Source organism: Elaeis guineensis, unplaced genomic scaffold, assembly GCF_000442705.2.
Source record: "Elaeis guineensis isolate ETL-2024a unplaced genomic scaffold, EG11 Super_Scaffold_1000024, whole genome shotgun sequence".
NCBI lineage: Eukaryota > Viridiplantae > Streptophyta > Magnoliopsida > Arecales > Arecaceae > Elaeis > Elaeis guineensis.
Window position 1 is genome coordinate 20,993,961 of NW_027332423.1, and position 72,089 is coordinate 21,066,049.

General features: G+C 37.2%; 3 protein-coding genes and 1 non-coding gene across 4 annotated transcripts; 3 read left to right on the forward strand and 1 right to left on the reverse strand.

Annotated features, from left to right (window-relative positions):
• Nucleotides 1-9,784: 9,784 nt before the first annotated feature.
• On the forward strand, nt 9,785-18,478 carry LOC140854510 (uncharacterized). The gene is made up of 2 exons (XM_073250459.1): nt 9,785-10,477; nt 18,091-18,478. The coding sequence occupies exon 1, from the start codon at nt 9,883-9,885 to the stop codon at nt 10,444-10,446; it is 564 nt and encodes a 187-aa protein (XP_073106560.1). The 5' UTR covers nt 9,785-9,882; the 3' UTR covers nt 10,447-10,477; nt 18,091-18,478.
• A 1,176-nt stretch (nt 18,479-19,654) lies between these two features.
• On the reverse strand, nt 19,655-19,725 carry TRNAG-CCC (transfer RNA glycine (anticodon CCC)). The gene has a single exon. It is a non-coding gene; the product is annotated as a tRNA-Gly (tRNA).
• A 31,182-nt stretch (nt 19,726-50,907) lies between these two features.
• LOC105057497 (flowering-promoting factor 1-like protein 1) lies at nt 50,908-51,513 on the forward strand. Its single transcript, XM_010940127.4, has one exon. The coding sequence runs from the start codon at nt 50,999-51,001 to the stop codon at nt 51,317-51,319; it is 321 nt and encodes a 106-aa protein (XP_010938429.1). The 5' UTR covers nt 50,908-50,998; the 3' UTR covers nt 51,320-51,513.
• A 10,057-nt stretch (nt 51,514-61,570) lies between these two features.
• Nucleotides 61,571-62,214, forward strand: LOC140854507 (flowering-promoting factor 1-like protein 1). The gene has a single exon (XM_073250456.1). It carries the CDS (start codon nt 61,659-61,661, stop codon nt 61,986-61,988), a length of 330 nt encoding a protein of 109 aa, XP_073106557.1. The 5' UTR covers nt 61,571-61,658; the 3' UTR covers nt 61,989-62,214.
• Nucleotides 62,215-72,089: the final 9,875 nt, after the last annotated feature.

A 72,089-nucleotide genomic window follows, 5' to 3' on the forward strand; every position in this document is an offset into this window, starting at 1 on the left:
GGCTCCATCGACCTGATTGATCATTTGAAGAGCTACAAGGCTCTGATGATGATCTAGGGGGCAATCGATGCCCTTTTATGTATTAGCTTCCCAGCTACCATTTAGAAGGAAAGATGTCGCGAACATCCGACAATCTCTTCTCCATCAAGCAACATGAAGGAGAGACACTGAGAGACTTCGTGGCGTATTTCTATGCTGCCACACTTGAGGTGTGGGATCTCAACGAAGATATGGCCATCTCGGCCATGAAGAGAGGTTTGACGAGATCCAGATTCACTTACTCAGATAAGACTCTCCTTTAGACTTATATAAAACTTCTAGAGCGTGTGTACAAGTACATTCACATAGATGAAGGTACTACTGACGGGCGTCAAACAAAAAGAAAAGATCAGAAATAAAATAATAGAAAAGTAGAGCTCTAGCCGAGTCGAGTCTGCCAACAACTAACAAGAGAGCTTCACCTCATCGATGGAGTCCAAAGCCAAATAATTACGAAAGCGGATATGACTCGTACACTTTTCTTTCTACTCCCTGTGCATAGATACTAATGGAGATTGAGGGAGAGGATTATCTCCATCACCCCCCACCGATGAAGGCACCATCGAGGAGCTGCGACAAGAAAAGGTACTATCGCTTCCATCGTGATCATGGTTACGATACTGAACAGTGCATTCAACTCAGAGACGAGATTGAAGTTCTGATTCGATGAGACTACCTCAAAAAATTTCGACGAGACTGTTTGACTCAATCTCTTACCGATCGATAACCTCAGCCACAATTTGAGGAAGCGATTGATAATCGACCAATGGTGGGAGTTATCAACATGATTTCTGGACGACCAAGAAACTGGAGGGCAACTTTCGAAGAAGAGTCTGCAAGAAAGTAATAACTTGATGATAATATAATCTCTTTTTTGGATGATGATGTTTGAGGAATACAAACTCTCTATGATGACGCTATCGTTATCGAGACGACGATAGCAAATTTTGATATAAAAAGAATCCTAGTAGATAATGAAAGTTCAATATATATTTTATTTTATTCGATTTTTTTTCAAATGCGACTACCGACTGACCGACTCAAAAGAGTTTCTACGCCTTTAGTTGATTTTACTGGAAATGCAGTCAATGTAGAAGGAGAAATTACTCTCTCACTAACTGCAGGAATAGATCTATGATAAAGCACCATCCTCTTGACATTTATAATTGTCTGAGTTCCTTCAACTTACAATGCCATACTCGGACGATCGAAATTTAATGCGTTGAGAGCGGTGGTGTCGACATATCATCTACTAGTCTGATTTTTGATAAAAAATAGAGTTCGATGCTGTTTAATGATTTTTATCAAAAATAATAAGCCTAAAGACCCTCTGTCAGTTGACAAACTGGATCAGAGAAAAAATAAAGAAAAAGGTTAGCCAGCTGAGCAACTGATTTCGATCTCACTAAAAGAAGATGATCTTATAAAGACAATTCAAATTGGATCGCAATTACATAATCCAGAGTGAAAATAACTGGTGGACTTACTGAGAGCAAATGTCGACATTTTTGCTTGGTCGGCGATCGATATATCAGGGATTCTTTTAGAACTAATAACTCATCGGTTAAACATCGATCCCAAAGTTAAACCAGTGAGACAGAAGAAAAGACTTTTTACCCTTGAATGGCAGAAGATCATCGACGAAGAAGTTGATAAGTTTCTCACAGCTGACTTCATAAGAGAGGCTAACTATCCCGATTGGCTCGTCAATATGGTAATGGTAAGAAAGACAAAAAAAAATGATAAATCTGCATCGACTACACCAACTTAAATGAAGCTTGTCCGAAAAAAATTTTTTTCTTATCAAAAATTGACTAACTAGTCGATGCAACATTGGGACATCAACTTGTGAGTTTTATGGATACCTTCGTGAGCTACAATCAGATTCGGATAACACCTGAAGATGAGGAGCATACTGCTTTCATAACCAACAAAGGCATCTATTGTTCCAAAATGATGTCGTTCGATTTAAAGAATATCGGAGTGACTTATCGACGGCTGGTCAATAAGATGTTCAAGATACAAATCAAACGTAACATGAAAATCTATGTCGATGATATACTGGTAAAAAGTATTGAAACTTGTGATCATGTTCAAAAGTTAGAAGAAGCCTTCAACACACTTCGACGATATCGGATGAAGCTAAATCCGACCAAGTGTGCATTCGGAGTGACTGTCAGAAAATTTTTTAAATTTCTTGTATTGCAATGAGAAATTAAGGCTAATCCAGAGAAGATAAAAGCCATCATCGATATGAAGAATCTGAGCTCCAAGAAAGAGATACAACAACTCAATGAAAAGATCGTCACACTTAGTCGATTCATCTCAAAGTTGGTAGAAAGATGTCTATCCTTCTTCAAAATCTTACAGTTGCGAAGGACTTCTCATGGTCAGATGAATGCCGACAGTCCTTCAAAGATCTGAAAAAATATCTGACATCTCTCCTATTCTTCACAAAACTTAAGATGGGAGAAATACTGTATCTCTACTTGGTGACTTTTGTAGAGGCGGTCAGTTCGGTGCTTGTCTGAGAGGATAAAAATTGGATTCAATGATCAATTTTGCTACACCAGCAAGGTACTCCACAATGTCGAAAGACGATATTCAAGAACGAAGAAAATGATCTATGCTTTGATCATATCAACGCAATGATTTCGACCATACTTTTAGGTACATTCGATAGTCATCTTGATAGACCAATTCTTGAAGGCAATTCTATATCGACTTGATACCTCTGATCAGATGGTGAAGTGGGCAATTAAACTCAGTGAGTTTGATATTCAATATTGCCCATGACCATCAATGAAGGCATAAGTTTTAATCGATTTTATCATCAAGTGCACTGTACCTGATGATAGATCTGATAATAAATTTGACGATAAGTCAAAACAAGTTAAAAATCTTGAGGCCGAATCTACATCAGTATGGATGCTATATGTTGATGGAGCATCCAACGCTCAAGAGAGCGGAGCCAGCCTCATCCTCACCAATTTCGAAGGGACCATGATCGAATATATCCTTCGATTTAATTTTAAAGCATCAAATAATCAGACCGAATATGAAGCCCTCTTAGCTGGCTTAAAAATCACCAAAGAATTTGACATAGACAACTTGAAAGTTTTCATCGATAAATAATTGATCACCAGGCAAGTCAAGGATGAGTTTGAAGTTCGAGATCCGACTATGATGAAGTACCTTCAAAAGGTGAAAGATTTCACACCAGCCTTCAAATATTTCAAGATCTCTCACATTTTGAAAATGAAGAATGCTCAGACTGATGTACTTTTTCGACTCACAACTACTTCATCCAACTTACTTGATCGAATGTTCATCAAATATCTCGAACAGCCGAGTATTGATAAGGTTGATGAAGTGCTACAAATAAATGATGAATCAAGTTGGATGGATCCGATCATCCAATACTTGACCAATGAAACTTTGCCCATAGACCCCTCAGAAGCCAAACGACTAAGATGGACAGCTTCGTAATATATCCTGATGAACGGACAACTATATAAGAGATCGTTCTCCCTTCTATTGCTGAAATGCTTGAGGCTTACAGATGCTGACTATGCTCTCTGAGAAGTCCATGAAGAGATTTGAGAAAATTGCTTGGGGGGCAAATCGTTGGTTTATAAAGTTCTGCAACAGAGATTACTAGCCCACTATGAAAAAAGATGCAGTTGAGTTTATTTGGAGGTGCGAAGCATGTCAAAAATATGCCAACATACAGCATCAACTGGCTAGCCAGTTGACATCGATCATTGCACCATGGCTATTTACACAATGGGGAATCAACATATTTGGCCCCTTCCCTCCGATGTCTGGTCAAAAAAAATTTTTAGTGATCGTCATAGATTACTTCACCAAATGGGTGAAAGCCGAACCCTTATCGCAGATCACTGAAAGTAAGATGGAAGACTTCATTCAGAAGTCAATCATATATAGATTCAGATTGTCACATCATCATCACTGACAATGGTCAATAATTTGACAATCAAAATTTTAAAAAATTTTATGCGAAGCTTCATATTATGCACAAATTTATTTCAGTCAGTCATCCACAGTCTAACGATGAGGTAGAAGTGACAAGCCGGATGATTCTATATGGTCTCAAGATCAGATTGAATAAAGTTAAAAATCTCTGGATGAAAAAATTATATCCGATCTTATGGACATATAGGACGACTCCTCGCATCCCAATAAAAGAATCACTGTTCAACTTAGCCTATGGAATGGAAACAGTGATCCCAGTAGAAATTGGATTACCATTGATAAGAGTCGAACTGTATGTAGAGCCAAGTAACTTCGAATATTAAAGAACTGACTTGGACTTACTCCTGGAGGTTCGACAGCAAGCTCAAATTTGGATGGTCGCATATCGATAAAGAGTAGTCTGGTATTACAACATAAAGGTCAAACTGAAGTTCTTCCATCTAGAAGATTTGATCTTGAGGAAGGTAGAAGTTTCAAAATCTTTAAACCATGAAAAATTATCTTCAAACTGAGAAGGACCCTATAGGGTGATCGAAACCCTTCGTCCGGACATATACTGACTAGTGAATCTCAATGGAACAATTATTCCTCAGACATGGAATGCTGACAATCTGAAAATGTATTATCAATAAAATTGTTCATATGTACAACACACTTGAAATGGAGTGATCGAATTTTGATTATTCTTCGATATTCGACTATCTACAAAAAAAATATCAGACCAATAAATGATCGGCTAATGCATACCGATCCAATCTTAGTCAGACGATTCTACATACCGACTCTAGTCGGACAATTACATATACTGACTCAGCTACGGCTAAGCAGAACAACATATCGACTCAACCATGGTTGAGCGAAAGAATAAGCCGATTTGACCCTGGCTAAATCAAAAATATACCGACTCGATTTCGGTCGATTGAAAGATATTCGACTTATTATCGTATATCGAATACAAAAAAAAATTTATGACTAAAAGCTAAGTCGGCTAGTATCCGACTAGCAGGCAAATTATTCTACTACGATAATCGATCAACATTCGGCACATCGATCGATAATCGATAATCCGATTAATATTCGACTGCATTGACAGTGATTATCTACAGTGAAAAGCAACATGCAAAGAGTTCAACACTTTAAAAATTTTCAACACTCAAAAAATTTTTCTTTTCATTCATGAGCAAAGGACTATAAAATTAGATCCAAAGTTTGATTACAAAAGGTAAGTCGGACTATTGTCTGATTATAAAAATGAAAGAAAAGATATCAATACCGATCATCAATCAGTGTCCTTAGCTGCTGCACCAGTCACTGCCACAGCTCCAGCCTCCTGACCTTCAATGGTAGCCAGCTTTACTCTGATCGACTCAGGCCCAGCTTCTTCAGCAATCGGAGCAGACTCTACCACAACCGATGCAGCTTCCTCAGTCGGAGTTGCCCCTTCGATGATTTCTTCTTCTTCAGGCTCAGAGATAGTGATATTGCTCAGATCCAAATCCGGATATAACTTTTCGACTGCATTTCTACTATCTGCATAGCCGACACAATAATATGTGTAGCCACCCTCGAGGATTTCATTTTTGAAGTTTTCAGACTCCTTGTAATCCTCGATGGCCTGCTTTCATGCCCGACTAAGAGCTTTCTTGGCCAATTGTACTTCCTCCTTAGTGGAGGTCGACTCTACATCAGTCAGTGTCAACCTCTCCTCGGTGGCCCGATACCTTCCCCATTCCTTCTCCAGCTCAATGTAGCCATCACGTTCCCTCTGGAGCCGATTGATCGAGAGCTTCTTGCTCTTAATTCAAGACTCCAAGGACTCAACATTTGCTTGGCCGACTCAGCTTCGGCTCTGTCTGACTTAACTTCGACCCGGCCGACTCTAATTCGGCCTTCATGCGAGAGTTCTCCTCTTGATACTTCTCCTCTCACTCAGTCGCCGTCTGAAGTCGTTTAATGGCCACAGCTTTCTCGGCATTGGCTGCCGCAACCTTATCCATCCATATTCGACGAAAATCGACATTTTTTGGTATCCACTCTTCAATACTCGCATGTCGTGCACCAATTGAAAAGAAAAGAAGACAAGCCACATAAAGCAGGCAGAAGAAAAATAATCAAAAATAATGTATCGACTTATACTGAGCATTATCAGATAAAAAGATGAGAACATCTTGGACACTGTCATATCCTTTCTGCTCTCCCTATTAGTCGGAAGAAGTGCAGCTTTAATGAGTCGCTTAGCTAATTTTGGATTTGTCAAGGCTGACTCACCCACAGGAATCTGGATGTCGAAGAGCACTATGAAGCCCGTCGACGACCCATTGTCAGCCGATAAAGCTGGTGCCTTTCCCCTCTCTCTAGTGAATGGCCGCTCGCTTAAGGCCGCCATCCATTTGGACGTTGAGGGTGCTTGAGATTGTGTCGGCCCCATTGAGGATGCTTGAGTTACCATCGGCATCGTGGTGGCCGGTCCTGATTCGGGCACAAAATTTTTTTGAGATTCCATCGACTCTACACTGGTCGGCATTATTTTGACTGGTGGTAGTCAACAACCATGATAGGTAGAGGTGCTTCGATTGGCGAAAGTACTGTCAGAGCCGACAGCACGATGATGGATTCAATTTTCGAGATGACTACTGATGAAATATCGATCTCCTTCACTGTCATCGATTGTATGTCGGCCCGACTTTTCTTCGGTGCTTCGGATGGCCCAGCACTAACCGCAGCTCTCTTCTTAACGACATGCTGTCAGATATCGGCTGAAGAGATCCACCTTGAAGGCCGTATAGGTGTAAACAAAAGACAAAACGACTTAGTTACAAAGTTCGAAGCTAGATGAAAAATAAAAGTGAAAGGTCAACTAAGCTATACCTAGGATAGTCACCGAACTAAGTTCGATGTCATAGAAAGATTCAATCGAAGGAAGTCTTTTTGATCGATAACTTCGATCCGACTATGTTTATTAGGACTTGTCTTTGAATTTCTCCGAGAAAAAGAAAAGTCCCAAGGCAAAGAAGAAGAAACAAACAAAAATTAATTTTTCCACCTGTGGTGGATGAAGGAAGGTCAGAAATAAAGGACAGACCTTTTCTCGAGTTGAAGAACCACCAATCTTGTACTTTTGGGTGAGGATGAAGAATGAAGAAAGCATGCAAAAAAAAAGGTCGAGGGTTGATTGGGATCATATGGCATAATAAAGCAAAATTGATGATTAACTGAATCGAGTTCGGGGCTAGCTGGATAGGACAAAAACTGTAATAATCAAAGAGATTTTGGACAAACTTCAGAATCAAAAAACGAAGACCAACCCGCAGGTTCTGCACATAAATTACCACCTAGTTTGGAGGAGGAAAACTCATCCGACTATCCAGACCAGGTGCAAAGAGTTGAAATTACTTCGAAAAATGATATTGTCCCTGGAGTCGATCAATATTAGATCCGGATAAGGAAGAAACTTTCATGTCTGAATTTGAAAGAGAATCGTCAACCGGATCATCTAATCGACTATCCTGAAGGGGCTCATCTACTCTAACCTTTTTCTTACCCTTCCTACTGCTATTGGCCATCAAAAATGATAGGAAAAGAGATTAAAGAGGACTAGAAGAGGAAAAGGAGAAAGAGAAATCTAACTTGAAGCTAATGGATGTCCTGGAGACCATGAAGACACAGAGAAGAAGACTCCTAGACCCCTGAAGCTTTTGACACCCAAAGAAAGGCCCTCGGTTGTAGGAAAATAACAAGCAAAGAAGCAGAAAGTCCAAATAAAAGTGACATAATATATATAGAACCCATCAACGGATGGGATATATTTGCTCAAATCAAAATTACCTCAGATTTTGACATATGGCTACATCAAAACCGACTATTGATCGGATGGCTCGACGCACCTATCGTTTGATCATGCCACGCCATCACTATCCGCATGAGTAGTTAAGAGCCAATAACAACTGGACGCATTGTGGCAATCGACTAGTCAGAATCCAATCGACTCGAATCGACATCTTAATGATGGTCGCACGACCATCGAAATGACAAAATGACTGGAAATCTTTTAATTTTTGAAAGAATCATTAATGCCTGCAGCTGAATTGGAGCTCGAGATAACATGTAACAACTCCCTCCGTTCAACGTATCAAGCCACGTGTCAATCCATGTGTCAGACCATCTTGGACTTAAGAGTGGAGGGCAATCATTGGAGAAATTGAACCTACTCCCCCCAATTCATAGTCGGCAAATCCGATTCATAGTCAACCAACCAACCATATATCGACGACTGACAATGGACCATAAAGCCACACCATGGAATGAGTTCCGAGTCGATTACAATATGTCATTCGACTCTCAATCGCTGTAATAATTGGAACATTTGACTATCAATCAGTTATACCAACACATAATCAAAAATTCTCGATCAACTTCCATCCGAAACCAAGTCAACTATGATGATTGCTGACCAGTCGGTATGCTAGAATAACCAACTGATGGTCAGTTGATATACCATATGTACCGATATATAATCGACATATTAGAAACTACCAGCGTGGAAGACGCATAACGACTACATACACGATTATCAGTGGGCACTAACTATCCATTCCATGATAACATAATTTCGGAATAAGCAGAATCCACGTGCCTAACTATTACAAACGGTTACCAACAGTTTGTTTATAAGAGGGAGATAAATGAACAGCATTAATAAAATATTTTTGGGCTGATACTCTACCATTTTAAATATTCTATTTGTTGTTCACCACTCCCTACTGACTTAAGTATCGGAGGGTCTCTGTCGAATATAATTTCAGTCAGTGGACTTCTTTTGCAGATGCTTTTCACCGACGTCAAGCGCTCCAGGGGATTGGTCGTAATAGTTTTTTTTGATAAGAAGATAAATCATATCTCAGTGCCATGAACGCAAATTTAAGTTGCCTATTCTAAATATGATAAATCAAATAAAATGGCATAGTAGATTTTGAAATGACTACTATCATCAAGATTTAGAAAAATTTATATCCTATATTATGTCAATGGCTATATGGTATTGAAGGATATAATTACTTCAAGATCTAGGGGTGTTAGAGAGAGAGAGAGAGAGAGCAAAAGCAGTAGATAGAAGATTGTGACCAAATGTTTAAACTAGCAGACAAATCATACAACACATACTTTAAGATTTGTGCAAACAGATGAATTAAATAGTTTAGTTTAGGGATGACAATAGATTGGATATAAATCGAGTCAGCAAATAGCTCTAAAATAAAAAATCTCATATCCATATCTGTTCGGACCTACTTAAATAGTTGTATTGGTCGAATAGGATAGATAAGACGGTTTGCATCAGGTCAGATCAAGTCGGATAAAAAATTTATCATATAAATATTATAAAATAATTAAAAATTTAAAAGGAGATATTTAGTAAGCTTGTATTGGATTAAATTTTTAATGGGTGGGATGTACCATTATCTATATCCAATTCAAATTGACTTTATATATTTTATCTAGAATTTATATTTATTTTGGTTTTTAATTGGATTAGGCAAAATCTATTCCATTTTGATTGGATTGAAACGGATATCCCTAACTTGGTATCCGATGGGTTCGGTTACAGTTGCCATCTCTAGTTTGGTTTGCTTTGATAGGTTCAACGCGGACCAATGGCATGCGAATTTGACGGGTTTTCACTTTAAGCCCAACGGCAAACCCAACCCGTCTATAGGCCCAATCTTCCCACTAGAACTTAGGTCCGAGACACACCCCACCACCCCCCGCCCCCCCGCTCTTCCTTCCTACTGCCCCAAAACCCCTAGCAAAGAAAAACCCTAAACCTTCTCCCTAGACTGCTGCGAGAGCGCGATGCGGCCGCTGGACGAGAAGGAGACGGCGGCGGTGTTCGAGAAGCTCTTCAAATTCACTGGTCCCAATCTCAAACACATCGTGGATCGCCCCGCCGTGGAAGGCCCCGACGACCCCCCGGGCCGCTACTGCTTCCGTCTCCACAAGAATCGCGTGTACTACGCCAGCGAATCCCTCGTCCGCCGCTCCACCAACGTCTCCCGCGGCCGCCTCGCCGGCGTAGGCACCTGCATCGGCAAGTTCACCCACCATGGCGCCTTCCGCCTCACCGTCCAAGCCCTCGATCTCCTCGCCGCCCACGCCCGTCACAAGGTCTGGCTCAAGCCCACTGCTGAGATGTCCTTCCTCTACGGCAATTCCGTCGTCAAGTCCGGACTCGGCCGCATCACCGATAGCGTAAAGTCCGGCGACGGCGTCGTCATCTTCTCCATGACCGACGTCCCGCTCGGGTTCGGCGTTGCCGCCCGGTCCACTCAGGACTGCCGCAAGGCACATGCAGATGCTATTGTTGTCAACCACCAGGCCGATGCCGGGGAATATCTCCGCAATGAGGCTGAACTATGATCGATTGATGGAGCTTGTTTCGTTCCCAAAGGTAGGACTTTTATGCCTGTCAATTACTTGGTTTGGATATAGATGTATAGAGTTTCGTTTTATATCGGAATTATTTTGATCTCCTCTTGCTGTCTGCTTTGTTACAAGATTTCATCTGTTGTCTTTCTTATGGCTGCCTTGTTGGAAAAATGTTATTTTTAGCAGAATTTTAAAATTACTGGCTCTTTTCAGAAAAATGCAAATTGGAATGGAATTTAGTCTAGGAGGAAGCATATGACTCTAGCTGTTGTGTTAAAATGTTCCATCGAGCGGATTAGTGAACATCTATGCTAAAAATAAAAATGGCAAACAAAAAAAGAAAAACCTTTTCTGAGGTTATGTTTTGCAAAATAATAATGTAGCGAAGGCATGCTTAGCTAAAAAAATGAAGATTTGGTTTTTGACAGTGTTGGATCAGTTGGTTGATAGATTACATTTTAGTCTTATCTTTGTTTTTGGTTGTGGTCGATGATTCCCCAATCCCTTTATTATTGCTTTGATCATACCCTAGTAGGGGTTCTAAGATTGGCAGGGTAGCTTCCTTTAGTATCTTGGTGCAATTGGCACATGGAATCTACTCTTTTGTAAAAATAATATTAATTTTTTGTTCAGTTTAGTTGAGGGTTATGGATGGGTTCTATTTCTAAACGAGTCTACATTTTGAATTATAGCCCATGCTATCATCTAAAGTATGCTTCCCCACTTCCATTATACATGAGACTGGGAAGCACATTAACATGAATAGATATGGTAGTGGTATTACCTAACTAATCAACAGCTCAGAAAAAAACCTGTGACACCTTCTTATCTAGACAATATGTTTCGTACTTTCATGAATTATTGTATTGTTTGTGAATCTCCTTATGAAAAAAATTTGTGATCTTGTACAGTTACTGTTGTAGTCCACCAACCCTCAGAAGTTGTATTAAGAATCTTGTGGCATTCTTTCAGCTTGAAATTTTGATTCGATATTTAATGTTGTCTGTCATTTTTGGCCAAAGTAGAATTCTGATTGTATGCAAAAGATTGATATGGTTTTGTGGGGGAATCAAAAGTGAAACTTAATATGAGCGACTTGGTTAGTATTTGTATGAACCAAATATTAACAGTAGTGATTTGTTAGGTTGTTGGATGGATATTTAGGTCTTCCCCTGATTATAGCTTGTAGTACATGACCATCATTTTATAGCTTGGACAAACATCAATTACCATGTATGTCAAGTCGACGTACTGGACATGCTAGCTTTTTAGGCTAAATGTTAGGCCCTCGGAGATACTTTAAGCAAAAGGAATCATAATTCTGCAATTTAAACATGGGAAATATGCATCATGATAATTTTTGAGAATGAGTAGCTCTTTAAATTTAATTACAATGTGTAGACATAATCGTAGATTTAGATATGGCCCAAGATATATTTGAACACCTCCCCCCCCCCCCCCACAAAAAAAAGAGCCTCATGGCACAAGACTATAGAAAATTAAACTTTTGTTTTCTTTCATCATATCTTAACAAAGTGGGTCATTAATTGTTTCTTGTCCTCATGCCTAGGTATTTTGGACCTTTGGTTGCCAAACACCATGGACTTCGAGCATCTTCTTGTGGATTATGATACAACTCGTGTTTTCTGTCCCATCATATATATATATATATATAAAATAATACTCTATGGAGGAGTATTATAGTGTTACCAACAAGGCTTCTCAAATAAGTTTGGCTATACCACATGGATAGAAGAGTATTGAACCATCGATTTAAGGAATCTCTATGAAACATCACGATTCCTTCTATCGCCGCCCTCACCCAACCTCTCGGGACCACACCATCTCTCTCCCTCCCCGATACAAAACCCCAGCCCCGCTCTCGCCATCACCCACTGCAGTCTTGGGACCGAACCGATGGGGTCAGAGAGGGAGCGTACAGGGAGAAGGAAGGTGTAGGGGCTGACTGGAAGAGAAGAAGGGGAATAGAGGAAAGGGTTGATGAGGGTGCTCTCGCCATCTCTGTCGTCGCCACCGCCCTCACGCAATCTCTCACCTACTGCAGTCTCTGGGACCGCATCGACAGGGTCAGAGAGGGAGCGTACATGGAAGAGGAAGGTGTAGGGGCCGACTGGAAGAGAGGGAAAACCAACACAAAAGCCCAGCCATCGTCTTGCCTTCCCTATTCAGCCGTGCTTTCCCCTCTCTTCCCATGGATCTCCGTACCCACCACGAACCGTTCACCTTTGGCCCCCTCTCTTGGCAAGGGAAGATCGAGAGGGCGTGGATGGACAGGCACTGGATGAAGATGAAGGGGTAGGTGTGGGAGGAGGTCTGGGCGGGGCAGAGCCACTAGAGGGCGGAGGATGCGGGGGTGGTGGAGAAGGTTAGGAGGAGGGAGGAATGGGAGGAGAGAGAGACAGGGAGGAATTGGCGTGAGGCCACCAGCGTCACGACATCAATCCCACCAGCATCGCGACATCAATCCCACCAGCGTCGCGACATCAATCCGCCTTTTGCCCACCCCTGCAATCTCCCACATCTCCCTTCCACTTGGCCATGGTGATGACCGCGTCCCACCCTTTGCCGATCGTCAGCCGCTCTTTCTCTTCGATCATTATCCCTTATATTGTTAGGGCTCTGAATTTTAGGGCTTGATAGAGCTTAATCTTTACAATATTTTTTGGATTGCTTTGGTTGTTGTACTTCTCTTCTTAATAATCTGAGTATCAACTCGATCCATTGAGGTTTCAAAACAAGTTCTTGATTCTGAATTGTTATGAGATGTGTTGTATGGCAGTCGTGGAAGAAAGGGTAGGTTATAAATGTAAAGCCAGGCCAAAATCAAAGTATTTGATTATCGTTTCTTGCGATGAATTTGATGAGCTCATTTTCTTGATGGGCTGTTTTGGTTGCTGTAGCTTCTCTTCTTAGCGAGCCAAGGATGATCATCCAAATGTTCTCAGGAAGCTCAGTGACTTATTTGTTTATCAGCCAATTGTTGGGTCCATTTCAAACCAAAGCATTTGCTTCTCTTTTGGTGTGGGATGTCAGATTTTTTATTTTTTCGTTACCAGCAGGTGTCTTTAGCAAATCGAAGCATCACTTCTCACTTGGTGTTGACTGTGAATGGAACTCTGTAAATGATCAATAGTCTTGCCAAGATTTGCACCATTAAACATTTGTTTCAGGCTCGCTCAATGCTTTTTCTTTTTAATTATATTATATATATTAGATTGGCCCTGAAAGAATGAAGCCTGGCATGGCTTCTTTTCTGGATTGCTTATCCTTGAATTTAAGTAGAGTTAGATTTTTGAACTCCCTTAGACATGTTTTTTTACCATTATGTCATATATATATATATATATAACAATACTCTGCGGAGTGTTGCTAACTCAGCTTTTCAAATGAGTTTTGTTGTGCCACCTGGAAAGAACATCACATCCGGCCCCGTGCAACGCGTGGGTCTTCGACTAGTTTTCTAAATATTTGGATTGTTCATATAACATTATGATATTCTTTAAATTGGCTATATTTTTAGATTCAAACAATCCAAGGCTTGAAAACTCAGTTTTGGCCTTGACCATCTTTTCAAGTTTTGACTGTGTGAGTATCTGCAGTTTTGTTCATTCATTTTGAGTCTTAGGGTTTCGGCAAAAAATTATATAAAAATGGAAAATATAAAATGATTAAATTAATAGAAATATATAAAATAAAAATATATAGAACTTGTGAGGAAAATATTAGATAATGCTTTAGAGAGCACTGGTCTTTGTTTCTGTAGTTTTAGTTGTCTTGTACTGGAAATATTATTAATTATGAAGTTAAGAATTAAAAGAAATGCATAATCCACTCCAATTTGGAGTGTATAAATATTTAGTAGTGTGATGATAGGTTAATACATGCAATTGTAATTGTTAAAGAGAACATGAGTGCAAGAGTTATGAACTATCTACTGGTGTCAAATTTTTAATGAGAAAAGCTAAATACAAAGACCATATTTTTCCATGAAAAATTGTAAATTTCAGTTGAATCTAAAAATTGCCACAATAGGTCCACAAGATTTCACATAAAGGAGGTTCATTAAAGCCTATAGAAGAGTGATCAAGAGATGTTTTTAGAAGTTCTTGTATTTTGGAAGTTGACACCTTATAGAGTAGATTCGAGATTGAATATTACAGATCTGAGCTTAAATCTCATAGATCCACTGTTTAGACAATCCACTTTACTACACAAAACCCTCTCCTATTCCCTCTTTAAAATATGTTTACAATCACCATGGCTGCACATGCAGAAAGAAAAGAGAAGATCTTCCTAACCTTGAGTGAATGCCCGAATGCATTCTATTTTCTGAGAAGTCATAAAATGAGTAGGTGACTTCAAATAACAGCAGTTGTCCCTAAATACATTGAATATGGCCTCAGGTTATTTCAGCTGAACCTCAGAAACACTTTTTGGTCTCATATTGCTTAAGGAGTTCTAATGAAACTGAAAAGTTTCAATTTCAGTTTTAGAATTCTGACTGACTCGTGTAATGATCATGCATAGGGAGTCGAACACATTTTGTAATAAGTGCTGCATTTGACTTCGGATTTGTAGCATAGCAACTTAAATATGGTTGTCAACCCTGTCATCAATGCAAAGTGTAAGAGTACATTTTTTGTTGTTAGGGAAAACAGGTGCTATGAAATTTACAAATATGGATTTGTGTCCCAAAGTATTGATGTACTAAACTTTTAAGGGTTTTACTTGCATAGGTATAAGAGCTAGTTCCCAAATTATGCCCTTCTAGCCTTGCCTCACTAATTTACTGACTCCATTCACATCCACTTGTAACACAACATCATTTTGGTAGCTAATGACACTATGCCTTTGTGTGCAATAGTATTTTTCTGGTTTGTTTAAGGTGTTTCATGTGAAGAAAACACTTGATAAGGGAACTGATAATTTAATGATAACCTGGTGAGGCAAAATGCCTTTTTTTTTTTTTGGCTGCAAGATGAGTGGAATTAATTTGGTAAGGATACTTCAAAAGTTCTGGAGGGTGAAAAAAATGGAATAGAATTACCTTTTTTTTCTTTTAATGAGAACCCAAGGGGTTTGCAGTAGTTGGAGAAGCAAGTTCATGAGTTATGAATCCATGGGCCTTGCAACTGGTGGTATTATAGAGAGAAATAGATTAGTATTTGTCCTAAGCTACGTGCAAGGACTTTTCAAAGCTTAAGCCATACATGAAGAATAATGGAAAGGAAATTTTTAGGCATGTCAGATTATCCCCTGTTGATTAGCAATTTTTGTTGTCACTAGTCTGAGAATTCATAAGTTGAAAGAAATAGGTCCCTGTCCTGCTGTTGGTAGCAGGCCAAATGCCAAAATTGCTGACTTAAGTGAACTAGTACAATTTTTACTGCTTTTCAACACTTCAATGTCAAGACGGCATTTAAGCAGAGGGATGCTTTATGCTCTTTTGCTGGTTACAAGGTGAATCCATTGCCAAATCTGTTTTGAAGCCGAGCATACAAACTAATGAAGGGATAAGGCAAGGAAAAAAATAAAGAAATAAGAGAAAGAGAGGCATTTGCAATTTTGAATTTCAAATCAGAAATGGTTTGTCTTTGTAGATCGTAGCATCTCTCCATTAAATAGAATGTCCATCCCTTACTGATTTGCATCCACTTAGGATTCTTCATTAGTTGAAAATAGAATCTATTTGAGATTATAACCATGTCACTCTTGTTTTTTAGGTACAATCCACAGAAAAAGATATTAATCTTATAATCATAGCATTAAATGGCTTGTTAGTGTAGCCACTTATTTTCTGAATCCAGAGATTTGAAATTTCTGATAGGCCATGTTGTTTTGATGCAAACATCAAGCAAGAAACCTTTTCAATATGCCGTACCAAGGTCCACAATTGTTTCATTGAGATCCTCATGGTACCATCTTTCTAGTGATGATATTACTTTAATTGTTATTTTGGTTTGCTGTCATACGTCTTCTTCTCTATGGAGATCCTGGTTGATTATCACTCAGTATATGAACTATGTGTATTTTTTTTAAAAAAAAAATCATCTCTTTCACTTTTGACACATGCAAAGATAGCACCTATCAAAATAAAGTCCTTTTTATTTTCAATGCATCTGTCACTTCGTAGGATCAAGATTTAGTTATTACTTCTGTAGATATCCTTGAAGAATATATTTTACACTATGTGAACACCTCTATAACAATATAAAGACATCAGTTCAGTGATACTAAAACATTTCTAATTAGACATCTAAAACTAGATACTCTTACACAATCTAGTTGTCACATAATCTTAAGAGTAACAGCTTCCTCATTCTGGACAAGAAAGTGTCTAAAAGTATAATTCTTTTGCTACTCATGAAAATGATGTTGAGCGAATCTCAGATGAAGCTCAAGTGGAATTAGGATCTTAAAAGCCTTTATATGTTTTTCTAATCTAACTAGGACATTCCATTGAAGAATTGAACGTCATCAATCGCATCCACCGATCGTGAACTTTCTTTCCTAAATTTGTATTTCACAATCTCCTACTAAATTTTCCCTTCATCAGATGTTTACTGGCTTAAATTACTATAGAAATGTCATACCAAATTTTTTAGGCATAAGTTCTATGCAGTCACATTTCTTTTTGCTTATATCTTCCTATTGTAATGGCTAATATTTGACGAGAAAATTTTTCAAGCAAGTTATATGCTCAGAGGATGAAACTGAAGTTATTGCATTTTGAAGAATCATAGCTTTCCCCCCATATGGTCAAATGATATTATGATAATCTATTTACTGTGCATGAATACAAACATGTGGAACATAAAGTATTTATTTATTCATTTTTTTAAAGTAAGTATGGCGGTCATGGGCCACCACCAGGATTTGAACCCTTGATGCCCACCAAGGGCAAGCACTGAGCAGGGGGGTACCAATCAGTAGAGCTAACAACCGTTGGCATGTTGAGAATAAATCATGAAACTTGCTTTATGTGAAAAATAGACCCATAAATGTGTTTGGCCTCATTAACTGAGGGTGCTTATACTCGTCACTGAAGTTTGGGCAGTGGCAATCATTTATAATACACTCCAGGAGTTTGGGCTTTAAATGAGTCTGTTTGCAGGTTCCTCATTACATGCTTTCTGTTTGCAGCAAAAAAGAAAAAAAACTTCTCAGTGACATAATAGGAATTTTATGAATCTTTAGTCAGAAAATGAAGTGCCCAACTACCTTGATGTTAGAGGCCTATTAGGCTTGACTACTGATTGGCAGGGCAGTGACTATTGAGACATCTCATTGGTCATTTCTTACATGTCAGCATGGGGACAAATTGATGGCATAATCAACTGAAACTTGAAGGGGCACCATAAAGATATAAAAAAAGTTCATCACTATGTCACTTCCTGGGGGGAAAGGCTCGTGGCTTGTGGCAGGTGACTGGCCCCATCGGTTGACAAGATCGTGCGTGATTTGTTGAAAACATTGTCATATAGTTCAATAGTTTCCACTCAATCATGTTCTTGTTAACATACCTCTGGATTTTGCTGTTGGTTTTTATTTTTGAATCTCATTTGTGCCTGGAGTTTATTTGCTTATTCTAAGCCAGCTTTCTCATGTTTGCAGATAATGCTGGCACCGGGTGACAAAGATCACGGCCCTGTTACACCTATCTTGCAGTTGTACAATGGCGTAGTTTTAGAACTATCTCATTTTCCCAGCAAGATATGCCTTTTTGTTAGAACTATCACAGGAGGAAGTTTTAGACATGAAAAAAAATAGATTATGCGTCCAATATCTGTTTGACGATCTGTTTTACCCTTTTACCTCGTTTCCATTCCTGTACTGCAACAATTAACTAAATGTTTTTGAACTCATGGTGCTACCAAATGGATGGTGGTCTATAATCTTTAAAAGTACTCCAGAAAAGTATCTCGCTTCTTGAGCAATCTATAGCATTCATCTTGTTTTGGTGGATCAAAAAAAGAAAAAAAAAATCTTGTTACGGTGTGCATTTCTGTCTATGATGGGATATGATATCATGGAATATGCATGGACTTAGGTAATACAAGAACAGTTTTATCTCTTCATAGCATAATCATTTGAGGGTTTGCCATGTTTTCAACTGCAGCAAGCTGTAACCAAAATCGACTCAGAGAGCACTCTGGTGCAAAGGTGGTTTCTTTAAACCACTAGGTTATGAGGATGGTGTCGAAGAGATGAACTTGATGCCTAAAGAGTCCAAAATCAATCTCTCACTTGGAGCTATGGGTACCCAGTCATGTAAACTTGTGCAATCAAGGAATTTTTTTGGTACATTTGGTGGTGTTTAATTGCCCAAACTACTCTTGAAAGTGTGTGTGGGAGTCTGCATTGCATTGTGCCCTAATATTTTGGGTTAGTCATCGACTACTGGTCAGATTAGTTGTGGTGTCCTGAATATTAAAATAAATGGGGCATTTCTATATATGGTCTACCCCTTTGCTACTCGGTTTATTTGATTCGGGTTTGGATTTGTGGTGTGCAATTTACTTGATGACTAAAATTTTCTCTAGGAGGATGAAAACCTTTAATTGATTTTATTGAAAAGGTTTAGATTTATCATGATATTTGGGAAGTTTTCTTGAAGAAACAGTCTAAATTCATGAAGATGAAGCACTTGCCAGATGAGTTAGAACTTAGAAGGAATTACATGAGAAAATTAACTGCACCTTGAATCTAGTTTAATAAACTTCTACGGATCTCGTCTAATTTTATGTTTGGCGTGCAACGCCGAGTGCATTACAAGAAGCTCGTCATAAATTAGTTCTAGCTATTGCAGTTCGCAATTAGGTTTCAGATTTAGTGCAAATTTGATGGACCAGTGTGATGTATCATTATAAGCACCCCTGTTAGAAGAGATGACATATTTCATATTTGTTTGTGGTAATCCAAACACGGTCAATTGGTAATTATTTATTTTCTTTCAAAAGGGTGGCCTCACCAAAACTGCCCGGTACTCGAAATTGTCAGAGCTTGGGGAGGGAAGGGGACCTGGGGACAGAGTTGAGTGTGTTTGCGAGGAATGCAGGTTTTGGAATTAAAGACAATTAAATTAGAGATGAATAACTAAATAACGGGAAGAATGAAGTCTGAAAATAAGAATGTAAAATACAAAACTGAAGGAGAAAAAAAAAAAAAATGAAATGTATGCGCATCCGGGGAATCGAACCCCGGTCAGTACCGTGGGAGGGTACTATGATACCACTACACCAGATGCGCTTGATATTATATTGGGTTATCAGAAATTATTTCATAGATATTAATCTTCCTGCAAACATTGCCAGCCCCAAGCGAGAAATCACCAAATCATTTTGATTCATCAACTGATATTCTCAGTGATTTTAGTTTTTACTTGTTCTAGTTCCTATCACCAACACCCCCCCACGACAAAAATGCCCAAACTAATAAAAAAATGGTTAATATAAAAAATGACTATCAAAATAATTTATTTAATTTATTTTCTTTTTGCTAGCTTGCACTATAATTATATAGATCCAAATTTTAAGAGATGCAAGTCTAATAATCGAATCTATAGCTTTTGAGTGCTAAGAAAAGTGTATTACCATTTGGGCAAGCATTAGCTCATCATTTAGTTGCTTTCAAAAAAAGAATCAAATAATCTAGTGTACCATAATAACTCAACGGCCACTCATCAATTATTTTGAAAATTCTCATCAATTTCTTAATTTGATCTTACTTATTCTTGCCGACAATTATTGTTTTCTATAAACAGCATGGCGAATATCTATTGATGTTATTAAATTGACTTTTTATAAGATATTTTTAATGCTCTTAGATCTATTCAAAATATCTTTATTTGATTGTAAAATTTCTTGTAATTCTTTTTTTCTACCACTAAATCAGTAATTGTGACCTCTATCAACAAGATGGTTTAATTAAATGAACTAGATAATATATATTTTTGAAAACCTTTGGGATCATACTGCATTTTTGTGTATTTCTGACTGCTTCTTTATCAAGTGATATCATTTCTAATGAAGATGCAATGAAAAGATGGCTCTTTTTTTAATCACTCTAAGTAAAAAAAGACTATTAGCGGCGACAAGCCGTCGCTAAAAATCCAACAGAAATAACTTCATCACTAATTACTATTATTAACAACGGTGTATAAGTAGCGACGATAATTATGCCGTCGCTAATACAGATAATTAACGACAGTATTAGCGACAAAGTTCTATCTCTAATAATTTTATTTTTTTAATTAAACTATTAAAAAATTATTAGTGACGGTCATTTTACCGCTACTGCCATCATTAATAGTTTTTTAATTTTTTTAATTAAAATTAAAAAATATTAACAACGACAGTTTGCCTTGCTAATGCCATCGCTAATAGTTTTTATTTTTTTTTAAAAAATTATAATTAAATATTTTAAAACATACTTTAATCATAGTAACAAGTAATAATATTTTTTAAAATCTATTATGAATAAGATAACAATTATATAACACAATCATAAATATAAAATTATTTATATTATATTAAAAATATAAATTATATAATTTTACATACAGATACTAATCAAAATTGTATACATATAGAAAAAAAATTATGTACGATCCTCCTCCTCCTCCTCTTGTACCTCCTATCCAGCAGCTGGTGGATGAGAGCTAGATATCCAAGCATTCTGTAATGAAGAAAAATAAAGCATTATTAATAAGTTTCAATATGAAAGTGTATATGTTGATATGGAGATATATATTTCGATATACTACTTTGATTCTCGAACAGATTATTTCTACACGTTCCATTCGATGATACAGAGCTATAGACATCTCCGATCCATCGTTTGAATGGTTAGATTAAATTTTTATTCCCTATATCTCATTTTCAGACTCAAGTCTAAATATTTAAAGCTTCTAAATATAAAAATTTAAAATAAATAAAAAAAATTATTAATAGACTTACTTGTTGTGATAGCTATGACAACGAGCCCAGCTAATTATGTAGATGCGGATCTCGAAGAATCTTAACGATCATATCACGGACAGCATCTCGAAAGCTCTGAGGTTGCTAGCTCCAAAGCCTCTGCACAACTTTCTCCATATGTACGTCAGCCCATGTCTAGATCGTCGAGCCCTTAGAGGAAGACATCGATGAAGATCCTCGAGCTGGTGAAGGATCAAAGCTGTGGCCGAATCTTATGACCCGGCTCCTACTCACCCCTTCGATGGCCTTGAGCCATCCCTCGAGATCAAAAAGGGACTGAGAGGATGGATCCTCGTTGTGCCGTGATACGAGATACTCCGTATAATCCACCTATACAGTTTGAAAATTTATTAGTTCATATATATCTGTTGCCCAAAGGTGGCAACCCAAAAGGGGGGTGAATTAGATTGTTTAAAAATTTTAATCAAATTTACTTTCTAATCAATAATGTTCCTCAATTTGAAATTTAACTAAGTGCTTGTGATATGATTAATATGTACACAGCAAAAGTAAATGATCAATAAAACTTTGCAACTAATAATCTAATGATAAATAAAAATTAAAAGTAGATTAAGCAAGTAAAGGAAGAAAAGCAAGAAAGCGAAGAGAACAATGTACAATCACAAACACATGAATTTTATAGTGATTCGGTACAATCCGCACCTACGTCCACTCCCCAAACTTTCCTTAAGATTTTCACTATAATCTTCTCTTAATACAGTGTATTTATTTTTTTGGACCTACAAACAAAATTCAATTATTTTTTTAGGATTACCAATCAAAACTTTACACTGTTAGTTTTTCGGAATCACTGACAATCCAATTAGTTTTTCGAGTTCATTAACCAAACTTTACATTCATCCAATTATTGGCTTGGACCGACCTAATCCCAAGTTTTTTTCTTTCAAAGAAACTTGTAAAGAAATTACGAAACAAGATAAAGATTTCAGTTCAAATGAAAATAGAATGATGAATTCTTTTATGCTTGAAGAAGAGGATAAAAAGATCGCTCATTTGAAGCTTGATTTCTCTTCTTTAAATGTTAAGAGGATGCTTGAAATACTGTGGATGATTGCTCTTGAAATGCTCTTTGAATTTAGTAGTTAAAACTTCTCTTTTTCTTTCTTGTAGATGTGCAATGTGGCTCACTCTTATTCTTAAAAATATCTCACTTTAAGCTCTCATTTTCTTAAAAAACTTCCCTCCAATTTGATTCTCTAGCTTTAAATATACTTAAAGATAGCTGGAGAGTAAGTTCTAGCCATTGGAAGCTCTAAAATGACTGTTGGAGTAGAAAAATAGCCATTTAGCAATGGCTAGAAAACTAGCCATTAAGCCTGTCAAGAGTTATCAAGTCAGCTTTAACTGGCTACCGAGTCGGCTCAAACTGCAGTCCTCAAAAATCAACATTCTGTCCCACTAAGCGAGCTGGCTTGAGTCTTACTTCGAGCTGGCTCGAACTGCAAAAATAAAGATTTAGCTTTCTGGAGTGCTGACAGAGTCAACTTAAGTTCTACCTCGAGCTGGATTGAGCTGTAGTGTACAAAAATCTCTTCTCTATCACCCTGAGAGAGCCGGTTCAGATTCATTTTGAGCTGGCTCTGCTGCATGCCAAACCAAATTATCAAGAGCGTTCCATGCTAGAGCTGGCTCGATCCTTAGGTGGGTTGGCTTCAAACTTTTCAACTTCATTTTTCTTCATTGTTTGACCTTCCAAACTTGAATTTTTTGACCCCAATCTCTTCTAAATAATATTTTTATCTTTCACTTTATTTTCTTCATAACGAGCCATTCTTGTTTCAGTGAACGAGTTGGCTCATCTTACTCTGAGGTCGATTCCACTAAGTCTAAACTTGATTTTTTTCTTTGAAGACTTTGACTTAGTAAATTTTGTGAAGATCTTTTTCAATGAATATTTCTTCAATTTTAACATCTGAAAAGATCTATAAATATTCTTAAAACTTATGATTAGATATATGATATACTCAAAATTTGACAATCATCAAAATCAATCGTGGGATCAACAATATCAGTATATATAAAAATTTAATAAATAATATTTTAAGTTGTTACTACGATCTGTCGAGATCGAGGATCTAAGTAATCACCAATCCTCCTAGATTGGTATATGACCTCCAATACCTACAGCTACCTTGATGCACGATCCAGCTGTCGTATCTATAATAAATAAATAATAAAATTAAATTAATTAAAATATACATATGATTAATTCAATATGAAATTAATTTAAGTTTAGAATTTTTATCGATCCATCGGCCACAACATGTGTGCCAATAGAGCTGCCAGTGTACTTGATCGGATGCTGCTGAATAGATCGATTCTGTCATACCCTCTACCACCTATCAAAATACTCCTTAGTACTTCACTGATCGTAGAGGGCCTTCCATATATTCGTCCGTATCCAGTGATCTGTGTAAGACTTTCAGTCTGATGGTGATTCGAAACTGAAGTACTCTATGGTGGACTATCGAAGACTGTACAGTCCATCCCGAAACCTCCGCGTAGCCACCTCCTCAAAGATCCGACGACCAGCCTCCTTATCTTAAGGAGTCTCGAATCGATAGTACCCCTGCAAGTAGAAGCAATCATGTATTAATAAATAGAATACAAACCTATCGTAAATTTAAAACTTAAACATCTTCGACTTACCAGAAATATTTCTCAGGCTGCATCACGAGCCCTCGATAGCCAACTAGAGAACTCATTCACCGATCCCGGCATCAATCGTCAGATGATTTCGATAACCACATGAGGCATCCCAGGCTTTGTAAGTGTGCTGCAAAATTTACTTTGAACAATAAATGTTAGACCCTAAAATAGCTAAAATTTAAATATATTCAGTGAAGATATATATTACTTATGTGCGGCTCTGAACGTAGACAAGCTCTTTATTCTCCATCGAGTCAAAGATACTGCGAGTTGGACGGATCCTCTACCACACCTCTGACTCTGAGAACTTGATGCATCTATATTTGACTGTGGAGTCACTGATGATCCTACGTCGTCTGAACCAGAGAGTATCAAGATATCATAAAGAATGTTATATTAGATAATAAAGGATAAAATAATATAAAGAAGAATATCTATTGTATTAAAGTTTGCAGCGTGGTACCTGTGGTGTAGAAGTATACAAGTTGGCGGCACGAGAGCTCGCTCTTCGGCTATGAAGGCTCTGACCTCAGGAAGACATGATTTATAATCTCTGAAAATAAAAATAACTATGTATCATATTGGATTAACTGTGTACTAAAATAAAATAACTATATATCATATTTATTTAACTGTATATCATGATACCTTTATTTTGTATCAGTAGACCAACACATTACATATACTGCTGGATGAGAATCATTTTTCTACTGATACATTACAGATGCTAACTAACAATCTTATATAATATCTTTTCTTGGATAGTTCTCCCAGCATATTATGCACATCTGGCTGCTTCTCGTGCTCGATATTATGTAGAGTCTGGTTTCTCTGATAGAGGATCGACATCGGTTGGCAAATCTAGTTCTTTGGTACCTTTCGGATGTTTGGTATCCTTCAGATGGGTGGTAATACAAGATAAGTATTTAAAATGAGTCAGAGGTGAGCAAGTTTATCACAAGTGAGAAGCACTACTTATCGACCTCTTCAGATATTTGGTATCTTTCAAATTTTTCGTCTGATTCTTTTTCTTCTTCTCCTTCTTCATCTTTTTCATCTTCTTCCCTTTTTTAGATAGGATTATCCTTTAAAACAAATTCAGAATTATCTACCTCCTCATGTTAGCCATTACGTAGGAGAAAATCTGAAGCATCCAACTCTGTATCTATGAAAAATTGATGAACTCTAGATATTTCATTCTCTTAAAAGCATTCTGGTAAATAAAGCTCTTCTTCTTCTTCGAGCGTGTAATGAACAGTCCGAGATTTAATTTTGTATACAGCCCACCATTCTTTCTTTCCTCTCTCTCTTGATGGGAATGGAGTATATGTTAGAAAATACGTCTCGAGATTCGATCCATAAAGAGCCCATAGTGAGGTTTGTGACGACGAATGGAGTTCAACAAGTCTAAGATCAGTCCAAATGGAGTCCAAATGATGAAGATACATTCGAGAGAAGTCCAAAGCAGGTGGCACAGCCCACGAGGCGGTAGAGGCTGACGGTGGGCTGACGGAGGCCACGGCGGAGCCAGGATGCAGAGGGGCGCATGGGCCAGCCATGAGCATGCAGCCCAGCGCACAAACATGTGGGCGTGCATGGTGCGCGGCCCAGGCCCTGGCGGGTGCATGCGCGATGTGTGGCCCAGGCCCAGGCGACGCATGCAGGCACGGCCTAAGCGACCTTGGCACGGTCCATCGGGCGCTTACATGGTCCATGTACGGACGAGCGAGTAGCTGGCGAGGAGCACTAACGTGGCGGGCGACTATCGAGCTGATGCACGGTAGGTTCATGCGGGTGTAGTTCAGCCGCGATTCATGTACGGTCCACAAGATATTTTGCACAATCCGACAGCTCTAGAGCGAGTCGTTCATGATCGGATGGTTGAGGATGACTCCGGATTTGATTCGATGATCTATGGCCCTGATGTGCATGATTGGACAGCTCTGGTGTGAGCCGGTCACGATCGGACGGTCACGGATGGTTCTAAAATTTTATTCAACCTTGGCATCCTACAGAAATAGTATTTTGGAGTTTCTGGAGTATATATAGCTTTGATTGACGAGCTATTTGTTATGTCGGAAAGCTGACACTATAAGAAAAGAGAGTTTTTACGATGAAATTATTTACGATGAAACTGTTTTCATCGACAATAAGAGTATTTATGATAAAAAATTAAATTTATCATAAATAATAAAATATTTATGATGAAAATAATTTTTTATCGTAAATAGTTTTATATTAGCGATGGAAAAAGAGTTTCATCGTAAATACTTATTATTTGTGATGATTATTTTCATCATAAATAATAAAATATTTATTTTAATTTTAAATTTTTAAATATTCATGATGAAAATATTTTCATCATAAATAATTTAAGTATTTATGATAAAAAATATTTTTTCATCAAAAATAATATTATTCTCAACCAAAATATTTCATTGCTAATATTTGAAAAAAATAAAAAAATAAAAAATTTAAAAATTATAGATTATTTATGATAAAAATATTATATCATAAATAATTGAGTATTTACAATGAAATTTTTTTTCCATCGCAACTACTAATTATTTACGATAAAAAATTTTCATCGCTAATGTTTAAAAAAATAAAAAATTTTAAAAATTTAAAAATTATAGATTATTTATGATGAAAATATTATGTTATAAATAATTAAATATTTATGATAAAAATATTTTTTATTATAGATAGTCAATTATTTATGATAAAAAATTTTCATCGCTAACATATGAAAAAAAGTAAAAAAATTTTAAAAATTTAAAAATAATAGATTATTTATGATGAAAATATTATATCATAAATAATTGTGTATTTACAATGAAAAACTTTTTTCATAATACTCAATTATTTATGATGAAAATTTTCATCGCTAATATTTTAAAAAAAATAAAAAATTTTAAAAATTTAAAAATTGTAGATTATTTACGATGAAAATATTATATCATACATAATTGAGTATTTACGATAAAATTTTTTTCCTTCATAAATAGTCAATTATTTACTACATAATATTTTTATTGCTAATATTTAAAAAAAATAAAAAATTTAAAAATTATAGATTATTTATAATAAAAATATTACATCATAAATAATTGAGTATTTATGATGAAAATTTTTTTCATCTTAAATAGTCAATTAATTATTATAAAAAATTTTCATCGCTAATATATGAAAAAAAATTTAAAAATTAAAAATTTAAAAATTATAGATTATTTATGATAAAAATATTACATCATAAATAACTGAGTATTGACGATGAAAAATTTTTTCTATCACAAATATCAATTATTTATGATAAAAAATTTTCATCGCTAATATATGAAAAAAATAAAAAATTTAAAAATTACAGATTATTTATGATGAAAATATTATATCGTAAATAACTATGTATTTGTCATAAAAAGTTTTTTTCATCGTAAATACTCAATTATTTATAATGAAATTTTTTTTCATCGCTAATATTTGAAAAAAAAAATTTAAAAATTTAAAAATTTTATAAATTCTTAATCAAATTCTAATCAAATTTGTAATTGATTGAACCAATGTTCTGATCAAATAAGAGATAATTCTTTCTTAGCAATTAGGTCATCTCATAACCTAATCAGATTAAACCTAATTGAATCTAATTTAATTAGATTTTTTTTAATCCTCTTTGCTTAATTAAATTAAGTTAATCAGCAATCTAATTACTAATTAATCCTTCATTAATTCACTAACACTTGATAAATTAATATGTTACAATTTTTGCATAAGGTTAACTATCAATCGAATTGATGATTAAGTCCTTGAATGATTCTCAATCATTGACCAGCCATATGATCAGTCAGAAACTTCTTTTGAGTGTGACCCCATAGGTTCGAACTTAAATCGGTAGCATAGGAACAACTTTATGAACTAATCGATGTAACCATCTAGCAATGGTGACCCGATGTCCGGATAGGTTGAATGAAGGCGAAGCAACATTCAAAAACTTATTAGCGTATGATTACTATATAATTCATCCTTTTGACCATAATGCTCGAGGATGACCTAAGATTTAACTGTCAATCCTAGATAAGTCATCTATATTATATTTCAATCTTTTTCAAATCAATCACATAGATTATCTAGATCTAGATTTTGCTAAATTAAAATATATTAATACATTAATTCTTATTAATTCGGAGGGATCAATCTCATCTTGACTCACGTACCGACTTGACAAGTATTTGACTGCATTCAGAAATCTTTTATCCTTGAATTACAAACTTAATTAGTCCGACATCAAAGTACGGTGAGTTGCTTGCAAGTCATCATGGTGATCTCAGATCGGAGGGACACTTATACCTATACCCTTCGCGAGCTATCTGGGACAGTAGAGTGCTCCACAGTTGGTCACGTTCAGTGACGATGTACTTCTACATCTCACTTGTATGCCATACCAGTGTCTCCATACCATTTGGTTACGAAGATAACCAATACACATGGCACACAACGATCTACATCTGATATCGCTATCGTCCTAATAATAGCGTATCATTTGGTCGTAAATCAATTTAAGGATTATGCGATAAATCCTCTTTTATCGATCAAAGTAGTCCAAAGGACTTCATCACAATATAGGAGTTCGTTAGAAGATGTAACTTGTGATGAAAAAGATAAAATAATTTTTATTATTGATTAATTTATATATATTTATAATTAACATAATTGTCAAACGATTGGCTTTACGATATATTTTCCAACACCTAAGCCTACCACGATCAAGGTTGACTCGAATATCAAAAATTTTCTACTTGCAACAAATACTAAAGTCTTCACATTGGAGAAATTATTGATTGTAACCATTCTTTCATTGATTACAACCATTCTTCCACATGGATTATTTATGACGTAATATTTTCACTGCTAATATTAAAAAAAAAATTAAAAAATTAAAAAATTATAGATTATTTATAATAAAAATATTACGTAATAAATAATTAAATATTTAGGATGAAATTTTTTTTTATCATAAATAGTCAATTATTTATGATGAAATTTTTTCATCGCTAATATATGAAAAGAAATAAAAAATTTTAAAAATTTAAAAATTATAGATTATTTATGATGAAAATATTATATCATAAATAACTGAGTATTGATGATGAAAAGATTTTTTTATCATAAATACTCAATTATTTACGATAAAAATTTTCATTGCTAAAATATGAAAAAAATAAAAAATTTAAAAAATTTAAAAATTACAGATTATTTATGATGAAAATATTACGTTATAAATAACTCAGTATTAATTGGTGACAAAAAGCTCTTTCCATCGTAAATACTCAATTATTTATGATAAAAAAATTTTATCACTAATATTTTAAAAAAATAAAAAAAATTTAAAATTCAAAAATTATATATTATTTATGATGAAGATATTACATCATAAATAACCACGTATTTATGACGAAAAGCTCTTTTCACCATAAATACTCAATTATTTACGATGAAAAATTTTTATAGCTAATATTTAAAAAAAACTTTAAAAATTTAAAAATTATAGATTATTTATTATGAAACATTATTTTTCATCATAAATAGTCGATTATTTACGATGAAAATATTTTTATCATCAATATTTTTGAAAAAATAAAAAATAAAAAATATATAAATTATAAATTATTTATGATAAAATATTACATCATAAATAACTTAGTGTTTGCGATGAAAACTCATTTTTCATCGTAAATAGTCAATTATTTATGATAAAAATATTTTTATTATCAATATTATGAAAAAATAAAAAATTTAAAAAATATAAAAATTATAGATTATTTCTGACAAAATGATAAAAATATCATAAATAATTAATTATTTATGATGAAAAATGATTTGTATCGTAAATACTTCATTATTTATGATGAAATAATTTCATAGCTAATAATTAAAAAATTAAAAATTTAAAAAAATTACTTCAGACACTTAAAAAGAATAATTCTTTCAGTATTTAGATTTTGTTGGATGATATAATAAAATTTTTTATCCACAAACGAATCAACCGTCTATAAGATCTCGGAGTAAACTGCCTCAAAAAATTAAATGTAAAGAATTTGATTCAGAAAAAATATTAACTTTTAACTGTATAAAGAATAAAATTTTATCAACTATTCGGTGGACTAAATTGTGTCATTTACTTCTAAACCATCCCAAAAAAATTTGGCCAATAATCTCTTGTGACAACAAAATCCTATAACTATGATCAAAGTAAGTTTACTCTTAAGGCTTAGACCCTGTCTTTCAATTTGAGTTTAAATGCCCCCACTTTCCTCTTGTTTTGCAGGAAATTATTGCTTTCTTTTTATAGATCAGTGAAACAGAAGTCCGAGAGAATAATATTCTACATATTTTAATTTACAGTATCAATATATCCTTCAAAAAAAATAAGAAAAAATATGAAATTTAAAAAATATAAGAATTATAGATTATTTGTTTGATTTATTATAACCATTCTGTCATTTCTGTTTTTATTGTTTAATGCTCCTTTTGCATTTATATAGATCGAAAAGTATGCGGAAGGCCTTTGCTAGGACTTTCAGTATTATTTTTTAAGAGTGCATTCATGATCTTGGTATGAGATGATTATTTATCGCAGATACTCTCTAACTAGCTAAACTCTTATGATTATTATCCAATTCAAGATTTATCCTTGGATTGACATACTTTTGAGCAGGTATTATCCTTTTTACTACGCTCCTTTTGCATCGGATCTCAAGGGTCTTAGCTGCTTGCAGATTAAATTTGAGTTTGGATATCCATTCAAATATTTCGATCAACTCATGACAGTGTTGTCAGCAAAAAAATAGATCTAATTAGTTAAATTTTTTTAATTATAAATTATATTTAATTAGAGCAAAATATCAGAGAACTTGTTTTATTTTTGTGATCAAGGAGAATCAAATTGATCCATATCATGGTCGTCTCATATTCATCTCATTCTTCTGCACAGATCTGCAATCTTCATAAATCCTGATTGGCATGAACATATCCCAAGGCTGTAAGAATTCATGAATATACCTGAGAAGGTACTTGTTGTGGAAAAATATTTTTTTATAGAAATTATTTACGATAAAATTTAAATTTACATTGCTAATAAGATTATTAACGATGAATTTTTTTAGAGAAAAAATTATTTTAGTGGGGAACTTTTTTTTTTGAATTATTAGCAATGAAAATAAAATTTTCATTGCTAATAAACTTATTAACGATGAAAATACATTTCGTCATCAATAATTTTTTTAAATTTTTATTGTGGATATTTTTTGGTGAGAATTATTGATGATGAATATAATTTTTTCATTGCTAATAATTTTATTAACGATAAAAATTTTTATTTCATCGCTAATAATTTATAGAGAAAAAAATTTTTAGTGCAGATTTTATTTTTGACAAAAATTATTAGCGATGAAAATTATATTTTCGTCGCAAATAATTTTTTTTGGAGAAAAAAAATTTTTAGCGAGAAATTATTTTTGGTAAAAATTATTGACGATGAAAAAAAATTTCGTTGCTAATAATGATATTAGCGATGAAAATTTTCATCGTTAATAGTTCCTATCAACTCAACATCCCATCGCGCCAAATCTACTTTCCCCCTCTTCTCTCTCCTCTCTCCTCTCTTCTTTCTCTCTCCCCTCCCCCTCTCTGTGCTCTCCCTGAACTCTCCCATCTCCCCTCTCCTCTCTCCCTGTCCCCTCTCCCTCTCTGTGCTCTGCCCCCTCTCTTCCCACTGACGAGCCCATCGCCACCACTGTCCATCGTCTGTGCCGCCATTGCCGTTGCCGTTCACCAGAGGTAAGGTTCTTTGAACCCTTTTTTTTATGTTGATCGAGCCACCGGGGGGCGGAGGGGGTTGGGGGGGCCGACGGCGGCCGACAACACCACAAGGCTGGGGAGGGGTTCGGCCGACGGGGAGGTGGTCAAGGGGCGATCGGGGGTGAAACGGGGGCAGGAGGGGGTCGGGGGGTGGAGACCCGATCGGGGAGGGGGTCGGATGGGGTCCATGGGCGGTCGGGGGTGAGACAGGGGCAGGGATGGGGCCGTGGGCAGTCGTCGGCGCCATAGGGTCGGGGAGGGGGTCGACCGGGGGTGCCGATGCCAGGGAGGGGGCGGTCGGTGGTGAAACGGGGAGGGGGTCGATCGGGGAGGGGTGGGTGACGGCAGAGAGGGAGGAAGGAAAGAGAAAGAGGAGGGGAAAAAAGAAAGAAAAAAAAATTTAAAAAAATTAAAAAAATTAAAAATAATAAAAAATAAAAAAATATTAATCAAATATTTTATTATTTGATTAATAAAAATAGAATCTGAATCATGATTTGAATTAGATTGAGGTCAAGATTCGGGTCGAGATCTCGATTTGGATTGAGATCCAGATCGGGATCTGATCCGGGCGGCGCAGGGTGTGTGATAGTGCTGGCACTGTGTGAGCGGGGGCCATGGGAGGCCGAGTCCGAGCGGCATGGGGTGTGTGACGGCACCAGCACTGGTGTCGTGAGAGCGAGGGTCATGAAGATCGAGTCCGAGCGGCACGGGGTGTGTGACGGTGCTGGCACCGTGAGAGTAAGGGCTATAGGAGGTCGAGCCTAAAGCTCGTTTAGAAAAAAAATTATTTAGAAAAAAAATATTTTTAGATAAAAAATATTTTTAAAAAAATAAAAAATTATTTATAATTTTTAGATAAAAAATATTTTAGAAAAAAATAAAAAAACATCGAGTCCTCGGGATTAGATTTTGTGTTATTATTTTATGTTAATATTATTTTGCATGCTCAATTGCTTATAGTTTATTTTATATTTGTTACATAAATTTATTTTATATTTATTGCATACTCAACTACTTAAAATTTTTGTTATTATTATTTAATATTATATTCATTTATATGTCAAAAATTGTAGGCATGGCACCAGGAGACAGACGATGATGTTCGTGTTTTCTATCTACCTCAGAGGCTGAAGCGCCTTCATCGATTTCTACTACCGCACTAGCTCGATCATCAGAGGGTCCTACACAGGCAGGTCCCAGTGAGAAGGATCCGAATGGTATTATTTTTTTATATAATAAAATTTAATTTTTTTTATTTGGATAGCTATCATATTAAAGATTTATTTTTTATTATTTCAGATCAATCTCCACCGGTAGTAAGGCGAGGGTGAGGTCCATCGAAGAATCTCGCTCTAGAACATTGAAGATGCGAGCACCTGGGACAGCATCTCCATATCGAGATACCTCCCGACTACACCAGGCCCATTAGAAGATGGTGTGAGCCGTGGCAGATCGAGCTAGGCATCATATGCCGCAACTATGCCCCTATAGCGCTTTTCGATTGGCATCACATTATACCGGTTTAGAGAGAGATTTTTTACATCCAGTTATAGGTAAAATAAATTATACTGTAAATATTTAATTAGCACAGTATTCTTCTAATATTTGTTATTGGTAGGATATATTTGATATTATTGATTTTGAGGAGGATCATATGCGACGAGCTGTGGATGCTCATTTATCTTTGCATTTCAAGGAGTATCACCACCACATCCATCAGCATTGGTACCACGTGATGCAGGATCATGGGGTGGAGGCAGTGCAGTAGTGGCCCAATGACAACACACTATAGATGATTGGACTGTTATATGCCGGCATTACGAGGATCCGACATATCAGGTTACACATCCAAACTTCTATTTTTTTAGAGTTTAATGATTGAATCATTTATTTTTAAATTTAGTTTGTTACCTACTAATTTGACTGCTAACTGTATAGAGAAGATGTGTCCAGAATATTACGAATCGGGCTAGACGGATCGTATCGCATTGTGGGGGTTCGAGGTCGTGCGCCCGTCACATGGAGCAGATGGTAAGTAATTTCTAATTAGTATATAATTTTTTAACTATTTAAAATTTTTTTAATTAATTATTCTCAAATTACAGAGAGATGCTGAGAGTGGTAAGCTTCCTGATATGATCGATATCTACCAGCAGATCCATCGACAACGGTCAGAAGAGTGGACGACGGAGAGCTAGGAGCTCTTTGTAAGTTTTTTTAATTATTTTTTTCATTCATAGTTTAATTTTTAGTACGAAATTAAAATAGCTATAACTTTAATTTTTAAGATCGTATGATAGGCATTAAATCCTAGCCTATCCTTGAGAACTCGACCGCACCCACAGATGATGAGATCTGTGATCAGGTGTTTGGTAAGAGACTCTGTTATATTAGAGATCTAGGGTATAGGATCATTGCTCCTTTATCCTCATGCTTGTTTGGGGCTAACATCCATGCTGCCTGCGATGCTCGACTGGCGGAGGAGAAGAGGTAGGCTACCGAGCATCGACAGCGGACTGAGCATCGAGCTGATGAGTTGGCTGTACGCATCGACGAATATCAGCTGCTCCAAATCTAGATGATAGAGTAGATAGCACAGATGGAGCAGATGATACAGTTGATGAGGCAGTAGCAGATCGGTCCGAGCTCTTTCGAGCACTCTTCTTTCCTAGTTTGTTCTCCTTCTGCAGATGTCGACACTTAACGGCCTCTTTATGTAATTTTTTATGTTTATTTCAAACCTCTTATAATTTTAATTTAACATAATAAAATAATAAAATTTATTTATAAATTTATCATGATTATTTTTTATTTTAATTTTTAATTTTTAAAAAATATTATAAATATAAATTAAAAATATATATTCATAAATTATTTTTTTAAAAAAATATATGTAAATTATTAGCGATGAAATTATTTTCGATGAAATATTGATCATCAAAAATATATTAGAGATGAAAAATTAGTCGTAAATAAAATTTTTAATAAATTTAAAAATATTAAAATTTTATATTAAATTAATAGTGATAAAATTTTTTTTATCATAAATAATTGATATTTTATTAGTAACAAAAGTTTACGTCAAAAATTGTTATATTTATGATGTAAGTTTTATGTCACTAATATTATTTAAATTTAATTTTTATAAAAAATTATAATTAAATTAATAATGATAAATATATTTTTATCGTTAATAATTTTATTTACGATGAAAATTTTATATTACTAATATTTTTATAAATTTGATTTTAATAAAATTTTTTAATTAAATTAATAGCGATAAAATACCTTCATCGTAAATAATCGTATTGGCGATGAAACTTTTTCATCACTAAAAGTTTTTAAAGATTTTTAATTAAATTAGTAGCGATAAATATATTTTTATCACTATTAATTTATTATTTATTAGTAACATTAAATTTTATCGTAAATATTTTTTTTATGATTAAAATTTTTCATCGTAAATAGTTTTCAAAAAAATTAATTTTTTTAATGATAAAAATTTTTCGTTGGTAATATCCATTATTTGTGATGAAAATTTTTTTTCATCGTAAAATATTATCAATGATGTGATTATTTACAACTAACTATTAGCGATAAAAATTTCATCGCTAATAACTATTAGCAACGAAAATAGATTATTAGTGATGAAATTTTTTATCACTAATAACCTATTTTGTTGTAGTGTGATGATGTCCTGATCATGCAGAGGAGACATCAGAGCCGAGGAGAGGCCTTGACAGCCATCGAAAGAGAGTTCGATACGCATTGAGGGTGTGCAGTAGGCAGAGCAGATCCTGTAGAGCACCAATAGAGGATCCGGGGTAGAGCAGAGCATCAGGAAAAGCAGCTGCAGAGAGGCACGATGTAGCAGTTCACTCCACAAGAAGCATCCAGGGACGATGAGGATCCTGGTACTAGCAGGGTTGTGAGAGGGTCTCTTGGGGAGACTTTTAAGAGAGCTTTTGTGAGGGTAGCTTCTAGTTGAGAGAGGTGTGTATACAGAGTGTTGAGAGTGGGTATTTTCCTTTTGTATTATTTTTTTTCTAGTAAAGCTTGCATGTCTCATGGAAGTAGGCTTGAGGCCGATCCACGTATTTGTATTGTATTTCTTATTTTGTTTCTTCTTTCTTTCTGCCTGTAACGCGAGCGGTATCGAAAAGATCCTGTAGTGATGATGGTGTCCTGACCAGATATTTCCAACAAGTGATATCAGAGCAAGTGATATCACAACAGTATAATATACTTGAATAGCTTGTTAGGCTAGCACAAACAGATCATTGACATATACTTTTGATTCATGTTTGATTTCAATAGGTCCGTACCGTAGATCAACCTTCATACAATTGCCAATATCAAACCATCGGTACTTAAACAGAATGACACTATTACCTCCAAGGTAGATCAATTTAATCACTTCTTCGAAGACTCCATAGTAGTCACTCTCCATTTCTACCCACTAGCTGCCCTTTATACATACATCGCTGTTCATTGTACTCTTATGATATCTATATTGCTATGTGTGAAATTTGAAAATATTTATGTTACAACCATTATAATATGTCACTTACTTTAATGGTCTGTAACCTAATGGCTTAGCTTCTTCAGTATGGATTCACCCCCTTGCATGATCTGCATATTATAAAAAATAAATTAAAAAAAATAAAATAAATAAAATGACAATGGTTGCTTACCAGTTGATAGAATCAATTTACAAAGTTCTGTGAGCGTTGAGTGGAGTTTTCTTTCCACTTATCATCGGATTGTCCCGTCTCAACATCTCATCATATTGCTTATACATGCATAAGATAAGTACATGATGATAAGTGATTAAAAAATTGAGATTGTAATGGATACTTACTCAACATATGGGTCAACCTCTGTGCAGTTTAGTAAAATATATCTCTACATGTCAAATTTTAGTATCAGTTAATATCCGACGAACTTCGTACCTAAATTCGCGAGCGAGATAGGCAAATATTGAGATTTCTACCTCTGATCTCTCACCACCATCATCATTTCAATCCACTTGAGTCAGCTTTGTCTGCACACTGGGGTTAAAGTAGTGTCGGCTGAAATTAAAAATTTATTCAATTATGTAAGCTTCCACAATGAAATCTTTGACTCTGACCTTATTTTTCACTTTCTTCTTGAGATTATGCATGTATCTTTCAACTGGATACATCCATTTGTATTGCACTGATCCTCCTATCCTAGCTTCATATGTTAGATGAATCACGAGATACTCCATGGAGTCGAAAAAACTAAGAGCGAATATTTTCTCCAACTTGCATAGAATCTTTACACTGTTAACCTCAAGACTAGAGATGTGATTAGTGGATAGTTCGATAACACATATTTTTGAAGATAAGACTAAGCTCGGTCAAAGAACTCCATATGGAGTTAAAAAAAAGATTATGCCAAGCCAATGGGAGTAATCATTGCATGAAGACATGGCAGTCATGGCTCTTCAGCCCATAGAACCTGTAATTTTTGACATTGACGCACCGAGTTAGATTACTTGCATAACCATCCAAAAATTTAAGATTTTTATACCATTCACATATATCCTTCAACTGCTCCTTTGTTAAGGTATAAGAGCTTTTGACTTCAGAAATTTTTCAGGTGACACCTCAACCAGCTCTAATAGAGTATGCTTGCATACGTTCTTTATATCTGCTCGAGCTTTGGGATTGTCTTTCATCTTGCTCTTGACATTTATAATAGTGTAAAAAATATTATTAAATATATTTTTCTCAATGTGCATGATGTCAAGATTATGACGGATCAAATTGATCGATCAATATGATAATTCTCAGAAGATATTGTGCTTCACCTAGTTATGAGTTCTACCGAACTCCTGAGGTTTCTGCTTGTCAAATAGTATGTCAAACTGGACTTCATCTATTTGATATACTCTCTAAAATACTACCATACCACTGAGATGCGGGGGTGCACGGTCCTTCTCTATCTTATTCCTTCTGAAATTATCCCACTGCTTTTGAAAAGAATGATGCTCGGAGAGAAATTGATGAAAACAATCAAACTAGTAGGGCTTATGACCATGCTCAAGTTGAAATGATTTTATATTCTCTATGCTATAGGGATGTGCTAGCTTTCCATGAGTGCTCTATCCTGACAGCATCTGGTAAACAGAAAAATCATTAATGGTCCATATCAATACAGCTTTCATTACAAAATTTTGCTTCTTTGATATATCAAATGTATATATGCCATCGAACCATAAGAATTTCAACTCATCAATAAGAGGCCTTAGATATACATCAATACTTCTATTAGGGTATCGTGGTTCAGAAATCACTAATATAAGAAAGATGTTATGTTCTTTCATGAACATCCTAAGTGATAGATTGTATGGAGTAATAAAGAGTGACCAACATGAATAAGGGGCTGCTGCATGACTGAACATTATAAACCCATCCGTAAACAGATCCAATAAGATATTGTATGATTTTTGAGCAAATAAAGGGTGGCAAATATCAAATTTTTTTCATACCTTATGGTCCGATGGATGACTTATCATATCAGTATGCTTGCGAATTCTTTCTTTGTGCCATTTCATATATCCGACAGTACTCTTGGACAAGTAGAGCCTCCGAAGCATAGGAGTGAGGGGAAGGTATCGAAGAACCTTATATGGTATGTCCTTCTGATTTCTATCCTTTTGTCTCGGCTTAAATCAGCTTTCACCGCATATGTCATATGTACTCTTCAGTTGATCCTCCTTGTAGAAAAGCATACAATCATTACAGCATACATTTATCTTCTTGTATCCAATGCCTAATCCTTTTACCAATTTCTTTGAAATATAGAAGCTCCCAATAAGCTTCTCATCATTCAGTAGCATCTTTTTTATTATTGCTACCATCCTATCATAACAAATGATTGTCATATTAAACTCGATCTTCAAGTTCAACAACTCTGACACAGCTGATAATACAATATGTGCGTCATATCCCGGCCACAGTGGTTCATTAATATCTTTCAGCATATGATAGAAATCGCCGCTGTCAGCTTCTAGATTGTTCTCCATATCCAAGTCAAATTCAGGATCAATCGCATCCATAACCATATCTACTATTCTGTCTATATCCCTGTCCTGCTGAGGATTTTTAACTCTTGCAATTGTCTCCCATATCTCTTCATATAGGTATCAATGCTTGTAGTTTGGCATAAATCTACTCTTATATAAATGGACAATTATTGTATTCCTATCAAGTATTTCTCTATGGACACATCTCTTACAAAGACAACAATCTGTCCTTAAACTAAGAGTGCAGCATTTTCAAAAGTATAATCATAAAAGTACTTGACACCTTCCTTATATTCAACAGAAATCATCCCGTTGATCACTCGACGGTCCATCCAACTACGGTCGATGGCACATTATCTAAGGATTCTACATATATAAATATAAGACAAAATGCTTGTTAAATAATTTATCATTTAAAATGACTTACATAATAAATATATCTTATTATCAACTAATAGATATAGATAGTCCTATCTCATATAGGAATTACATTAATTCTATAGATCAATTACAGTAATCAAATAATATGCAATAAAAGTTGAAAAAAATTTTGACAGTATTTTTTCTTAGTTCTCCGCACACAACAGAAGATGTATGAGGAGAACTAAAGAAAAATATTATCCAAAATTTTTTTCGAAACCTCAACATACCGTTTGATTACTATAATTATCTATAAAATTAATTATACTTTTCAAACTATCTAAATTGGACAGTCAATTGATCAATATACATAATTATCTGATTTATATAAAAATATATAAATATATGGATAACATAGAATATGTACATTAATTAAAAGATAGATCTATCGTTATATACAATGCAATACTTTTAAAATTTTTAAAATACTGAATTTCTAAATAAAGGAGATCATTGTAAAAATGGAGATGGTCGAGACGCGCATCCCGTGCACGTGGACTTGGAGCGTGCCAGACGACTAGGCCATGCGAGTACACCAGTATGGCATCCAAACAAATTCTATCCTCAAAGTTCCAAAGTATCGAGCGGGATTACAAATAGGGTTGAAAACAGGCCGAGGTGGGTTAGGCCATGCCCCTCCTTGAGTTTGATCCGAAAATTTTTTCAGACTTCGGACCTGGTCTAGGGCCTAGAGTTTAATCGTCGAGCTACTCTGATCACTATCGGAGTAGACGAACAGGCTAGAATCGATTCGATGGTGGCCCGATCTCGAACCCCTACCGTCGAAGGTAGTAGGGCTACCCTCGCTGGTGAGCTTTCCAAAATAGTTTCACCTCCTAAGAATAATATTAATTTAAAAAATATTATTAATAATATTATTTAAATTAATAATATTATTTAAATTAATAATATTATTAATTTAAAATTAATCAGATAAATATAATTTTAAATATTAAAAATTTAAAAAAATAGGAACGGGTTGTGGTGACGGTGACAGAGTCGTTGCCATCGCTAAAAATCACCTGATGGCTTCGATGGCGGCATTGGTCCGATGGCGGTCCGACATGGGTTCGACGGTGGGTTGGCGGTGCGGTGCTTCGACGGTTGGGCGTCCGAAAGGGGGAGGGGCGAGGGGAGAAGGGGGAGGCAGCTGCGGATTTGGTTTGACAAGGGGAGCGATGAGGAGAGAAGGGGGAGGCGGTGGGGGACCCAATCCGGTAAGGGAAGGGGTAGTCCGGAGAAGGAGAAGGCGGCGGGGTCCCCGATCCGTTAATGGGGGCTTGAGAACATGCGATCCGATGAGGGGATGTCAGATCGAAGATGGGGATGGTGGTGTGGGGGCTGGGGGGAGGACGTCGGAGACTTCGACGGTGCGGCAGGGGAGAAGGGGGACCGGAGGCAAGGGGGAGGAGTGGAGGGTGATTCGATAAGGGGAGGACTCAGGAACACGCGATCTAATGAGGGAACGTCGGATCGGAGACAGAGACAGTGGCGTGGGGGCTGGAGGGAGGAGGTCGGGGGCTCTGACGGCATGGCGGGGGAGAAAGAAGATCGGAGGTGGGGGAAAGTGGGGAGGCAATCAGGGACCGAGGGGTTTTTTAGGATGGACTATTAGCAATAGCTAGCTTTCGTTGCTAAAGCTATCACTAATAAATTTTTTAAAATTTAAATTTATAGCGATGACTTTGTCATGACTAATAAGTATTTAAGCTGTCGCTAATATCGACCTTTTAGTGATGGAAATATTTTTCGTCGTAACTTTCAATCGATAAATCTTAGTATTAGCGATGGCGCTTCGCCATCATTAATAAGTTTGCAAGATGGGAGAAAAATCTGAGAAAAAAATTTTAGGTTATTAGCGACAGCAATTTACTGTCTCTAATAAGATAAATCCATCTCTAATAATCTTTAAAATAAATTAAAAAAATAAAATTACTTGGTTATTAATGATGGTAAAATATCGTTGCTAATAAGATAATCTCGTCGTTAATAATCTTAGAACCATATTTAAAAAAATAAAATTATTTGATTATTAGAGATGGTAAAATACTGTCGCTAATAAGATAACTCCATAGCTAATAATTCTAGAATTAAATTAAAAAAAATAAAATTACTTCTTATTAGAGGCGCAACTTGCCGTCGCTAAAAGCCAAAACTACTGTTGCTAATTATATATATATATTTTTGTGACGGTAAATTTATTGGTCACTATTCGTTGTGGTAAAAATTATTATTAGCAACGGCAAAATTACCATCGTTAATAGTTGTCGGCAAAAAAAAAATTTTCTTATAGTGTATGGAGGGTTTGGGAGGCTAGGAAAAGGAATTTAAATTTCTACGGCTTTTCTTATTATTAATTTGAATTTAATTTAATTCATGATCAGCAATTTGGATAAACCAATCCGAAACCTTAATGAATCATTGAGCTTTGGATACCTTCCCAAGCTGTTTAGTTACTACAACGAATACAACTAAAATGCCAAAGTTCCATCGAGGCTCCATGCCACAAGTTTTTATAATTAATCACCATCCGGAATAACATTACACCTATGTGCTGAAATTCCTAGAGCTCCTCGATAGGATTCCAGACAAAGACATCCTCCATATAGAGGGTACCAAATCTTGGATTATAATCAACATGGTTTGTTGCCTTGGCCAATGCTATGAAAGATCATGTTGCTTTAGACACATGGCTAAAGGTAGCGGTCCAAACCCTAATGCTAGTCCTTCGACAAGCTAGATTTGTCATGGACCCTACCATTTTTTTGTAGTTACACTTGAAGGAAAAATTGATATCAATTGTTGAACAGCTCACATATGCAAAGCATGCTCCCACGTGACATTCACATGTGATAGCGCCTTGATCATGATTCTTATCTAATTTAATCGGATAGAATTGATCCCCCTTTTTGAACATGACTATTACTTTACAAATTCTCTTCACCATTTTGGCGAGGGAATCGATCCAACATTCCAAATGTTATGGACTTTATTCTCATTGTAACACAAGTCAAGCCCACCTTTAATGGCTCTTTTCAAAAAAATAAAGTTAGGCATAGAACATGCCAATGTTTAATTATATGTTAACTTTAGCTGTTTTATGGTCCTGCATATCCCTTGCTTTAGCTGTTAAGAACATTTATCTTATACGTATTACATGGTTCCACATCTCCCATCTTTTCCAACCCCTAAGGGATGTTTACTTTATATATATATATATAGTTTAGCATGTAGAAATGACAACTGTTAGGATCATGGTTTTGAAGAAAAGAAGAGGGAGGACACACTGCAAAATAGGCTTAGTGCTATCCCTTTCCCTAGATCAAAGGTTATAAATTATTAAAGGATGGGTATAGTGCCGCTTTGCTTATATAAAAAGAATTATTCTTTCAATAAAAGACTTGCATAAGGAACGATACTATAAGAATACTTTGTACAATGGTAGAATCGAAAAGTAAAATATAAAGGCTTATAGAAGAAGCTTGAAAATCTGCCCTTTGGATTATGTTATATGTGTTGTCACCTTCATATTTTTATAGAAAATATTACTATTTTTTGTTCTTTTCATGGATACCCATATTGCAGTGATCATGTGAAAGAAAAGTGTTCTTTTACTCGCATGGAACCAATTAAGCATAGAGGCTAGTGTTGCAATGTAGCAGCTCCATGCTTTGATATCCATGGGATGTCATGCAAAGCTAATCATGTATGAGTTGGTGAACATGTAAGCCCATGCACATAAGCAGCCAAACAAGGGCATCAACCTAGTTTATTTTTTTCCTTTTAATTTTTAATGCAAAACAAACTAAAGCACTAGCTACGTAAGTACATATAATAAAGGATGAAATACGTCCTAAGACTAATTAAGTAAACATACTTTTAATTAGAAAGTACATGGCACGAAGCGGTTTGTCAGCTAGTTCCTCGTCCACACATGGCATTTGTGTGGTATGGGAGCAAAATATATAGCTATGTTAATATGACAACAACAAAAACTCTTGTTATAAGAAGTCTTTTTTTGGGTCTTTCAGACATGTAAGCTTTAAATACAAAAGAAGCACTAACCTTGATTCTTAGAGTTATTCACGTAGCTAGCTTGATATTAATGTAGCCATATTTTGGAGCAGAATAACAGATTTATCGGGAAAATAACCATCATTTTCTTCGATTGCACCAAGCCCCCGTAAATTCCACTAATCCCCTCGTGCCCTGTCTGATGTGTTGACAGTGAACCATCGGGGATGGCGTAATATATAGTACTCGTGATGAAAAAGAGAAGGAGATATTTATTTTTATTTTTCTTCACTCTGAATCAAAAGTGTGTACAAAGACCTATAAATACAAATATGTAGACCCAAATATAGATAGAGAATAACAAGAATATGCCAAAGAATAATCAAGAATATGCTACAGAATAAATTCCTGGACCTTTAATTAGATTTTTTCCAATTAAGCTCAATCCTTCCAATACTCTCCCTCAAGATGAGGCGAAGATATCTCGAAATCCCATCTTGTCAGTCAATCCAGAAAAAGACAATGAGCTAAGCCCTTTGGTTAGAATGTCTGCCACCTGATCAGAAGATCGAATATAGGTAATGCAGATCTGACCCTGATTAATCTTTTCTTTGATAAAATGACGGTCAAGACAGCCTCACCCCACAAAAATTTAGGAACTTGCATGGTAAAAAGTAAGGATTGGGCTACTTCCAATAAGTGCCGATTTTTTCTTTTGGCAACTCCATTTTGAGCAGGAGTATCAACACAAGTGGTTTGATGAAGAATTTCGTGAGTTTGAAGATACGCACGGAACTCCTGATTAATGTATTCTGTGCCATTGTCAGAACGTAGAATTTTAATTTCAACACCAAACTGAGTACCTACAAATTTATGAAACTCTTTAAAACAGTTTAAAACTTCCGTTTTTTCCTTCAATAAATAGACCCAAGTTACTCGACTAAAACAATCAATGAAGGTAACAAACCACCTATGGCCCTTGAGAGTATTGGTACTACATGGTCCCCATACATCAGAGTGAATTAAAGCAAAAGGTTGAGAACTTCTAATTCCAGATATAGGAAATACTGCTCTGGTGTGTTTAGCCAATTCACAATGATCACAAACTAACAAATTTTTATTGCATTTAGTTGATAAAGATGGAAATAAGCGACTAAGAATAGAAAAAGGAATGTGACCCAGCCTACGATGATGTAACATAAGTTCTGAAGTGACACCTTCAGCAGACAATGCATACCCCATCAAAGAAGAGCTCATACTTTTCTCATCAGTTGATAGATAATAGAGTCCATTGTGCATTCTACCACCCCCAAGTATCTTCCCCGTTCTCTGCTCCTGAAATAGACAATGTGAAGGCCAAAAAGTGACAGAGCAGTTCAAATCTCTAGTAACAGAGCTGATAGAGAGTAAATTTGTAGGAAAGGATGGAACATGCAATACTGATGATAATCTTAAGTTAGGAGTACAGTCAATGGATCTTTTTCCTGAAACAGGGGTAAAAGATCCATCAGCTATTCTGACCTTGTCATGTCCTGAACATGGTGAATATGAAATAAAACTATTAGGTGCCCCTGTCATGTGACTGGATGCTCCTGAGTCTATTACCCAAGAGTTAGATGTCCCACAAGTAAATGTATGTGATAACTTATATGAAGTACCTGAGTGTGCAAAAAGAGAGGAATCAAGATATTCGTCCTGGTTGCTAGACTGCTCCAGAGTAGAAGGTGTGGTGTTAGAAGATGATTCATACTTTTCCATCATTCGTCGGAAGGTCTGATACTCCTCTGTAGATAAGCTGTGTATAGCACCCTCGGTCTCTTCAGAGAGATTGGCTTGGGCAGGTCCACGAACATGATTCTGTCCTCCAGTTCTTCCACCACTACGACGACCACCACGGCCCCGACTACCACGCCCAGGCTGATTTGGGCGGCCATGGAGATCCCAGCAAAATGCCTTAGTGTGCCCAGGCTTTTTACAATGAAAACATACCTTCTCACCTACTTGCTGTGGCTGTACGGTAAGGGCTGATCTTATAGAACTATTGGAGTCAGAAGTCACTCGTCGCCGTGTCTCCTCACTTAAAACAGTAGAGAAAACTTGACCTAAACTAGGTTAAATATCTCTGGCGAGGAGCTGAACTCTGACAGATTCATATTCCGGATTCAGACCATATAGAAAGTCTTGGACCCGTTCTTCTTCTAAATATTTCTGAAATCCATCAACATCGATGGAACATTGTGGAGCAAAATTTCTATAATGATCAGCTTCGGACCAAAGATGTTTCAACTCGGTGGCATATTCAGTGATAGATAAATCTCCCTGACGAAGCTGACGCTATTGAGAACGGATCTCAAATGCTTGAGCAGAATTCTGCTTCTGTGAGAATATTTGGGCCACCATCTCCCAGACTTCCTGTGCAGTCTCCAGCAGTTGCACACTTTTTGCCACATTTGGTGTCATGGTATTTAGAAGAAATGCTAGAACAACAGAGTTCTCCATTCTCCATTGAGCCATATCCTGCTCATTATTAGCAAGTTTCTTCTTTGTGCCGGTGAGATATCCCTCCAAGCCTCGCCCTTATACAAGTAGACGAGTGCTCCTCTCCCATTGTAAATATGTCGTTGGGCCATCAAGTTTTACAGCCACTTGAAGAGCATTCAGCGATCCACTATCTCTTGACGAACCCCCTGATCGAGTGGCAACTGTAATAAGCCGATCCAGCAGACCTTCAAGATCTTGCATAGTAATTGGATTGGCCATACAAACAAAATGATAATCTCACTGACACACTATTAATGAATCACCAGACACACGAATTACCGGACACACCGTAAATACAGGCTTCTTAAGTATCTAGGCATAAAAGTTCTCCATTTTTTTTTTCTTTCTCTTTTTTTTTTTTTTTTTGGTAAATGAAATAAAAGAAAGTGTAAAAAAAGGAAGCTATGGCTTTTACCGATTATGTATGCCGTGAAGCATGGGATTGCTGCCGCCACCTCGCCGGCGACGCCATCGGGGGCTGGAGGAGGAGGAAGAGGAGATATTGCAGTGGCCGCCACGACGCCGGTCGGGAGGTGGAGAAAGGGGTTTTGGCCGGGAAGGAAGAGGTTTCGGCCGGGAAGAAAGATGGGGCTCGGATGGACTCGACAGATGCCGGCGAAGGGGTTTCGGCCGAGAAGAAAAGGGGGGTTGCGGTGGCGATGGCTGCGGATGGACTTGGCGGATGCGGAGGCTTTGGAGGGGCTTCGGTCGGGGCTGCGGATGGACTCGACGGATGCGGAAGCTTTGAAAGGGCTTCGGTCGGGAAGAAGGGGCTCGACGGAGGTGGCCGGTGAGAAAGAGCGCTGCGATGGCTGTGGTGGCGACCGGGAAGAACGTTGACGCCGGGGTTTCGAAGGGGTTTCGCAGGCGCCCGAGAAGAAAGATGGCAGCAGTTTGCTGTGAAGAGAGAAATAATAATAATAATAATGGAAAACGAGGGCAGAGGTGGGCGGAGGAAAAGAGGTTTTTTCTTTTTCTTTAAGAAGGGGAAGGAAGAAAGAATGGATCAGAACCCGGAAGCTCTGATACCATGATGAAAAAGAGAAGGAGATATTTATTTTTATTTTTCTTCACTCTGAATCAAAAGTGTGTACAAAGACCTATAAATATAAATATGTAGACCCAAATATAGATAGGAAATAACAAGAATATGCCAAAGAATAATCAAGAATATGCTACGGAATAAATTTTTGGATTTTTAATTAAATTTTTTTTTAATTAAGCTCAATCCTTCCAATAATTCGTTTTGAACGTATCATTAGTCCTCTCTCTCTCTCCCTAGCCATCATTTTCTTCAATGCTCACCAATCCCCTTGTGCCACGTCAGACGCGTGAAGGGGGAACCATGTGGGATGGCATAATAGTACTCCATGATAACATATCATGAGTCTCATCTCTCTCTCTCTCTAACCATCACTTCCTTTTCCTTTTTGTTTTTCTCGCGGTGAGGAGGGTGTGGGGGGTGTTGCGACATCACTTCAATTGCGCCAATCATCAGTAAATTTCATCGAGGAAAATTTTTTATCCACCGTCTTCATTAGAGAAAAATTATATCATTTTATCGGATTAGATTATATAATATAATTAATAATAAAATAAATATTTAATATAATTTTATTTTTTTATCAATTTTTTAATAAAAATATTTTATTTTATTTATATTTGACTAAGATGTCATACATGGCAACAGGACATCATAACAATTAACAGTATGTTATAGAAAATAACATGATATCATAATAATAGTATGATATTTTTTTTTGCATCTAATGATATTTTTTTACATCTCACGATATTTTTTTATATTTTATGAATAATTATTAAAAAATAATATTACTGACATATATCATATTAAGTAACAAGATGTCATATCATTGTCTGGAATGTCATAGAGTTCACATGAAGTTATATAAGGTATCATGAGATAATAATAATTTATTTTATTCTATAATATGCTAAAGAATATATATGATTTCTTGTGTCTTTATACGATATTCTATTGATTTATTATAATTTTTTATATCTTGAAGGAAAAAAGTATTTTCGCTAAAAAATTTTTTTAAAAAATCTAAATTGTATTAAATGCCTATTTCGTTATTCATCATGCTATAAAACAGTGTGTTTTTTCTCCACCAGAGGTAGTGGACAAAGAATTTCTCAAATCATCAATCCCCTCACACCATGTCATATATGTGTTGAAATACGGGTGCATAGAAAAATGTCATAAATCATATTAAGATATCTGATATAAGTTTTGATTGAATTCAATTGTTATATCTCTTGATAAATGGCGTATTTATGCATGATATGAATCAGGACAATTATGCAGTTCAAAAAATGGGGGAAAAAATCCTTTTCATAAAAAAGAGCCACAAAAAGGGTGAATGTTACCAAACTTGTCCCTTGTTTTTGAAATGCAAAGCTTCAACATTATAAGGACTTCAGATCTTTGTAGTTTTCAACGTGTGGCCTCCACATTGCCAGTGCTTTGGTACTCATGTTGAGGACCACCCCTTAAAAATTCTGTGAGCACTGATATTGATTAAATTTTGATCCTGTACGGACCGTGTTGTCCCCATTAAATCAATCACCTCGCAGACGTAGGGGAGGTCACAAAGCAGTAGCCTAGGGACTCAATTATAAGCTATGGGAACAAAGAAAAAATTCCAAATTCTATTGGGAGGAGGGACCAATGAAGATGAACAAGAATTTGGTTAGTCCAAAGAAATATACAGCCCAATGTTATCATCAACCCTTGTTGTCCCCCATCTACCGATCTAGATAGAGCATTAATCTTTACCAGAGGACCACAGCATTTTTATTTTTGTTGACTTGGTGGGCTTGTCGACATTTTCAAGAGAGTGAAGAAGAAAGCCACCATTTTCCCTTTTTTTTTTTTTTTTTTTGGGAAAAGGAAAATCACTTTCAACTTGCTTGCCAACTTGTTTGTAAAATTTTTTGGTGCATTGTTGGAGAATGACAGTTACTGTTTGTCTAAATCTAGGTGAACAAAATTAGCTTCTACATATATGATAAGAAATCTCCAAATCCAACACCAACACCAACCCCCTCAACACACACACAAAAAAAAAAAAAAAATGCACCAAGCGATGGATCTCATGCCTTGGTTAATGCCATGGTGACGGTTGTGTTTGAACAAGTGTAGAAGCCAATCAAGTGGGGAGTAGCTACTCATTATAAAGATGGATAACTTCAGTCCTACAATATTACATGAAAAAAAAGAAAAGAGAAAAGCCCTCTTGTACCATTAAAGTTACTAACTAAAGATAGATGTTTTGGTACCTTTGATTTATAAGGCTAAACATGCCTCATACACCCGCTTCCTGAAAAACCAAACTCCCAAGTTCACACCTACATGATGATCCATATGATCCTAGCTGATATGGTCTTGCATATCTGTGAAGAGGTCCGAGTTTGGGTGTTCTAAAAAAATGGTGCATTAAATAGGAATCATGCTAAAGTGACTCAGAAATCTTAAATAATGCCTGAAAGCCAAAAAAAAAATTTACTTCATGCTTTTGAAGCATCCTGAGTAATGTGTTACAACCTTTAAAAAAAAAAAACATGAAAGAAAGGTCACCCCTTCCACCAGAAAATATAAACCGAGTTGGAGAGCAATATCATGCACCATAACTATGAGGGTTGGACACCCAATGAGGTATTTCTCTGCACATCAATACAAAAGTTACACATCAGCTATCTTAATAAAACCTAAATGAAAGTTGGAGGGTGATGAATAGTACTGTAGTAATTAGGCAAATTGGAGGGTGATATGAAGAGTGAGAGCCATGAGTTGTGCTTAAAAAGAAAGATAAAAATAGTGAGAGTGAGTTCGGAACTCCTAGTTAGAAAAACCGACATTTACGTGTACTAAAACCTAAATAAAAGTCTGGAGAATCTTTTTCCTGGGTCCTACTACCGAACCCAAACGCAAAGCCAGTGTAAAGAATCTTTATAGCATCATTTTTTTGAAGAAAGGACCTTTATAGTATGATAACCAAGCATCTTATTCTAACTAAGTTTGATAAAAAAAAAAAGAAAAAGAAGGCCAAAAAATACCTCCACAAGCAAATCCATCCAAGTGTCGAAGTTCACACTCATGGCCATGAACAATAAGCTTTGAAGTCCTTACAGAGCTTATACATCACCAGAAAAGACCTAGTTATGGTATGACCTCCTTTTTTTTTTAAAAAAAATTATTAACCAGCTATATAGTGAGCTCTTTAAATCATAAGCAAGAAGGAGAGCTTGCTTTGGCCAGCTATTATTTGGATGTTGTAGGATGCCTCCATTCTCCTTCGTTCGCTCTCCGCACAAATTCTCCGACAATTTGATAAAAAATACTGTATAAAAGTTATCTGTTAACATGCTCGATAGCTCATGGAATCATTCACTTTAAAGTTGGAGATAGTGAAAATAAAAGCTCATACGAGGAACGTTGATTGAATGCGATTGCTACCACAAAGCTCGTGGCACCATGACCATCTGATACTTGATGCAGATTTTGTCAGGATTGGTGCGATCTCTGATCAATGATTCAAGGGCTCCTATCCAACCCCACCAACGCCACAAACTTGTCATCAATCTTCCGGGGGCCCTGCAATATACTTAAAGGAATGATCTAATCGCACTGCAAGCACGATTTGTTCATAGATTCATCGATCTCCAATTGGCAGCCATATAGAGCATCAGTGCATCCAGCACCTACACCCTAGCTAGTAGCCTATTTTGTATGTTAAGACCCCCCACCCCCCACTTGGAAGAACACAAAGAACAAACATTATCAGAAATATGTTCCTTGAGAGTACCCCACATGTTCTTTTCCTTCTATTCTTTGTTTACTAAACCAAATTCCATCTATATATATCCCAGAAACCTTCTTTCCAATCCAATGAGCTGCATTAAAATCTAGTCTTCTTTCCCTCTCCACTCTCAATACAACAGTAAGAAGAAAACCTCTGAAAGCATGTCTGGTGTTTGGGTGTTCAGGAATGGCGTGGTGCGACTGGTGGAGAACCCTGCGAACGAGCAGTCATCGACGGTTCGCCGTAAGGTATTGCTCCACACTCCCACCAACGAGGTCATCACATCCTATGGCTCCCTCGAGCGCAAGCTCATGAGCTTGGGATGGGAGAGATACTACGACGACCCCGACCTCCTCCAGTTCCACAAGCGCTCCTCTCTTGATCTCATCTCATTGCCCAAGGACTTCAGCCGATTCAAATCCATGCACATGTACGATATTGTCGTCAAGAATCGCGAATCCTTTAGGGTCGTCGATGTGTAGACTATGGAGAGAGAAAGAGATGGCCTTCTGCTATTAGCTTGTTTGATGTCGAGGCTGTGTTAAAAGCGAGCTACTACCTACTTTCCGTGTGCATGTCTTCAAAAAATTGAGTCGTTTGGTGTCAGTTTTTGTTTGTGGTTTGCTGTTTGTAAGACTTGGTATGGCAATAGCCAGTGTGGTTTTTTGTGTGTGAATTTATGATCTTTTTTTTTTTTGATGAATGAATGTATGATCTTGTTCTTTTATTTTTGTAGTAATTACAATGGGTCAAAAACGAGCATATAAGTGTTACAACAGGCTCTTTTTCAAGACAAATTAAGGCTAGTCTTTTGATTGGTTCTTAGGGATTTAGATTGAGCATGGGATGCTGGCCAATGACATGACGGGATTTGACGGGAAAGATATGGGAAAGGGGACATGAGGACAAAGTTGTCACGTGAAATGATCCTTAGAGCTTTCGGTGGGAGGTGACACGTATGGTGGAGACGGCCATCCAATTAATCCACTTAGGTGAGGTCGCATCCAATTAATCCAAACTAATTGCGGGAGCATCAAGACAGTAGTTGCATATCGCTCTCAAAGGGCTTTTGAGTCTATACCGTGAAACACACGTAAACACATGCAAAAGCTAGTAGAGAACATCATGAGAACATTGAGAGCTTGGTTGTGAAGCTCCACCTTTTTAGATCACACTGCATATTAGTTTAGTATTTTTGCTGAGCTTCAATCAATTTGCTATTGCTTGGATATGATGAGAACTAATTTGTGATGATTGACAACATCACAAAAGCTTCTATGTGGAATGAAATGTGAGATGCATGCAGAACCGGTTGTATGATGTTGATTGCTTGCTTTGGTGTTTGTGGCTGCTTGGAGTATCAAATTTACATTGTTGTCGCATAGCCATTAAGTCCTCCTAGTGGCTTTCCTACTGGAAGGTTAGTTGAGACATGTAAAAAAGCAAGATAAAATATGATGGCTCTTGGGAGGATAGGGTTAAATTGAAATGGGATTCATATATTTAAGATATTCTTCATTAAAAAGGAGCCAATTGATTAACCACTGATTATGATTACAATAGTTAATTATGCTCGGAAAGTGATATATATTTTGTTTGCATCTAGTTAATGCATTTATAAGAACTTTTAATGACATAATACAATTTTATATTTGATTTATGGTTCAGAAGAATCAAATCGTTAATGAATTTTGGTTTATACATGTAAGTCACTATTAATGGTTTTTAGAGAAATCGTTATTAAACTTTTAAATCCTTCATTTTGTGTGCCCTTACCATTTTAATGCAATAGCTCGTCCATTTTGTATTCACTCGGCACCCACTCACCCACCAACACACACATCTCTCTCTATATTTGCACACGTATGCATGCCCAAGCGTATGTTTGATATACTTTGTAATTAATATCTACTAGAAAAAAGAATTATGGTAGTGCTTATATGACAGTGGTTTCTAAAACCACTGCCATAGAACCTACGGCAGTGGTTACGGATAATCACTACCGTAAGTTATGTCTATTACAATGATTACGAATAATTACTATTGTAGATCGGATCTACCGCAGCAGTTACGGATAACCGCCATCATAGATCCTACGGGTAACTGCTACTGTAGATAAAAATTTTATCATTTCATAACTTTTGATTTAGAGACCGTATTTTAGCGATTTTTTTTTTGATTTTATATAATTTTTTGAGATCTACGTGACTGTATTAATGATTTTATAAAAAAAATATCATTTTACCTCTCAAATTAAAGTTTTAAAAAATTTAATTGATACTTATAAATAATTTTGGATGATTACGTAAACTTGTAATAGTAAAATCGAATTTCAAGCACATCTTCACCATTCATTATCTAAATAATTATTGTTAGAGTATTTTCATAAAAGATCATCTCGATCCGATAGCCTTTGCTTTGTCGATCATTAAGATTTGATTTCGATGGTTACAAACGATCGTACGATGATCTGATAGATAGAGAATACTGATGGATCCAAAAATTTACGATGATGATTTTGATGATATTTGTAACACACTATCATAATTTTACTTCAATCAAACATCATTAGCATGATCAATTTAGCATGGGATGATTTGACTATTAAATAAACAATGAGTGATCACAAAGCTTATCGACGTCTGATTGAAATGATTTTTTGGATAAATGATCTTTATTAGTACTTTAATCATTTGTACGGTGGTAATCATAAAATTTAAACTGTGTGCATATGTTGGAATCTATTTGAACACATTTTACAAAAATATAAGTATAATTACTTAAAAAATTTAAAAATGAGTAGCAAGCGATTTATAATTTTAGATCGTTCATACACGCATGGTTTGAATTTTATGATTATCATTATACAAATGATTAAAATAATAGTAAAGATTATTTATCTAAAAAATTATCTTATAGTTGAACACCGTTTGGCCTTTTCATCACTCATTTTTTATTTAACGGTCCAAATCATTCTATACTAAATTGACATAATAATGATGTCCGATTGAAGTAAAATTTTGATAGTGTAATACAAATATCACTGAGATTATCGTTGTAAATTTTTAGATCCATCGATGGTCTCTATCTATCAAATCATCATGTGATCGTTCGTGACCGTCGAAATCAAATTTTAATGATCGATATATCTAAGACTGTCGGATCGAGGCGGTCTTTTGTGATAAAATTTTAATGATAATTATTTAGATAATGAACGGTGAAGATAGACTTTAAATTTTAAAATTATACCATACTTAGAGAAAATAAAAAAAATTATATTCCGGCTCTATAGCAGCGATTACTAATAACCGCTGCTATAGATCTATAGCAGCGGTTTACTAACCGCAGTCATATCTACTTATGACGGTGGTTAGGTATAACCGCTACCATATCTCTATCTATAGCAGCGATTATCACCAACCGCTGTCATAAACTGAACGTACGGCAGTTGTTATCGATAACCACTGCCATAGGTCAACTAATGGTAGTGGTTATCGATAACCGCTGCCGTAAGTTTAACCTATGGTTGATTGTGATAGTCCCGCATCAGTTGTGAAAAAAATAAATAATCTATATATAATAACTTAAGTAGTCAACCGTCCACCACCCCCACCCACCCCCGCTATTGCTGCCGCAGGCTATCGGCAATCGTCATCGCCGCCACCGCCCCTGACCGCCTGTCGTCGCCACCCCTGACCCCTTGTTGCCAGCCTCCCTTGGCCGCTACCCACCCCACTGTCGGCGGCCATCCCCTCCCGTCAGTCAGCCACCATCCATTGTCTACCGGCCTTTTTGATTAGTGAAAGGCTACGGCAACGGTTTGCCAACCGCTGCCGTAGTATCTATGGCAACGATTGGCACTATGGTAGCGGTTAGATAATCGCTGCCATAGGTGTTGCCAACCACTGTCATAGCCTCTATGGCAGCTGTTGATATGGCAGCAGTTACAAACTGCTGCCATATCTTTCTATGGCAGCGGTTGACACAACCACTGTCGTTTCCCAAAAAATTGCTGCTATAGGCCTATATCGATGGACATAGTGGCTGCGATTGTCTAACCGCTGCCGTAGACTATGACAGCAATTTTTTAGACTACGGCAGCGATTTTCAACCACTACCGTAGCCCTATTTTGTAATAATGAATATGACATCTGTAGCACATGAATTATCATTGTTAATCATGTTTAACACTATGGTTTTGTATTATAAGATTCTAAATTCTCTCTAATGCAGCACGGATTTGGAAGCCCGATAGATCCAATGATCAAAGCCTTCCAACATCCACATGACACTAGCAAACTTTTCGAAGGCATAACTTTTCACATAGGTATCAGACTCTAATAATCTTGGCTAGTTGGAAAGCATTTTTTAAGATCTATAATGCTCTTGATTAAATTCCATATCTTCTGGACTAAGAGTAGCTGAAAGCTTCAATAGCAAATTTATTCTGAATCTTGGAATTTTAGTCACATTAAGAGTTCTTTAGTTTAATTTAGTGTCCAGATAGATGGATAGTCTATCAGCATAATGGCTTGTCAAGATTTGTAAGAGAGCTTCCAATATTGAATGATTATGAGTTATAAATTTTCTTATGATTGATTCCACATATCCTCTCTTCCCCTCTCTCTTCTACTTCTCATCCTTCTTCTATCTCTTTATTATCTTCTTTCAAAGAATCTAAGGGCATCTACCTCCTCTGTCACTGTTGCATTATTTGGTATCGAAACAACAAAATCCTGTAGAGCCGCATAACAATGGATTCAAATTTGAAGCATATGATCCAAGCAATTAATGCATGTGAAACTTGAACTCTTAGCAAAAGACCTCAAGGAGTGATGGTTTTATGCTCAGCTTTCTTTTGAAAATTAGACTCCTTCTCAGCCTTCTTTCTCTGTAGTTGATTATTGTGATGAGAAGCCTCATATTATGGCGAATCCCTCTAAACCTTAGATACTATATAAATCAGTTGAACATGGTTCTTCTTCTTCTTTTATCACTACTGCCAGAGATGGAAAAACCTCAAAATTTTCTTTCAAAATTGGATGCATTTCTAATTCTAAAATTCATAATCCTTCTTCTAGAGTTGATTCTCTTCCTAAAGATGCAAAGGAAAAATTGGAAGTAATTTCTTCTAAAATTGAAAATTCTTCTTCTTTAAAATAGCTCGATACTGCTCCTATCTTGAAAGAAAAGAAAAACTAGAAAGATATACGGATCGAATTTTCAGGAAGATTACTCGTAGAGGAAAGACATGTAAGATTGTTGGAAAAAGCAAATATTAAATATATTTGAAGAAATCCAAAGGTCATTTTGTAAACTTAATTGAAGTGGGAAAAACCAAGAGTCACATGGAAAAACCAAAAGTCACATGGAAAAGCCAAGAGTCACATGGAAAATCCAAGAGTCACATGGGAAGTCTAAATGATAAATTTATTAGGGGAGTCAAAAGGTCATTTCTTATACCTATAAATAGGTGGTTGTTGTAGAATTGACGGTGTGGTGAAGTGGTATCCAGAATAGAAAAAAAAGGAGAAGGGTTTGTGAGAAAAAGTTGTATTCTCCATTGTTTTATATAGTTTCTCATACTATTGTTGTATGTTCCACCACCATTACATATTCTATCAAAGTGGTATCAGAGCTCGGAGGTTGGAAATATGTCCAACAGCATGCAATTCCCCATTCCACGACTCACCACCACCAATTATGAGAATTGGAGCATCCAAATGAAGGCATTGCTAGGCTCTCAAGATATTTGGGAGGTTGTTGAAAAGGGATATGAAGAACCCCAAGATGACCGCGCACAAACGGCGGCACAAAGAACGGCGCTTGTCGATCAAAGAAAAAAAGACAAGAAGGCCCTTTATTTCATCTATCAAGGGCTAGATGAAGCCGGATTCGAGAAGGTTGCTTGTGCCACCAACTCAAAACAAGCTTGGGAGATCCTTGAGAACGCTCATAAGGGCGTTGAGAAAGTGAAGAAGGTGCGCCTCCAAATGTTGAGAGGCGAGTTCGAGACTTTGAAGATGAAGGAAGGAGAATCCATCTCGGATTACTTCACAAAGGTTCTTTCTAATGTAAACCAAATGAAAAGAAATGGTGAGAATGTAGAGGACAAGCGTGTGGTGGAGAAGATCCTAAGATCCTTGGATCAGAAGTTTGACTATGTTGTAGCTGCAATTGAAGAGTCCAAAGATGTGGACACTATGACAGTTGATGAACTCATGGGTTCTCTACAAGTCCATGAGCAAAGGATCTTGATGCGGAAAGAAGAATCCTTGGAGCAAGCCTTGAAGTGCAAGCTCACCATCAATGAGAAGAAGGATGGCCCAACTAGTGAAAGCAGTCAAATAAATCGCGGTCATAGTTATACCCGCGGATACGGTCATGGACGAGGCCGTGGACGAGGACGAGGTTCCTTTGGACATGGCAGAGGAAGAGGAGGCACAGGAGTCTTACCTAATGAAGAAAGCACACAAGGTCCCTCTGGCGGAAGAAGGCAACGAGGTTTCTCAAGAGGAGGACGAAGGTATGACAAAAGTAAAATTAAATGTTATACTTGTGGTAAATATGGTCATTACTCCTCAGAATGTTACCATAATGAGAATAACCAAGTGCATGAGAAGGTCAACTATGCAAAGAAGGAGGAAGGAGAAGATGGTATCTTGCTACTAGCAGAGAAGGGAGAAGAAGGTTCCAATGAAAATATTTGGTACTTGGATACCGGTGCAAGCAATCATATGTGCGGGTACAAACACATGTTCAAAGAGTTAGATGAGACAGTGGAAGGCAATGTTTCTTTCGGTGATACCTCAAAAGTTCAAGTGAAGGGGATAGGTAAAATCCTAATTCAACTCAAGAATGGTTCTCAACAGTTCATTTCTAATGTTTACTATGTGCCTAATATGAAAACAAATATCTTAAGTCTTGGTCAATTATTAGAAAAAGAATTTGATGTTGTTATGGAAGGTAGATATCTTTACTTAAGAAAACATGATCAGCTGATTGCAAAAGTACCTATGACCAAGAACCGAATGTTTATATTGAACATCAAGTATGTTATGACAAAGTGCTTGAGTGCATGCATGAAGGATGACACATGGCTATGGCACTTGAGGTTCGGGCATGTGAACTTTGGTTCCTTGAAACTCTTATCTTCGAAGGCAATGGTGAAAGGATTACCTCTCATTGAGGATACCCCTGAAGGAATATGTGAAGGATGTATTATTGGAAAACACTCAAGAGCTAGCTTTCCAAAAGAGTCATTTCATCAAGCCCGAAGGCCTTTGCAACTCATCCATACGGATATTTGTGGTCCCATCACACCGGCCTCATTTGGAGGTCGTCATTATTTTCTAACATTTATTGATGATTTTAGCAGAAAAACTTGGGTGTATCTCTTGAAGGAGAAACGTGAGGCCCTGGAGACATTCAAAAGGTTCAAAGCTCTTGTGGAGAACCAAACCGGGTGCAAAATCAAAGCTTTGAGATCAGATCGAGGAGGAGAGTTCACCTCGAAGGCATTTGAGGAGTTCTGCAAATCTCAAGGTATTTGGAGGACTTTGACTGCACCATACTCACCCCAACAAAACGGCATAGCAGAAAGGAAGAATCGGACCATTCTTGACATGGTGAGAAGCATGTTGAAGACGAAAGAAATGCCAAAAGAGTTTTGGGCGGAAGCTGTGAATTGTGCGGTATACATTCTCAACCGCTGCCCAACAAAGAATCTTGAAGGAAGGACCCCTCAAGAAGCATGGAATGGATATAGGCCAGATGTATCTCATCTGAGAGTATTTGGTTGCATTGCCTATGCACACATCCCAGATCAAAGGAGAAGCAAGCTTGATGACAAGAGTTATCCTTGCATCTTTATAGGATATGATCAGAGATCCAAGGCATACAAACTTTATGATCCAAAGGCGAAGAAGATCCTCATAAGCCGTGATGTAAAATTCAATGAAGAAGGAATCTGGAATTGGGGCACCAACATGATAGAGGTGCAAGAAGAAGAAGAACAAGTGAAGGCTCAAGTTGAAGATCCCATATCACCATGATGAAGAAAGAACAATTAAGTTTAAGGGGGGGTGTTGGAAAAAGCAAATATTAAATATATTTGAAGAAATCCAAAGGTCATTTTGTAAACTTAATTGAAGTGGGAAAAACCAAGAGTCACATGGAAAAACCAAAAGTCACATGGAAAAGCCAAGAGTCACATGGAAAATCCAAGAGTCACATGGGAAGTCTAAATGATAAATTTATTAGGGGAGTCAAAAGGTCATTTCTTATACCTATAAATAGGTGGTTGTTGTAGAATTGACGGTGTGGTGAAGTGGTATCCAGAATAGAAAAAAAAGGAGAAGGGTTTGTGAGAAAAAGTTGTATTCTCCATTGTTTTATATAGTTTCTCATACTATTGTTGTATGTTCCACCACCATTACATATTCTATCAAAGATAACCCTTGATAGTGAAAGCATTGTGATTATGGTCTCAATGGAGGTGCTTGAAAAGCTTGGCTAGATGATCATAAAAAATTGATGTGGAATGTCAATGCCTTATCTCTTTTTCCATTGGCAATAGATATAATGATCGAATAATGTATGGCATAGTCCTAATGGCTGCTGCTCATATTATTCTCGCTATATCATGACTAGTTTACAAGAACACAGTGTATGATACTCGGGGAAATTATTACTTTTTTACACATAAAGAACAAAATATCACACTCTAGGACGAATTTGTTTTACCAACGATTCTTCAAAAATCTCAAGCATTACTTGAAAGACATCGGTGCAAGAACTGATTTCAGGCAAAGGAATCTTGGTTCTTATGAGGAAGAGTGAAAGAAAATTCAAATGAAAGTATCTAAGAGGACGAGTTCTTCTCAATAGCAGGAGTACTCTGATACTGCATGGAAAAATCCATTAGTTCCACTTGGTCAAAGCCTGCTAAAGTTCACATGCAATAATAAATTCTCGATAACATAACTTTTTGTACAGATGTCAGACTCCGGAGAATTTAAACTCGTGGGAAAAGTCTCTGCTAGATCTACAACCGATATTCATAGCTCTTGACTAAATTCCCATATTTTCTAGGTCAAAAATAGCCGAAAACTTCATCTGTAATTTAGTAATAAATTTATTAGAACTTTTGGAATTCTAGTCATAGAGAAGTTCTTTGGTTAGATGTAGGGTCTAGAATAAACTAGTATAGGAATAGGCTTGCTGATAATATACTTAAAAGTCTTGCAAAGAGTTGTAAGAGGGCTTCTGATATTGAACAGTTATGCATTGTTGATTTTTCTAATTTGGTGGATTCCACTTATATTCTCTTCTCCTCTCTCTTCTGCTGCTCATCGTCCTTCTATCTCTTTATTATCTTCTTTTAAAGAATCTAGGGGCATCTACCTAGTGCTGTACTCCTCTCTCTCCCCGGCCCCCCCACCACACACACCTTGCAAGCACACGAGCAAGCATTTATTTTTTTTGACCAAGAACGCAAGCATATATCTGGCGGTCCATAGGAGGTGAATCAGGCCTGTATCAAATGCAATGTGAGCAAAAGTTCATCCTCAGTTTCACATTTGCAATTGCGTTAGTACATGTGCTATAAAGAAAGCCATCTGGTTTTGCCAAACTAGGACTTTTTCTCCATTCTTCTGCTGCTTATGGCTCTCATGGACAAAAAGACTAAGATGAACACTAAAGCAGGTACTTAAGCAGGCACAAGAGAGTCAAAATAGTTAGGCAAACCTTGAAAATTACAAACTGCGGTGTCCCAGTGGGCACACTATTTAATCCTTGATGCAAGACTAAAGAAAGCTGAGAATCCATATCCTTGGGTCCTCAAATAGTTATTAAAAGAAAAAAAAATCTTTTTCAGAGTGGAAAAGAAAAAAGTCCCATTTAAATATAAGAATATTCTTGGAAAAAAAAAAGCCTCAACTTCCCTGAATAGAGTCTTTAGGTATGGTAGCCTAACTTCACAACCCTAGCTAAGCATAAAGAGGTTGTAATAGAAGGTTCTATGCAACATAAGAGAGCGAAATCTAACTTGCAACCAATATCCTTTTGATGCCTTGAAAATTTTAGATTTCATACATGGATCTGACAGTGCTCAAGTTCTCTGCCAATTTAATAAAATGTACACTTGAGCGCAAAGCATTCGCTTAAAAGTTGCAAAAGAGAATACAAGTTCTTGGATCACAACAGTGATGTTCTCATCTCCATGGATGACTAGCTAGTCTTGCATCAATGATATACAGAGGTAGCTTGCTGAGTGCATTCTGCCGCTAATTTGTGTCCCTTCTAACGTCAGACCTGGCTTATTGACAAATCCAAGTTATCTAGTATATTTGAATGTTATCTATGAGGACCTATGCAGGCATGTTATATACTTATATAAGATCGAGAAATTCAAATAATATCTTCTGATTAGCTTTTTTATGGATAAGCTTATGCGTTGTTACATTACCAATATTCCTTAAAAAGCTGATCATATAATTTTCCAGTTATCTTCTCCAATCGCCGCCTCTAGGAACAGTACATGTGTCCGGCACCGCCGGAATCACTGTGTCACCTTTATATCCTTGAGACCCCACACAAAGCAAACATCTTTACCATAGCCAATATAAGCATGACTTCCTTCTGTCCTCCCCACCAATCTCCCACTTTAAAATAATCCTAATTTCATCTATTTATACACCCCATAAACCCTTCATTTGCAATCCATCAGCTACTTCATTTCCAACTCATCAGCTATTCCCTCTCTTCCTCTCCCTTACTCTATACTCCAACAGTTGAAAGATTACCGTGAGAAGAGATATGTCTGGAGTCTGGGTGTTCAAAAATGGAGTTGTCCGGCTTGTGGAGAACCCTGCCAATGTGCAGTCCTCTACAGTTCGTCGGAAGGTACTGCTCTACACTCCTACGAATGAGATCATCAACTCCTACTCCTCTCTGGAGCCCAAGCTCACCAGCCTGGGGTGGGAGAGGTACTACGAAGATCCTAACCTCCTCCAGTTCCACAAGCGCTCTTCTATCGACCTCATCTCCCTCCCACGAGATTTCACCCAGTTCAAGTCCATGCACATGTACGACATCGTCCTCAAGAATCGTGAATCCTTCCGGGTCATCGACATGCAGAGTTCATAAAACAAACGATGGCCTTCCACTCTAAGACTTTGCAGAGTTTATAAGATATTGTCGTGGGCTTTTGCTTTCCTTGTAATTTCTTCTCTTGTGTGTTTTATGTCCCCTGTTGTTGTTGTTAACGCTGTGTGATCCTATAAAAATGGAGTTATGGACTTCTTGCCACTATATATTTTGTTGTATCAGTTTCAACTTTGAAGAAACATTACATGCATATGAGATACTTGGAAAGCACAAATCACTTGGCCCAATAGAAAATAAATTATATTTTGTATGTAGTTAGTCCAAACTCTGGAGAACATGACATGCAAGCATAGTTGGTAACCAACCTTGATGTAACGTTGATTTTTTCTGATAAAGATGCTATAGGAGTGCATGAAAATTACATGCAGAGAAAACAAACATGAGTTAGAAATTGCCAAAGTATGGCTGGCTATTTGGAAACAAATGGATGGTGGATCGGGAGGAGACACTGGGCAATGGCCTGATGGTTGAGGAGAGTTTGACACTTGACACCAAGCTATTGCAGCGAAAGACAGAGCAAGGACGAGGCACGTGAAGGGATCTCTTGTCCTTGCGGTGGGGCACTGACACGTCCCTTGGGGAAGGGTAACCAAATCCGTACGCATCTCTCGTCGCTGTCCTTGGGGAACCAGACCAAGATTTGAACTTTAAAGTCATTGCCCAGAGCATCAAAGCATTCCTCTAGTGGGTTCTTGAGAATAACTTATATATATATATATATATATATATAGACACCTGGTTGAGATAAGTCTACTAAATATGAATTTAGACCTTGGAACCAATGAGAGAGGTTTTCCTTCATTTTTTATTTCTACAATTAATCAATGAGGGAGTTCAATTACTTGTAGAAGTTCCAATAATTTTAAGATATGAGACTCCATGAGAAGTTTGCAGATTTTCAATTTTTTTATTGTAATAAAGTGCACTAATTTCTTATCTTCGGCCATATCTAATTGGCACACTATAGCCCTTGCATGGGCATTGTCGTGGAGACAATTAGTGCATGTCCACGTTTGTTTTGAAACTGGTGAGGGCTTTTTTAATTCGAGGAATCGTTATTATGATATGACAAGTCACTCAAAGCAAATAATAAGTAACAGGAGCTAACAACACAAGGAAGAATGATAGCTGATACACTATCCTAATTTAGTCCTTGAGCTCTTTGGACCTTTCTAAGCATGTAACTTAAGAAAATATGTCATAGGGATTCATTTGATAGAGTGGTCTAAAAATTTGAACCAACTAAATATGATTTTTAGATTTTACAATCTTACCTTCCATGTCACTTGTCGTTCGGTTTTATTGTTATTTTTTTTTTTTAATTTTAGAGAGAATATGGGATGCATCTCATCAATATTTCACTGTTCTTCGTAAGAGCATATTAGATGGGGAGTGAAATATGTTACTTAAGAAATATTTGATTGGATCAGGTCCATTGCTGAGTTAATGGACCGGTAATCAAAAAGCAGTACGGACAAAAAGGTCACCTTGACTCTCTTTACTTCTCTACTGTTTTTTTCATCAGCTCAATGGTGAATCTGATTCAACTAATAATTTCTTTCTGAGTACCAACCTAAAACCTAACCAATAGATCATCATAGAATAGGCTGGCAACCCAGGTCTAGATATCTGGATCTGACAACCAATTGGTCTAACATTTTCCCTCATTACCATGACATCGTTGGGACAAAGAAATGCAGAGGATATTATTTAGGTTATGGTGCCAAGATTTGTGCGCCAAAAACCGTAGAGATTCTCTCTCTTGAGCAAATCCTTCTAGGAAAATGTCCCTAGCTATGAACCTTATCCCGAGTTCGGTTCCTCCTTTCACTTTTTCACTTAAATTTAGGTCACATATATATTTAACTTGGCTAGTGCGACACATCTGAATGGACATAGCTGACTGAATAGGATACAACTATTTCCTCAAAAAGAACATGATATTAAGACAGAAAATATGAAAAGATTCCACTACTCTGTTTTTATTGCCTTATCACAGACTTCACTTGTAATATTATGTCGCTTTGCCATGTTAGCATCAATCTTATTGAAGGCAACTGACAATTACTATAGTAGTTTCCTGTTCCTCCTTTCAAAAATCCTGATATGTCCATCTAAAAAAGTGGAAAAACAAACAATGCAGCACCAATCGAGTGAGATTGAAATTTCCAAGAATCAAATTATTTATTTATTTTCACAATTCGTTAGGCTTCATCTTTACGACGGCGTGCACATAGAGTGACGCAATTACATGGTCATACTTTCTTCCCTTCTACGACTCTCATGCAGTTATTTCTTTGTCAAGAAAACATATTAACGTACCTTGGCTATCTTGCACCTTTTTCCGGCTAAGTTAAATGATGGAAAAATGTTTACTGGAGTTGGATATTAAGAGTCAAATTCTCTGCAAGATATGATGCCTCCCTTTTTGGTACACCAAAATTCGACATAGATTTGCCAAAAGAAAAATGTCATGGTGTAGGTTTGCATGCAGCCATAACAGTCCTCGTCAATGGTCCGAATGATATGGAGAGAAAGAAGGTGAAGTAACTAATGATTGGATAAACGCATTATATACCATGCACCAAACTTTTTGCCCGCAGAAATTTTTGTTCCCGGCCTTTATTTTTACACCTAAGATTGGTTTCCCACTTCCTCTCCATATAGAAGTAGCTAAGCTAATTTTTGGACCCGTCTATAGGCGGAAGGCAAGCATCATCCTTTATGCTAGCATGGAGCTAATTGGAACGGCTGGTCTCATTTTCTCCCACAAGTAGATTCTGATGATGGGCTCTTTCCATCATTGACAAGCCAGCCTCCATCTTTTCTAAACTCGGAATGAGACTTCGTTGAACCTCTAGTCGTTAACAACGTCAGAGCTAGAATCTTCCTTAGGCGTTGTAATAAAACTCGAACAATTGGGTCCAGTAGAATGATGCTAAGTTTGATATTAAAAACATGCAAGATGATTCAGAAAGATCCTCAAATTTGATGTGGATCATTTTGATCACTATAAACAGGACTGGATATGATCCAAAAATAAAATCCATAATATCAGAAAATCGAGTCATGGGCCAAACTTTCGGAAGCCATAATTTAGACGTACAATATATGATTAAGATGATCTTTCTTTTTTTTAAAAAAAAATTGAATAGTTTTTCAAGATTTATGATGTAGCATACTACTCTTCAAGGACGGCGCCCCTAGCGATCAGATCTAAATTCTATTATTTGGAGTCTAAAATGGATCGATCAAACTAAAAATTTTCTTTTTGAATAAGATTTTGGTTGGACATATATCTTTCAATTCAAAAAAAAAAATCAGACAAAAGATGAAATTGATGTAGAAGTAGAAATCTACCTTCTGAAAAATTTTAGCTTATTCGAGTTAATTTCTATTGCTAGTATCTCTTTTAGATAAAAGAGTCCTATTATAAAAAAAAAGAAGAATCGGATCCAAATTATGCAAATCAAATCTCATTATAAATAAAGATCGTGGATTTTGATTTTAGATCAATCAATAAAAGAAATGGTGATTTAAGTCCTACTTTAATAATTCTTTCATCTTCTTCTAATTTTTTTTTGAGAGATTCGAGTTGATTCGTTAAAGGAAAACTTTCTTTATCTATGATTAGATCACAAGGTGGGGCTTTACCACAATATAAAAGATGTTTGAGTTCAATTATACAATAAATATAATGTAGTAGAAAGTGAAGTTAGATCAAGTGACAAGATTAATGCATGACGTGGTTCACATCTCCCCCAAGAAGAGGAGGTTATAGGCCAAGATTACTACACAACTTGATTGAGAATTAGAGCTAAAGTTTTTGGCATAGAATTGACATCCAAATACGTAAAGTCAGGTTAGGCATGGAACGGTGAGAACTAACATGAAATAACAAAAGCATATAAGCCATATATCTTACCAAGATTCTATAGAGAGTTTTCCCTTCTAAAAGCCCAGTAATACATATGAAGTATTTGACAAATGTTGGCTTACTCCAAGCTCAATATTCACAAATTATTATGGATTATTCTTAATGATCTTGTTTAGCTGTTATAAGTCCACTAACCCTAATTAGGCCTTTCAGCTAACTATTGGAGCCCGCAAAAGGACACAAAACTAGGAGAGATAACAAGGGGGAAAAGGAGGGTTACTTCTCGAGGAAAAGGGCATCCACTCTCTATTTTATTTGCTATGACACTTAACCATTTTATAATCCCCACATTATAAAGGAAGGGTATTTGTTCCTTCCGAAATTAGGGCTCTTGCCTTTCACAAGATGCTCAAATCACTTGGAGATTCCATCATATAAATATAACCTCCGACGTCATCATTAGTAGCTAATGATGAAAATTATTCCTGATTTATATAATTTAGTCTCTTTGTGGACAAACACGGAACCATTCCCCCTTTATGTCCCTAGTTAGATCTGTAAGGGCCTTCTTATTCTTCGATGCTTTTCGGTTCGCACCTTAAATTATGTACTAGTGCTTGCTTCTTTTGGAAGTTACGTGTGAGGAACAAGATGGAGGAAGCTTATCATTATAGAGTTAAGATTAATAATAAGATTCCATTAGCCTTGGGCTCAAGAAGCCTCAATATTTAAATGTGACCGGATTAAAGGTTAGGCAGGTTGGCAGGCCAAATTGTTGAAATGGCTTTGATTGTTTGAGCACAATGCAATGGATTAATATGTTAGGATGCCTCTTGTCAACGAATTTTCCATCTTTTATGGTCGCATGTCCCTCGAGACAAAGTTGGATTTAATCATGGCACATGGCTATGAGTACATATTATGCATTTGATAGTCTTTACACTTATGCTTTTGCCGATATGTATGGTGTTTTAATTTTAAAAATTTAGACTTGTGGGGCTCCCCATCCTGTAACCCCATCCTATGGGACACCACATAATTGGCCATGTGTCTTGTGAATGGACCAATAGGCCATATGAGTAGCTGGTCATGCACTGCCACGTCAACAAGCAACCTTGTGCATGTTAACGTAGCAGTGCTCCCCTGCTAAACCTTGATCTTGTCTCAGTCTTGCAAATCCTTCAGGTTCTAGTGACATTCAAAGGTGCAAGTTAACGAGAAGAGTTGAGCCCCGTACCGAGCTATTCAGACATATCTTGGTTTCTGAATAAGCTGCTCGAGCTCAGCTCAGGTTCGAGCTACGCTCCACATAACAGCTCGGTTAAGCACTAATCCAAGTTTTAATCAAGTCAAGCTGACCTTTGCCCTGAAATGTGTTTGAGCTTGGCTTATTTCTTGGTCGAGCTCGCATCTCGGATCATTTCCTAGTTGACTCGGCCTTCATTTGCACCTCTTGTGACACTGAACTTAGCGTGGCCCCAATCTTATATTTCCTCATGCCTAATCACTAACACAAAGTAAGCCTCATTGGCTTTCTTTGGACAAATTTAAATGCCATATTGATTATTTTTTACCTCGAACGCTAATTCATGGGACTATCTATCATTCGATTCTTTTTAAGATGGATTAGAAGATCGACCCCACCTGAAAGTTTAAAACTTTAGGAGAGGAATAACAATAGGCATGAGCTCTAGCAACTGAAAGAGGTAAAGAAAGAAAACCATAGTAGCCCAAGAGAGCTAAACTTGTCTTTTTAAACATTTCATACCTGACCACTCCATAGGTTGATTACCTTCATGATAAGTATGGGTAACATGTGTTAAGATCCTATCTAAAAACCCGAATATTTAGGTGGATGAGCCAAGAGTATATGAGCACCATAAGAGTCTTTAACCTATTTAATGTGAAACTATTATTTCTCAAAACCTCCTTTCACATACAGAGCTTGGGGGATGGAACCCAAAACAAGAAGCAGCTTATAGATTACCAAGTAGGAGCTCAAGTTGATCATTGGCTGGGCTTGAGGTCAGAAAATGTCAAATTTTATATAGGCCCGACTTGAAGTCAAATTAAAAATAAATAGAATTTAGGCCCGAGGCCTAGCCCATGATCAACTTTGGTGAGAGCATATAGCTTTTGACTCCATATTGATTGACAAAAAATGTGCTATCTTATTTCATTAGTTTGGATCAATCCTCTTTCTAACAGCTTAAACTTTTGGGTTGTGAGTCCATAATAAGTGATATTAGAGCCAAACTCATTACTCATGAGGACCCCTCACAAGTATTACTAAGGTCAAGGAGGACTTGGTAGGGTCAAGAAGGACCCTACATATGGATGGACCTCCCTTTCTCAAGTACAAGCTAACCATAATGAAAGTGTCACAAGATTGGATGGAGAAGATTGTTATGGTCACACATTCACTAACAAAAGAGGTACCATATGTATTTACTAGCTTAGATTGATCCTTCTCCTAATAGATTCAACTTTTGAACTGTGAGTCCATAACAAGAACATGAAAGTAGGCATGTAGCTCCTCCATCTTCTTGATATCCAATAAATTAAGGTGATAAACAAAGAGTTCTTCCTTACTAGCATTGAATCACTTAATGATGGCCAAAGAATTCCCCTCGAGCCATATGTGAGTGTAGTTTAAGGATTGTTTAGTGAAGATTATCATTTTCACACATTTTTAGTTCGGGGCAAGCAACAGGACATGTTTAACCATTTGCTGGAAGCATGAACAATATGATTTTCAAAATTTTAAATGATGAACCAGCTGCAACATCCTAATCAAGTCTGCTCACCACCCATCAAAGTTTGCATTTAAGAAATTATCCATGAGCATAGCATGTTAATGTGAAAGCATAAATACATAAGTTTAGATCCTCTATGGTGCATATTTTGCACCACAAAGACTGTACAATACTCCTTGATAGCCACACATCATCCTATCATAGAGATAAATAACCATCAAACATGATGTGTATGTCAAGTTGGGTGTCAAATATAACACATCATGATGGAATGCCAAATGCCATCTGCCTCTGCAATGGGATGATGTGGCGGCTTTTAAGGGTTATATATAGCCTTCTTTGATGCAAAACATGCACTGTAGAGCATCTCTATTCAAATACATGAAGCCTAATTCATCTATTTCTCTATGTTGCCCCCCCTAAAGGCTACTTAAGCATGTAAGCATAGGATATATTTGACCAGAATGACATAGTAGATTTTCAATTTACATGCCATATTATAGGTTTTACGATACTAGTATAATTGATTACCGTCCATTTTTCTACCAACTTGATGCATAAGTTAGAGACCATCAAATATATGAATTTTCTTTTAGATTTTTTTAAACATAGATCAAATCAATGGTTTGCATCTTCAATTTAGATGGTCTGTCATTGATTTTAAAATCACTAACTCCTTTTACAAGTAGTTAACTTAAAATATAGTTCAACTCTATGTACACATATAGATGTATATGTATATATACATTCATATGTAATATATGTGTATGTGGATGAATTTTTTAGATATATATTTATGTACATTGTTCTCTCATAGCATGTGACTTTTATGATCCATGAAAGTCATTGCATTCAAACTTTGTCAATATACCCGAGCACAGCTGAGAATGTTTGGACATGATCATTTGACTAGCAAAATAGCTTCCACTGACCTCCAAAATCAAGCTTTTGTTATACCAAACATAAACTCACTTCCAAATTTTTCTTTTGTTATTATTATTATTATTTTCTCTTACGAGAAATGGCAACACCACTTTTAATGTTTGAGCTGCAGACCTTTTTAAACTAGAGAGCCGATGGCAACTAGCTGTAGCCCTTCGAAGCAATCAGATTCAAGTGTAGAACCTGTGAAAGAGTGAGGGGGTCAGGTTGTACCTTCCGTGTGGAAGAATGATTAATCTTCCTTTGTGATGTTGTCCATTAGATCACTCTCCACACAACTCTCAAAGCATTCGAAACTCTCTCGTTCATCAGTTTACACAGATCTTGAAGCATCATTTACACGGCCGTGAAATATACAACCTCTACCCATGAGTGAGATACGAGAGAGTATTTCCGCGAGCTCATTATCTATCGGCCATATATTGCAATCACAGTATCTAGTGATAAATGTTGCGGCCAATCGCCTCGTCGCCCGATCGCCGGGAAGCGTGCACCTGCAAAAGGAAGTCCACACTGACCGGAGGCGGCTCCGGCGGGGACCCTCCGACGGTCAAGTCAGAGAGGTGACTGGGCAACAGTGAGATGCAGACAGAGAGCTCTGAGAAAGAGAGAGAGGGAGAGAGAGAGGAGCGAGCTTGCGTATGTGGGAGAGACGGGCGGATCGATCCCTTGCACTGTTGCCTTCCCCGGTATATATAGTGGAGCTAGGTATGGCGCCGTCATTAATGGCGCGGACAAGTGAGGAACTGTCAACTCACTGTAGACTGTCAGAGCTGCCGTGAGGATGTCACATCGCCGCGGGGGCTGTCAAATCATCAGGGTTGACAATGCCTCTGGCAGGACAATGCCCCAAAATGGTCATGCCGCATGTCCGTGTCAGAGCTGACAACGTCTGGCGGCCGTACGGTGGTTGGTGGAGTCGGCCGACCCAAGGTCGGTGGCCAGCAGAGTGGCGTCGGACTCCTCCGTCGGTCGGCGAGCTTCATGTGGGTCGGCTACCGGATCTCAGGGTTCAGTCGGTCGGGAATGGACCGTGGAATGGCCGCAGTTAGCCGCTGATGGCGTCCGTCGGCCTGTCGCCCGACCTACGATCGGCCAGTCAGAGTCGTCCGTTGGGCCGTTGGTTAGTCGGTCGGTCGGTCGGGGCCGCCAGCCGGTCGGGCCCTCCGATAGTCGGTCGGTCGGTCGGTGGGTATCCCCCAACAGTTGCCCCCTCCACTCCAAAGTCGGGTGGTGAGCTGGCGACTAGGAGTGGATTTGTCGTACGCGAGGATCCGACCGTACCGCCGGTTGATACGGTGTCCGGCGCCTTGTAAATGTCGAGAGGCTTGCTGGCGTCCGTTGCCTAGTCGGCGTCAGACGTCTAGTCCTATCAGCATCAATTGTCAAGTCGGCGCCGGACGTTCCGTCGTGTCGGATGTCCTGCCGGTGTCAGTGATAAAACCGGCGCCAGATGTTATGTCCCATCGAGAAGTGGAACCGTCATTCCCGCCGCCCCTTCGGGAACACCAAACGTCGCGTCCCATCGCGCCAAGTGGCGTGCGGCCATTGGTCTGCGTTCGGCGGAGCGGATGGAGGTGATGTGGCACGATCTGAAGGGTGGTGCGTCGAACCGTCGGACCGTCGAGCGGCCCTGATGATGCCACGCGGCGAAATCTGGGGAGCCTTCGTTGGTCGTGCCTGCATCTCGACCGTTGGGGGGGGCACTATATATACAAAGTCACCCCCCACACGATTTTTACCGTTCTCATTTTTACCGTCGAGACTCTGCCGCTTGAGCCTCCGCTCCAGGTACTTCTCCGCTCCGCCCCCCATTGGCGATTTTTCCCTTCCAAGGGCTAGAGTAACTTTCCTCCTTCTTTCTCCTCTCCTCGCCATTTCCTTGAACTCATGGCCAGGACGTCCCACGAGGTAGTCGGTCGGGCGAACCGACCGAGGACACTCGGTCGTCCCCGGAGGTGGAGGCTTCTTCACTTTCGGGGCCGAACGTCGATCGGCTCCGGGAGCAGTACTGCATCTCGGAGCAGTTTCGGCTGTTCGCCCCTGGCGCCGATGGTCGGGTCAATAGCCCGCCCGAGGGCCAGGTGGCATTCTATTTGGAGGATCTCCGGGCCGGCCTTAGATTCCCGGTTCCGGAGTTCGTCCGGAACATTCTGGACTATTACAGGCTGTGCCCGGCATAACTTACGCCGAACTCGGTTCGGCTGATAGTCAGCTTTGCCCTCTTGTGTCGGCTTTTGCCGACCGAACCTCGGATCTCTCTCTTCCGAGTTTTCTTTGTCCTCCGACCCCACCCTAAAGCCCGAGGGTGGTGGTACTTCATTCCTCGGAAAGGGCTCTCTTTTATTACTGGTCTTCCGACATCCATTCACGGATGGAAGAACCAGTTCTTCTTTGTGTCGTCCTCGGCTCCATGGGGGTTTCCCGCCCGTTGGGGGAATCCCCGTACCGATCCGAACGAGAACAGTCGGGTGGAGGCCGACGATCGGGAGGACTTCCATCGGC

Excerpts from the sequence above, each read along its gene's own strand:
- LOC140854510 (XM_073250459.1), top strand. The coding sequence starts at position 9,883 with ATGCGGCCGCTGGACGAGAAGGAGACGGCGGCGGTGTTCGAGAAGCTC.
- LOC105057497 (XM_010940127.4), top strand. The coding sequence starts at position 50,999 with ATGTCTGGTGTTTGGGTGTTCAGGAATGGCGTGGTGCGACTGGTGGAG.
- LOC140854507 (XM_073250456.1), top strand. The coding sequence starts at position 61,659 with ATGTCTGGAGTCTGGGTGTTCAAAAATGGAGTTGTCCGGCTTGTGGAG.